This window comes from Siphateles boraxobius, unplaced genomic scaffold (genome assembly GCF_051911475.1).
Source record: "Siphateles boraxobius isolate OS27281-9 unplaced genomic scaffold, OSU_SipBor_1 204, whole genome shotgun sequence".
Lineage (NCBI taxonomy): Eukaryota > Metazoa > Chordata > Actinopteri > Cypriniformes > Leuciscidae > Siphateles > Siphateles boraxobius.
In genome coordinates, this window is record NW_027508816.1 from 3,635,735 (window position 1) to 3,696,682 (window position 60,948).

At 43.7% G+C, this 60,948-nt stretch overlaps 3 protein-coding genes and 1 long non-coding RNA gene across 12 annotated transcripts in view; 1 reads left to right on the top strand and 3 right to left on the bottom strand.

Annotated features, from left to right (window-relative positions):
* LOC143745504 (glutathione S-transferase A4-like) overlaps nt 1-276 on the bottom strand; it is a 16,867-nt gene extending 16,591 nt beyond the window's left edge. Inside the window, exon 1 of the mRNA XM_077237635.1 lies at nt 59-276. Within this exon, the coding sequence (XP_077093750.1) occupies nt 59-145 (87 nt within the window). The 5' untranslated portion in view covers nt 146-276. The remainder of the gene's footprint in view (nt 1-58) is intronic.
* A 22,230-nt stretch (nt 277-22,506) lies between these two features.
* LOC143745424 (glutathione S-transferase 3-like) lies at nt 22,507-23,309 on the bottom strand. The gene is made up of 3 exons (XM_077237525.1): nt 23,070-23,309; nt 22,773-22,824; nt 22,507-22,659 (listed from the first exon to the last, which is right to left on the bottom strand). The coding sequence occupies exons 1-3, from the start codon at nt 23,154-23,156 to the stop codon at nt 22,523-22,525; spliced, it is 276 nt and encodes a 91-aa protein (XP_077093640.1). The 5' UTR covers nt 23,157-23,309; the 3' UTR covers nt 22,507-22,522.
* A 2,144-nt stretch (nt 23,310-25,453) lies between these two features.
* LOC143745505 (uncharacterized) lies at nt 25,454-38,252 on the bottom strand. Of its 8 annotated transcripts, none has more exons than XR_013205998.1 (6): nt 38,040-38,252; nt 37,286-37,461; nt 27,707-27,812; nt 27,212-27,381; nt 26,512-26,603; nt 25,454-26,473 (listed from the first exon to the last, which is right to left on the bottom strand). It is a non-coding gene; the product is annotated as an uncharacterized LOC143745505 (long non-coding RNA). The 8 variants fall into 8 exon arrangements; XR_013205999.1 differs by lacking the exon at nt 38,040-38,252 and adding an exon at nt 37,516-37,536; XR_013206003.1 differs by lacking the exon at nt 38,040-38,252 and having other exon boundaries at nt 25,454-26,017; nt 26,078-26,473; nt 37,286-37,498.
* A 3,808-nt stretch (nt 38,253-42,060) lies between these two features.
* On the top strand, nt 42,061-59,148 carry polh (polymerase (DNA directed), eta). 2 transcript variants are annotated; one of them, XM_077237637.1, is made up of 11 exons: nt 43,617-43,889; nt 44,882-45,016; nt 47,307-47,533; nt 49,914-50,074; nt 52,076-52,179; nt 52,254-52,373; nt 53,346-53,469; nt 53,683-53,748; nt 55,230-55,402; nt 58,025-58,565; nt 58,602-59,148. In XM_077237637.1, the coding sequence occupies exons 1-11, from the start codon at nt 43,753-43,755 to the stop codon at nt 59,025-59,027; spliced, it is 2,214 nt and encodes a 737-aa protein (XP_077093752.1). In that variant the 5' UTR covers nt 43,617-43,752; the 3' UTR covers nt 59,028-59,148. The 2 variants fall into 2 exon arrangements, with proteins under 2 accessions (XP_077093751.1, XP_077093752.1); XM_077237636.1 differs by having other exon boundaries at nt 42,061-43,889; nt 58,025-59,148.
* Nucleotides 59,149-60,948: the final 1,800 nt, after the last annotated feature.

Here is a 60,948-nt window from a genome sequence, read left to right on the forward strand (position 1 = left end):
TTTTGCAACTGCCTTTTGTTTTAGCATAGACATGGACAAGTTTTCCAGAGCAACAAACCTCGACTCCAACTGCGGCCAGAAGCCATCGGATCGACTCCATTTTCCCTCTTCCATTGAAGTAATGCAACACAACTTTCTCAGACATTTTCACAAAATAAAGCGACACTTCAGTCCAAAACGCTTTACTGGTGTGTGTGCAGTGCACTGTCAGGCTGTTTTATGTGGACTATTCAGTGTTGTGTAATTCGTGGGAGGTGCTGCATCGGGACAAAGGGCTCACGAGATTGCAAACTTACACCTACTAAGGCGCACTGTGAATACAAATGCTGATATCACTCACCCTCAACCGAGTAAAAAAATCTTTTCAGACAAGCGTCTACTGATCGAATGAATGAAAATAAAGTAAAGCTTGAGATAAAAAAAAGCTGTCATGCTAGTTTATGACATGAAATAGTAGGCTATCGCAAGCTGTTTTATAACTTTGTCTTATGTGTCATGAGTTAGAACAACACAAACATGTAAAGTTTGCAATGACGTTTATTTTGCACTCAGTAACAGAGACGGCAGGTAAGTTGAAGAGTTGGTGAGATAATTGTATGAATGAACGAATAATATGGGTTTGACAAAGTCTCTTATCTGTTACAGGAAGTTTGATGAGATCCAGGTTGAAGAAGGCAGACAGGTTGAAGACTGGAGATCCGGATGGCAGGGCGAGAAAGTCGGTGATGCAAGTAAATACTCGAAGCAGGTAAGGAAGATGGTGTTTTAGGCTTGGTATGAGAGTCAGTAAGTCAATGGTGAATCGACAAGACCTGACACTGAGTGAGGGAACTGGTCGTGTTTTTAAGCAGTGAGTGAAGTGACTGAAGATTGGCGACAGGTGAAGGTGACAGTTTCAGGTGATTAGAACTCCGGAGACGCGGAACGAGTGGGTGGAGTGTAGAGGTCTGACGCTGACGCTGGTATATCTGTGACAGTACAATCATGCAGGTATCTCCCAATCTCTTGTATTTTCCGCTTAGTCTGGCCGTTGGACTGGGGGTGATGCCCAGAGGTTAAACTGACTGATACTCCGAAAAAAGGTTGAAAAACGCTTTCCAGACCCTGGATATGAACTGCGGTCCTCGGTCTGAAACATGTCTTCTGGTATTCCGAATTGGCGAAATATCCTATGGGTGAATAGAGTTTCAGCAGTCTCGAAGGCTGTGGGCAAACCCGGCAGAGGGATGAGCTTACATGCTTTAGAAAAGCGATCTACGACTACTAGAACACACGTGTGAGAGTCAGAAGAAAGAAGGTCCGTGATAAAATCCACTCCCAGGTGCGACCAGGGTCTAGTGGGTACTGGGAGTGGTACCAGCTTGGCTTCCGGAAGGCGTCAAGGGACTTTGGCCATGGCACAGACTGAGCAGCTCTTCACGTACCTGGAGACATCCTGGGTCATATTGGGCCACCAGTACCAGTTGTTGTACGAGCGAGAGGGTTTGCTGGCTGCCTGGGTGTCCAGAGCCCGGAGATGTGCGGACTGAGTTCATGAGGGACAGACGTAGACGAGTCCTGGCAGAGCAGGTTCTGACCGGGTGACATCGGCAATGTGATCGTCAATACTCCACTGGATGGGACAGACAACTACAGCTGGAGGGAGAATGGGTTCCGGGTTGGAGCTGATAGTGTCAGGCTGATACAGATGCGACAGGGAGTCCGCTTTGACGTTCTTGTCTCCTGGACGGTAAGTTACACTGAAGTTGAATCTTATGAAGAAGAGTGACCAGCGGGCTTGATGGGTGTTGAGTCTCTTTGCGTCTCGAAGGAATTCTAGGTTCCGGTGGTCGGTAACGAAGTCAAATGGGTGTTTTGGTCCCCCCTGCCAGTGTCTCCATTCCTCAAGAGCGAGTTTGATCACCAGGAGTTCCCGGTTGTCGATGTCATAATTCTGCTCCGCCGGGGACATCTTCTTGGAGAAGAAGGCACATGGATGGAGTCGAGGAGGCTTCCCCTGCCGCTGTGATCCTACCCCGGTGAGTGAGGCGTCTACCTCAACAAGAAACGTAAGATCTGGGTCTGGATGAACGAGGGTAGGAGCCGAGCTGAAAGAGGTTTTGAGTTTCTCAAACGCATTGGTGGCTTCGGTGGTCCAGGACAGAGACTTGACCCCTTTCTTCAGGAGTGAGGGGATAGGTGCGCTGATCTGACTGAAACCTTGAATGAATTCTGTGGAAGTTCTGTAGAAGTTTGTGAAGCCCAGGAAAAGTTGTAATTCTTTTATGTTGGAGGTTAGTAGCCAGTTGGAAACAGCTTTCACCTTCCTCTGGTCGATGGTGATTCCGTGAGGAGTGATAACGTAACCCAGGAAATGGATAGTTTCTTGATGAAACTCACACTTCTCCAGTTTCAGGTATAGCTGATGATCACGCAGACGTTGAAGAACAGACTTGACATGATGGTGGTACTCGGACAGGTTTGAAGAGTATATGAGGATATCGTCGATGTAAATTATGACAAATTGGTGCAGGAAGTCTCTGAAGATCTCGTTCATGAACCCCTGAAATACTGCAGGAACGTTGGACAGTCCGAAAGGCATGACCCTATATTCATAGTGGCCAGCAGGGGTGATGAACGCCTTCTTCCACTCATCACCCTTCCTGATTCTCATCAAATTGTAAGCACTGTGCAGGTCCAGTTTCGTGAAGATCCGAGCACCACGGAGTTGTTCCAGAGCTGCTGGGACCAGAGGAAGGGGATATCGATATTTAACAGTGGAGTTATTGAAGGTCCGGTAGTCAATACAGGGGCACAAACGAATCTCAGGATCTAAACCTTGACGGTAAGCCATAATCAAGGCCGACTCATTCCATCCGCAAGAAGCTGCTAGGGTGAGGAATAACAATGCATACGAAGAGACCGATGTTTTGCCTTGTCGTAAACGGAATAGTTGATCATGAACAGACAGAGGATTTGAGACTTGAGCAAATACCTCACGGAAGTGGCCAATGAAATCAGTGAAAGATTGGGTTACAGTACCTTTTGCATCCCAAAGCGCTCGCGCCCAAAGCAGGGCTCGTCCAGTGAGGAGTGAAATGATGAAAGCGACCTTCGTTCTTTCTGAGGCGAACTGCGTAGCATGCATATCCATGTAGAGCTTGCACTGTAGCAGAAAGCCGCTGCACTCCCCCTCCTCACCTGAGAAGGGGGCTGGCTGGGCTATGGGACTGACAGAGGCAGACGAAAAAGGATTTATAGCGGGTGGTGGAATGGCGCGTTGGATTTCTCGCAAGACATCGGCGTTGTTGCCCGGGACAGAAGCTTCCTCTTCGCTGTGTTCTGTTGGTTTGTGCATGTTGGTCAGGTCTTCTGTCATGAGTTAGAACAACACAAACAGGTAAAGTTTGAAATGACGTTTATTTTGCACTCAGGAACAGACACGGCAGGTAAGTTGAAGAGTTGGTGAGATAATTGTATGAATGAACGAATAATATGGGTTTGACAAAGTCTCTTATCTGTTACAGGAAGTTTGATAAGATCCAGGTTGAAGAAGGCAGACAGGTTGAAGACTGGAGATCCGGATGGCTGGGCGAGAAGGTTGGTGATGCAGGTAAGTACTCGAAGCAGGTAAGGAAGATGGTGTATTAGGCTTGGTATGTGAGAGTCAGTAAGTCAATGGTGAATCGACGAGACATGACACTGAGTGAGGGAACTGGTGGTGTTTTTAAGCAGTGAGTGAAGTGACTGAAGATTGGCGACAAATGAAGGTGACAGGTTTAGGTGATTCGAACTCAGGAGATGCGGGACGAGTAGGCGGATTGTAGAGGTCTGACGCTGGTGTATCCGTGACATTATGGACTATAGCTATGACTGGTCAACTTATAATTGTGACTCTTCAAAATACAATTTTAACTATCTAAAAAACAAAGATATAGTTATTTAAAAAATAAAGAATTTGTGACAATATTTTTGCAAGCGTTGACGATATGTGCACAAATTCCTTATTTTTAATATGTGCACAAATTCCTTATTTTTTAAACTAACTCCACGGAAACAACATCTTTTTTTATTTAAAAAACAGTGTGTTACAAACATTAGAGTATACAAGAAAATACAAAATAAATGTAACAAATAGTTGCACACAAGGGCTTTATGGATTTATATAAAGATATTTACAAATAAGAACATTTAGCCTACACATTTTCTAAGATTACCAAAAGCAGTTGAGGCAACAGCAGGCGAATGATCGAGTACTGGTGAATGTGAGGGGGGGGGTCAACCGTCTGCAACTCCTGGTTCCCCACGCTATGCAGCCGGAGGTGCTCCGTTTGGTTCATGGGGCAGCTGGAACCGGCCATTTCGGGAACTACAAGTCAAGTCAATTCACCTTCATTCATACAGCGCTTTTAACAATACGGACTGTTTCAAAGCAGCTTTACAGTGATTCAAGTTCAAGTTTCAAGTTTGAATTTATTTATATAGCACATTTAAAAACCGCAAACAGGGCTGACAAAAGTGCTGAACAATACACAAGATAAAGAACAAGGACAAACCACACATTCATGACAGAAGCTCACAATGAATTAAAAGCTAAAGTTAAAGATTGAGCAGCTCTGATGTAAACCGGAAGGCTGTTCCACAGCCTAGGGCCAGCAATTGCAAAGGCTCTGTCCCCTCTGTTCTTTAACCGTGATCTGGGGACAGACAGAAGTCTCTGATCACAAGACCTCAGGTTTCGTACGGGATTGTGTGGGCAGAGTAGCTCAGACAAATAGCTTGGTGCCAGGTTATTTACAGATTTAAAAACAAAAGAATTTTAAACTCGATTCTAAAATGTACAGGTAGCCAATGCAGAGATTTTAAAATAGGTGACATATGATCACATTTGCGTTTTCTTTTGAGGAACTTTGCAGCAGCGTTCTGTACTAATCGTAGACGAGCAATAGAGTGTTTGGGTATTCCATAGTAGAGAGACTTGCAATAGTCCAACCGCGATGTAATGAGTGCATGGACAGCAATCTCTAAGGTTTTCTCAGAAAGGGAGGATTTAATTTTAGAGAAGACAGAACTGAAAAAAACACGAACTAATCACCGCATTGATTTGTTTTTCAAATTTGAGGTTCTGATCCCAGAGAACATCTAGGTTCTTAATGCAAGATGACGTTGGATAAAGATAGTCCAGATCAGTGTTACTGCTGTTATAGTTGTCATTGGGGCCAAAGACTATAACCTCGGTTTTGGATTCATTCAAAAATAAAAAAAATTGAGAAAACCACATTTTTACTTCTTCTAGGCAAGCAAAAAGAAATTTTAGAGCAGTATCTTTGTTGCGTTTCAAAGGGAAATAAATTTGTGTATCATCTGCGTAGCAGTGAAATGATACACCATGCTTTCTGAAAATGGAGCCCAGAGGAAGTAAATATATGGGAAAAAGAATGGGTGCAAGAATGGACCCCTGCGGCACTCCACAGGAGAGTTGGGCTGGCGAGGAAGAAAAGTGACCTAATTTGACAGAGAAACTTCTATTTGTTAGATAAGATCTAAACCAGCTGAGGACAGTTCCCTGGATGCCCACAGAATATTCTATATGGGATAATAGAGTTTTATGATCAACTGTATCAAAGTCTAACGGTATTAGGATCACAGAGTCACCAGCGTCAGTCGCTAACAGTATATCATTAGAAACCCTTAATAGAGCAGACTTGGTCCTGTGCAGAGGCTTAAAACCTGGAAAGTTACAAGAATTTGATTTGAGCTAAGATAAGACTGGAGTTGATTGAGAACCTTTTTCTCCAATGCTTTTGTAATAAAAGGAAGGGTCGAAATAGGTAGAAAATTATTAAAATCCCTAACATCGAGTGAGGGTTTCTTGAGCAGAGGTGTAACAATAGCTTGTTTTAATATATCAGGGATAGTCCCTGTGCTCAAGAATTTATTCATAAGAGACACCAAACATGGTCCAACCGAATCAAAAGTTTGTTTCAAGATACGGGGAGAAAGAACATCAAGAGAGCAGAAGGAAGGTTTCAAATGATCAACAATTTCTCTGAGAGATAGAAGAGAAACAGGGTCAAAGACACTCCATATGGGTGAAGAACAACCCAGTTCAGGCGAGATATTAGCAGATGATTGCAACTGAGATCTTAGAGAGGAGATCTTCTCACAGAAAAACCTTGAGAAACCTTCACATAATGATTCTGAAGGATTTGAAATCACAATTATGGGAGGATTGAGAGCAGACTTTAACACAGAAAATAAGGCTTTTGAACTATGATGATTTTTTAAAATTAAATTTGAAAAATACTTAGACTTAGCAGATATCATAGCTTTCTGAAAAGCACTGAGGGAGTTCCCTTTCGAAGGGAACTCAACAATACGTCATTGACGCTATGGGGAATGCCTCAGGCGTGACAGGTGTCTGAAAACACTATCAAATCACGTCAATCACATTGACCGGCGACAGCCCATGAATCATTAGCGTGAATGATTAACATGCGACCTGGAAGTATATAAGGGCGCCTTGCAAACATGATAAACCACCTCATCGTCTTCAGGGACTGTTTGTTTGAAAACGCAACTCAAAGAAACGGTAAGAGAAAGAATATGAAATGTACAGCGAAGGCAGATTGCTTTCAGAAATGTGCCGACCCGTGCCCAAGGTTTCTGACGCCGGGCGACACACACAAGCTGTGCGTTTCCTGCCTGGGAGAACCCTCTCGAAGGAACCCTCTGTGCGAACTGTGAGCGTTTTTCTCTTAAAAAAAGAGTCTGGCCTTCTTTTCGAGTAAAGGGGGTTCAATGTCTGGTCCTCGTGGTCCAGGTCCCGCTCGTGCCGAGGCAGAGCGGCGACTTGCATCATGGGCTTCCATACTCGTCTCCATACCGGCGTGATGACTCCGACCCCAACCAGATGAACTGGATAAATATTGTGAAAGTTCTGATCTCATCTGACTTCTGACCTGATTATGCCTGAATCATAATCATACACTGTTCGTTCATTGGCCAAAGGAGGACTGGCCCTCCTGACTGAGCCTGGGTTCTCCCAAGGTTTTTTTTCTCCATTCTGTCACCTGATGGAGTTTTGGTTCCTTGCCACTGTTGCCTTTTCACCTTTCTTCACCATTGGCTTTCGGCTTGCTTATTTGGGGACATTTCATTTTGTATTTAACAATACTATTACAACAAAATATTTTCCTGTTATCTCTGTAAAGCTGCTTTGAAACAATCTCTATTGTAAAAAGCACTATATAAATAAAGGTGACTTGACTTGACTTCCAGATAGAGCTCGTCGATCATCTTGAGAGGGCTGTAAACCTCTCAGATGATTCGACGGCTGACGAGGGCGAACTGCAGGTCGATGATGAGGATTTTTCAAAACGGTTTCCTGCAGTTGCTGCTCTTCAGGACGAGCAGGAGATGGCTGAGCAGGTTTATAATCAGGTAGATCCTGAACCCTCTCAGCCACCCTGCCCCGTGTATGCAGAGCTGGTGGATGTTGTGGAGCTCGCCACCAGTAGGCTGTAGCTGTCATGGCAATTTGCTAGAGGAGAGACCGCTCGTGGTAGGCTCGATGATCGGTTTCTCCCCGGCCATACACCACCAGCTCAGGTGAGCATTCCTTTCTTATCTTCACACGGAGATCAAAAGGGCATGGAAGAGCCCATACTCTGCCCGTATTCACCGACATCAGCGGGTTAGTTTCGCTGATGTTGAGGGGATCGCAGAGCATGGGTATGTGTCGATGCCGCCCATTTGATGAGTCGTTTGCGAACTATCTCGTGTCTGGGCAGGCGTCGACACTGAGAACTCCAACCCTGCCATCCAAACCGCTAAAGGCAACAGCGCGTTTGAATGGCAGAGCATACACGGCAGCGGTTCAGGCTGGTGCTTCCCTGCACACCATGGCAGTGCTGCAGGCATACCAGGCCGATCTGCTGCAGGATCTTGACCAGGGGGCAGGGATGTCCCCTGAGGCGGTTACTGGGCCGTGCCGAACCACGGATCTTGCGCTCCGGGCCACCAAACAAACTGCTGCCGTGATCGGTTGGTCGATGGCGGCGATGGTGGCCACGGAGAGACATCTGTGGCTTAACCTGGCCGACGTCGGGGGAGAAAGAGAAGGCCTTTCTCCTCGATTCGCCGGTTTTGCCCTCTGAACTCTTTGGCACCTCCGTGGAGGCGGTGCTTGGGAAGTTCAGGGAGGCGAAGGCGCGCTCAGCTGCTTTTAGGACCTGCATACCGCTGAGATCCGGTTCCACGCCCAGGCAGGCGGGATGGCCTGGCCCTTCACGGTCCGAGGACCGTAGACAGGGCCAGAGAGCCAGTGTCGCCTCTCGTGCGCCCCCTCTGTGGTGGAACAGGGCGCAGAAGAGGCGTGACTCCCGCAAGAAGAGGGATCTGAGGGAGGTAATCCAGCACAAGCTCACACAGCGTCGCTGATGGATAATCTCCCCGGAGGGCCTCATTACATCACAGCCCTCTCCTCTCTCCCCAGACGTTCATTACATCAGGCCTGGGGCTGGGCCTATGATAAGAACAATGTTCCAATGGCCCGCCTAGGCTTGGTTAGTAGAAACGCCTCGGTAGAGTAGTAAGTCTCTCTCTCTTAGAATTTTTTACTTAAAGTGTTGACTGACGCTAGAGCTTCAGATAGATCTTATGTCCGGCCCACGGGACCGTTTGACTTCTTCCTGAGTATTTCACCCCTTGAGCTCTGTTTGGGTTTTCATTAGGCTGAGCGATTCTGCAGCCCTTTGTATGGAATAATACAGACTATATTCTTTAGTAAGGCTGTGGCTCCTCTGAGCCCTCAGATAGATCTATGCTTGCAGAATGGCCCTCACCAGGGCCGCCTCTGTAGCTGGCCTAGGCTGTGATAGGGATAATAGAGGCACTCTGCTAAAAATAGCATTTCTTCCTCTGACCCTTCACCTTGTGAATGTAGGTTTCTAGCATCCCTGTATAAACAGCCTCCTCCCATGGGAGTCATTAGGCCAAGGCCCGCCCTCTTCTCTGCATTCTGGGGTGACTAGAGTAATGCAGCGTGGTGCCGAGGATGGTTTATAAGGTAGGCCTGAGACAGGCCTCCGTGGTATATATGTCTTTATTGAGCAGGGTTAGGCTGTCTTTCGCTTCACGAAGAAGACTGGGTCTCCTGCCCAACCCTGCCGTGCAGAACTGGCCTACGGATTTAGGCTGCCAGAATAGGTTTCACTCACCTCGCTGAGCTACTGCTCGAGCGCTGGGTTGTAGGTGGTTGGTTTTTATTCAAGCCCCATTCCCCTAGGTTGGGCACAGATACATGTCTGTTACCCCTAGAGCCGCTGGCAGGGCCGCACCCTGTTAACCTCAGGGTGAGGTATGAGTATTCCCCTGTTATACAGGGTACGTCTGAGCACTTCACTCCCAGTTCTGTTTTATCCTACCTTGCACCACTATGGCTTGGGTCAAGTATGAAGTAAGCCTTCACTTCTTCTTTGGTTGAAGTACGCTCCCCTGAAGCCAGAGCATTGCCCTGAGCTGACGCCCATGCATAGATGGTAGGCCCCTGACTAACTAGAGCCTCCATTGAGGCAGAGTGGCGTATGTTGTACTCCCCTTGTTTTAAGGGTGCTAGCTTTCTTGCGGAGTACACTGCCATGGGCAATGTGATTAGGCACCAGGATGCTGTAGGCACTGTGTAAACAGCTTATCTGCCAACGAAGGCTGCGCCATTAGGTAGTAGGCCTCAGCAGGCCTCCTTGTTTGGACAGCCCCCAAGAGGGCACTGTAGGCCAGCTCACTTTACGTGGTTGGCCTTGGTGGTTCGGGCAGTTGACTCACTGGTGGGTAGTAGGTAGTAGGCCTTAAACAGGCCTCCTCGGAGGTGAGTCCCAACATTATGGGACATACCTTATAGCGCTACTGGAAGCCCAATAGTAAAATATGCTTGTGTAGTATGGTTCCCAACAGTGTATGTTATAGCAGAATATGACTTGCTATCAGGTAGTAGGCCCGACCAGGCCTCCCTGATAGGTGAGTCTCCAGCTTGCTCTTAGCAGGCTACCTTGTAAAACCCTTTTCCCTGCCTACAGCCTGGTTTGCCTACCAGGCGGACCTTTTGCTCCCCTCACCGAGGGTCACTATGAGCATATTGTCTCCTCAGTCTGGTCAGACGGTCGCAGGCCTCTCATGAGGCCTCCCAGTTAGATCAGCCCTTAGGCCTTCACAGGCCTCCTCAGTGATTTGAAACACTTGTTAGATCTGTGGATCGAGTAGAGAAACTCCCCTCGCTAGCAAGGGTTGGAAAGCACTATGCTGAGTCACACTCTCCGGGATATCCCGTCTCTGAGATCCGGGCCGAGTGGTTCACTGCCAGCTTCGCAGTCCCTCGGGTTGGGTGCCTTACTTAAGGCAATTGTCCAGAGGCTCTGTCTTCAGACAGACAGGAAGTGGCCAGGCTAAGTGTCTATGTTCTGAAGCCAGGTCAGGCCGTCCTGGTGGCATTTCGGGGTGAGTACGTTCCCTTGAATAGTGATTGGGTTCCAATCACAGCCCGAGAATCCGGGAGAATGGCCTTCCAGCAACCAAACGCCAACCAGCACATCGGCCAACGCCTAGATTCCATGTTGTCATGGAGACGAAGCTGGACGCGCGGCCGGCGAGTTGCGTCATTTTCAGTTTGACAGCAACCCCTCCGCGCTTGCCGCGTCTCCTGCGGCGCTTTCTGCGGGGAACCCCATAAGGCCAACTGCGCAGATATTCTGGAATATCCCAGGTAGATTTTGGAGAGCAGGATTGGGATCCAGCCACAGAGCTTTTTGACTCTGGGTTATATGTGGCCACAATAGAGTCTCGAATATCCAGAAGTACCTGGCGATCATAAACCAGAAGCGAGTAGCAGTTTGATGCGATAAAAACACAAATATAGTACAGAGAAGCAGAGACGTCAGACGGCATGCCACATACATTCGTGCCATCTTGTGATAATAGGAGATTAAAGTAATAGAGATTGTTTTGGAGCTCTAAAATAAAGTTATCGTCCAGCTGAAGTTAGTTTTGATTGATTCACTTCCATCACAACGATCATTAGTTATCAACTTAGGGGCCCCTAACAAGACACCGCTCATTTGCATAAACCAGTGACTGGTGGCTCTGAGAATTTTTATCGCTTCTGCGAAGCCACGTGAATCGGGATTATCCCGACAACGTTTTACCAGTACAGAGGTAAAGGGAAGGGGGCCTTCACAAGGGAGAGACTAGTGACACTTCAGGAATACGTTGTCATCGTGTCCAGGTGCAGGTCCTTCATCAGATCTGGATATGGCCTGGATCCGGCGAACTGCGGTAAACCTAATACCGCAGTTTAATATTAGCGTAGACGCCATCCTTCTTATGATGTACAAAGTACATCAGGATTTATGGGAAGTGTTCCCGGTCCCAGGCCTTACAGCCTTGTTATGTAAAAATGTGGTTCAGAGAGACACAAAAGAACGGCTAGCAGAGTGTGTTTTCCCCAGTTCTTCTGGAAAAAACCCAAAGCAACAGAAACAGGAACAAAGTCTGTGTTTTCTGGGTATATATATGTGGCGAGGGACGGCCGAGGGACGTGAGAGAACGGCGCGAGGCCGGTGGTGCGATTGCTAATGAGCAACACCTGTGAAGCACACCGGTCTCGCATCTCTCACGGAGGAGCGGAAGCATAAAGGAGGAGCGACGACGTTGATGATCGAGAGAGGAACAGGCCTGTGTTTTAGTTGTGTTTGGTTTTTGTATTTGTATTTTTTTTAGCCAGCAGTCGTCCGCGAGGGGTTGCTGGCAGTTACAATTATTTTCGGTAGCCAACAGTCGTCCGCGAGGGGCTGCGGGCGGTATTTTGGTTTGTTTGTTTTATTTTAAATAAAGTTTATTTTGATTGTTCACTAGTTCCCGCCTCCGTCCTTCCCTTAACATTGCTACACTGGTGCCGATGCCCGGGAAGAGGGAGGAACGCGGCGGGAAGAGAGTCCTCGCCGCTGCGGGGAATCCGAAGCCTGCTGTCATCCGCCAGAAGGGGAGGAGCAGGGAGCGGGGGACTCGCGGCCATGGACGCTCTAGGCGGTGCGCTGGAGTGAGTTGCCGGTTGGACGGTCGAGCTCGCTGCCGGCCGCCTAGGTATTGGAGGGGCGGCTGCCATATGGGAAGGAGAGGAGGAGACGCCGCCGCTCGCCGTGGGCCGGAGCCTGCTGCCGTCCACCAGCGAAGGGGAGGAGCAGGGAGCGGGGGACTCCTGCCGTCTGCCTAAGGCACCCGAGGAGCCGTCGCCGTCCACCAGGCGGCGGAGGAGCATCGAGCCGTCCACCAAGGGCCATCCAGCGTCACCGCCAGGCACTGCGGAGGAGATCGCCCAGCTGGTGGGGGACCAGATGGCAGCGCGTTGTGGGAACCGGACCAAGTTTTTTTTTTTTTTTCTCTCTCCCCTCTCTCGATCTGTCGCTCCTCATGCTTCCGTCTCCGTTTCCCTCGGCTTGTCAGTCCATACCCCCCAGGGATCGCCGCCGCCGGGGGGGAGTAGGCACAGGCTCGTGGGTACCCCCCGGCCTGTGAGGGGCGATGGGGGTATGTGGCGAGGGACGGCCGAGGGACGTGAAAGAACGGCGCGAGGCCGGTGGTGCGATTGCTAATGAGCAACACCTGTGAAGCACACCGGCCTCGCATCTCTCACGGAGGAGCGGAAGCATAAAAGAGGAGCGACGATGTTGATGATTGAGAGAGGAACAGGCCTGTGTTTTAGTTGTGTTTGGTTTTTGTATTTGTATTTTATTTTAGCCAGCAGTCGTCCGCGAGGGGCTGCTGGCAGTTATATTTATTTTCGGTAGCCAGCAGTCGTCCACGAGGGGCTGCTGGCAGTATTTTGGTTTGTTGGTTTTATTTTAAATAAAGTTTATTTTGATTGTTCGCCGGTTCCCGCCTCCTTCTTCCCTGAACATTGCTACAATAAACCTCAATAAAAGTGTGTTCATTTTCACTTTCATCTCTAGAGAGAGTGGATTCTCTCTAGATCCTTTCCTGCTGTCTGTTGTTATTTTATAACCTGATGATTGCAAGATGAGAACAAGTTATTTTTAACAAATTGCTTGATTGAACTGCTTAGAAGTAAGTTACTCTTTGTACATCCATTCTCCAGGACCGCCCAGGGAAGGGATTAGCTGAAGAATCATAATCTGTTACCTTTTACTATTTTGCTAAAAGTTTTTGATTATTGTTGTCACAATCTTAGATTCCATAACCTCTCTCTCTCTGGCCATCACAGGGCGCCCTCGCCTGAATATTGATGCTCAAGTCACTACATTTCCCAACTAACCCCGTTCCTGACTCTGATTACCTTGGCCAGCTGAAGCCCATTTACCAGCCTATTTAACCACGCTTCCCACAAGCTTCCAGTGCGAAGTCTTGTTTTACTACAGTGAACATTTCTAAACGTTACTACCTGCTATTGCCTGTTCGGATATCTCGACCCTTTCAGCTCCGGTTTTCTCCCTGTTCGCCACCTGCCTGTATCACCTTCGGATTCTGCCAGTTCTCAGCCTGCCCTGATCTTCTGCCTGGTATTCTGACTACGATTTAGCCTTGTCTATACTGCTGAGCCTGCTGACGTTGACCTTTGCCTGTTTTGTCCATTCTTCCAATAAAGACATAAACTGCACATGGATCTCTCTGATTCCGTTGATTCACAACAATTGTGTAACCAATTATTCTTCTCTTTTGTATAAAAACATTTTTATTTTATAAAGACAAGTATTTTTCGTCTTACTTCAGCTGTACAAAGAAAGTTCAATAGCAATAAAATAGACATTTGTACATCTTCACTGACCAGTACAAAAAGGAATCCAGGAAGCTTTCACCAGATGGTAAGCATGAAAGACCCTCTGAGTAAATTATTGTTATTGTTGTATATGGTGTAAAGGGACATCCTTTAGATTTAACTGGTATAACAAACAAGCCAAGTGTAGTACACCTGACCTGACAGACAGCAAAAGGACACCTTAACTCTCTGGGGTTGAGAAACGCGCCGGCGTGTTTTGCTGTTTTTTTTAGGGGCTATTCAGGCAATGAGGTAAATACCAGATCTCACCACAGTTGAGAAAAAAAGGAGAAAGAAGACGGTGCTGCTGGTTTGCTTTACCGATGCTCCATTTGCAGAGACACTCATGGTCGTGCGGTGTATGGGAAACGAGTGCTCATACTTCGTGCTGCTAGCAATTAGCTAAGTAAAAGTGCAATAGCTTAGCTTAGCTCCGCCATGTTCTACCGAGTAACTGCTAGTTATTACAGTATGTTGAGTTGTACAGTATTGGGACGGAGGCACCAGAACTGCAACTGATAAAATGTGCGCTGCAGCACGATACTACGATATTTCTTCAAAAGCAGATTGTGGAAATATTTTATTCGTCCAAAGGCAAAATTGAAATCGCACACCCCATACATGAACTTTTCTAAAACAAGAAGATGTGTTACCGAGACTATGTTAATCAACTAGCCAGTTAACGTTAGCTCGCAACATAGCCTAGTTTAGTTAACATGAATTTTCTTAATATACCATTATCTTGCTGTTTTTTCTATTCCTTGATTTTCTTCTTTTTGCTTTTCTCTGCACCGGAGGGATATGTCCTTTTTGTGACATTTATGACCGTTTTTCTTTAATGCTGCTGCTTCTTCAATCAACTTTAATAATTAGTCACAGTCTGACTGTGCTTGCATAGAAACCTGATAAATGCTTCCTTAGGGGGACGCAGTCCAAGGTCGTGAGGCATCAAGGCACGCCCAAATGCAATATTAGTTTCAAATCCTGTCTCCTGAGATCCCTTTATCTGATCGTTTTTTGACGGCAGCATAGATGTATCCTTCACTGCCTTTGATACCCCACAATCCTTTGCCTTCCATTCGGTGACAGTTAAGCTAGAAAAATAAAGATGGCGTCTGAAAGTTGCGGTTGGTCGTCAGTTTATGTGTAAATGTGGCCTTATATTTATTGATATATAAGGTTCCCTGACAGAGCCTGGTTCCTCACAAGGTTTTTTTCTCCATTCTGCACCTGATGGAGTTTTGGTTCCTTGCCATTGTCACCTTTTTCGGTTTGTTGTCATTGGCTTTTGGCTAACTTAATTGGGGACATTAAATTTAACATTTAATTTTCAACAATAATATTGATCTGCCTGCATTGTTAACATTATATGAGTCCAGAGGGGACTCCAGCTTGTGAGTCCGCTCCAGTTCCAGAGAGCACAGCCGTAATTCTCCCCAAGAAAATTTCCAAAATTTCATTGGATTGGGCTGACAGTGTGGCTAGAGGGAAAGATTTGTACAGGAGACTCTGGAACCTCGTTGGGAGACAACAGTCAGGACAGGGCATCAGCCTTTGTGATTTTGGAACCTGGGCGATAGGATGTGGTGAAATTGAATCTGGTGAAAAATAAGGCCCACCGGGCTTGTCGGGGGTTATTTCTTGTGGCTTCCTAGAGATATTTAAGATTTTTGTTATCAGTTAATACAGTAAATGGATGGTGGGCTCCCTCTAGCCAATGCCCCCATTCCTCTAAGGCAAGTTTGATGCCCAGAAGCTCCCGATTTCCATTATCATAATTTCTTTCCACCAGGGTGCGTTTTTGGGAAAAGAATGCACATGATTGGAGTTTCGGTGGTGTCCCCTGCTGCTGAGAGCACCACTCCTACCCATCCGATGATGAATGAAGGTCTTACTGGTTTGGAACGACATGAGGGTGAGTAATTAATGACAGAATTTTCATTTTTGGGTGAACAAACCCTTTAACTGTTTATTGCGGGATGTGCAGGGGAAAAGCACAACAGGTGAGTATCAGATGCAAATACAATAGAATGAGATAATGGGTAACTAATGAGATAATGAGTCTTTGTGTCTTTGAGGAGGATTGCAGGAGATTGTGAGGACAGATAGCCAAGGGAGGTGGAGTGCACAGATGGGTTTAGTGCAAATTAAAAAAAAAAGTCCACGGTTAAATATACTGCTGGATCTTTCAAATTGTGGGCCTATTTTTTTGCCAGAGGACCTGGACAGCGTATTTAGATACATGCAATCATGGATTCTATCATATACCAACAGATTTTTAAAAAATCAAAAACTGACTGCCTCTGCTAGAACTTCTGACTTCCCTGATAGCTGTCAAGGTGCCAACTGCCAGCTGTATGCAGATGATACAGTCATCCATCTATCTGCTAAAACCTCAGCTCTGGCAGCGCAGCAGTTGACACTTGCCCTAGTAGACATTTCTAAATGGTTTGAGTCGTCTCACCTAACCTTAAACGTGAAGAAAACCGTTGCTGTCTGTTTATCAATTAAAACAAGACCTTTTGACAGACCTTTGAAGTAAGCATAAACAATGAAATTATTCAAGAAGTAAAAGAGACCAAATATCTCGGAATTATTCTTGACAACAACCTTAAATTTTAAAGTCAAGTGAAAAATGTTTGTAAAAAGGTCGAATCCAACTTGAATTGTTTTCGTTTTATCAGGAGGGGTCTGTTTCACCAGGCCGTCCTGTTATACATGCATGCAATGATTTTCTCACATCTGTCTTACTGCGTCACATCTTGGTCACAAACCACCCCGTCCACACTCAAGCCGGTTGTTTCAGTGTACAAGCAGGCAGTCAAGGTATTTGATAGAAAACCTATGACATCGCACCACTGTAACATCATTCATAGACATAATCTTTTTACTTTCGAAAATGTTAGTACTCCGAAATTGTTTTTTAAATGTTTGAACAGTCATGTGTCGCCGCTGTTTTCTGCTCTCATTACTAGGCGTCAGGGTTCACTTAGACCCTCCACCAGAGCCTCGGTCAGTGGGGACTGTGCTCTTCCGAGATTTACAAAATCTTTTGGTCTGTCCAGTTTCTCTTTTAATGGAACGAGACTATGGAACTCTCTGCCCACTGAATTAAAACTGCAGACAGACATGATGAGCTTAGACAGAGGTCTGAAACAATGGCTGCTGAGGTCAAGTCAAAGCTGCACACATGGTAATGCTGTATGGAATGCATAGTGATGATGTGTATTGTTTACCTTCTTAAATATTGTACTGTGTACTGTTTTGCACTGTGTTTTGTATTCTGTACTGTGTTGTGTTTTGTGAAATGTGTAGCCTCCTATGGACAAGTGTTGCAAATTAGCAGTTTTGCTATAACACTAAAAAAACAATGTATCTTGTTTGACCAATGCTGTTGTTGTGTCCATATCAAATAAATAAATAAAATGAAGGTTCTGTCATGGCCATCCCAGTCCCCCTGACCTGAACCCATATAACTGAAGACAGGGCTCTCAAGTTTTATCAAAAGTTTAGAGTGAGATTTAGGGGAGGAGCCACCCAAATATTTGCAGCAGCGGTCCCTCGACCCAACCAAATTCGCTTAAATTTTTGCTAGGAGTTCAATTTTGCTATTTGTTCATAATTGACCAGCACAAATGGAAATTATAACAATTGTTAAATCTGATAAAAAGACAAATTCATCCAAAAAAAATAAATAGTTATATTTAAAAAATACAAATTTATTGCAAAATAAAAATAAATTTGACCCCAAACAAGCCAACTGAACATCAGTGCTCAATGTACATAACATTGTGTCATAACAACTTGCCCTGAGCATGTATGTCAAGACCCAAACCGGTCACCTTTACAGGGGTCATCGGATGCCCATTTTCCACAAGTTGGTATGATTCTTTTGGGTCTTCGTGTAAAGTTTGTAACATACTTTGGTTAAAATTTCTCAATGGTTGTGTAAAACAACACCCTTTTTACCTCTTCAAAAACAGCTCTGATCACAGTGACCCGTTTCGGTGCATGTCTCTGTAAATGATAATGAGCACTAACTTTTTGGCTTTTTGAGGATTAAAAAATAGTGAATGGATTTTTTCATTGCATGGTGATTGTGTCCACACACTGCAAAGACACATTTATTTGCAAATACCATATAAAAGTGTATTTTGCAGCCGATGGCCCCTTTAAAAGTAGTTGGAGAGTTTTTGAATGCATCAAAAATAATTTAGCACGAATTTGGCTATACTCCTCAACATCATCTCTCACTGTCTTTGATCACAGGCAAGAGATATCGTCCAGGAATCGTAAAATCAAAATGCTAAAAAAATAAAAAATAAATGAAGATTCATCAGGTTGTGCTCTTTCAACTTCCACTCCGTGTGTGCGCGTGTTGTCTACAAATTGTTGTTGAAATGTTTTTAATTGAAATATTCACAGCTTAAATATTCAACCATGTTGAATTTCAGCCCATTAAAAATGCAAGCCCTAAAAATACAATGCATTAAAATGCAAGCATGGTTAATGCAATGCCTATTTTTTTTCAAGTAGTGCAATTCAACAGGCTTTTTATTTCAAAAACATTTGACATTATTTTACTTCCATACGTGTGAGCGTGTGAACGGGTTGAAATGCGTGTGTCTCACGCCCAATGCGTGAGACTTGAGAGCCCTGTGAAGAGAAGAAGCACTAACATGGACTTGTGAATCTGCAGGATCTGGAGAGATTCTGTCTGGAGGAATGATCTCTGATCTCTCGTCAGGTGTTCTCCAAACCCATCAGGCATTATTGGAGAACACTCAGAGTATTGAGAAAAAAGGGAACCATTCATTGTAGGCAAACTGTATTGGTGAAATTTTTTTTTATTTCATAAAGATTTTTCCACCCATTTTCAATTATTTTACTTCAATGAAATGTTAGATTGTGTTTTTAAAAATAAAAGATCAGAAGGATTAACCATGCATATTTATTTCCACAGGCTTCTTTGTTCATTATTACTAAGGGTGCCAATAATTCTGAGCATTATTGTAAGTGCAGATGTTGAATGATGATGATCTGTCTGAGAGTGTATTCTGATCTTATTTCATCCTCCTGATAGTGTTTCAAATTCTGATCTTCTATAAGCTCATGAACAGACACACACACACTTCCTGACAACATGTACTGAACAGTTGCAATGTTAATTTCACAATAATATCACTTTATCCAAACTGTATCTTGTACATTTCAAATAACTCTGTCCATGCTAGCGTCTAATTTTTAATAAAGAAGCTTGTAAATTATTTTTTTGACATCATGAAAATGTTTTGAAGAATTGTTTGGTTTTCTACTTAAACTACTTTTTCTACTTTTCAACTTGATTCTAACGAACTCTGGTGCGTTTGCGTGCATCTTACGTCATTGCAAACGTGCACGGCGCATGATAGAAAACACGACGCAGGTCAATATATTGTGTTTTTTTATTAATTTGGTGCTATTATGCATAGCTGTACAACGCAGGTTAACTGTGTGTGTGTGTGTGTGTGTCGCATAAGCTGTCTTTCCGCTGATTGCAAATGGACTCTTTTGAGGAGACAGTGGATTTCCATTAATTTGTTGCCCTGATTGCACGCACTATGCGCGAAAACACTGCAGACTCACTCTTGCTCGTATCCAAGGTAAATCTTCATCCCTTACGTGTGTTTTATTTAACTAAATACATCATAATCGGCTAAAACGCATGCGCAGGATACTTTACTTCCTGAAGAAGTGCGCACCCGAGTCCGTGTTGCCTTCACATACACGCGAACCGCAGCACGGCTCGGGAGCAACCGAACTCAGACCAGCTCCTCCAGGTAGTCTCGGGTTCGGTACCCCAGTGCGCACCCGGGTCCCATGACCGCGTTCACATTAGCGATTTTTCATGCGAACCGTGCCCCGTTCCGAACTAAACTGCCAGTGTGAAAGCCCCCTGAGTGAGCAGGTTTAAATTGGCTGGGCTTAACAAGGTGATGAGTAACAGCTGGAAGTAATCAGGCATGATGAGTCTGGGGGAATGGATTATGATGTAGTCTATGGCCCAGTCCCAATTCGCCTACTTATACTACAACCTAAAAGTAAGTACTCTTTTTGTGAAGAAAAAGTACATACTTTGTGTAGCAAAAGAGTAGGCAAGCTTTGGGACATACTATCACATCCATGCATCTTTAACGGACAGATCTGTCGCGTGTTCCTGTCACCGTAAACTGCCCTGTCAATCATCCTGTCACCCTAAACTGCCCTGTAAATCATCCTGTCACTGTAAACTGCCCTGTCAATCATCCTGTCACCGTAAACTGCCCTGTCAATCATCCTGTCACCCTAAACTGCCCTGTCAATCATCCTGTCACCGTAAACTGTCCTGTCAATCATCCTGTTACCGTAAACTGCCCTGTCAATCATCCTGTCACCGTAAACTGCCCTGTCAATCATCCTGTTACCGTAAACTGCCCTGTCAATCATCCTGTTACCGTAAACTGCCCTGTCAATCATCCTGTCACCGTAAACTGCCCTGTCAATCATCCTGTCACCGTAAACTGCCCTGTCAATCATCCTGTCACCCTAAACTGCCCTGTAAATCATCCTGTCACCGTAAACTGCCCTGTCAATCATCCTGTTACCGTAAACTGCCCTGTCAATCATCCTGTTACCGTAAACTGCCCTGTCAATCATCCTGTTACCGTAAACTGCCCTGTCAATCATCCTGTCACCGTAAACTGCCCTGTCAATCATCCTGTCACCGTAAACTGCCCTGTCAATCATCCTGTCACCGTAAACTGCCCTGTCAATCATCCTGTCACCGTAAACTGCCCTGTCAATCATCCTGTCACCGTAAGCTGCCCTGTCAATCATCCTGTTACCGTAAACTGCCCTGTCAATCATCCTGTTACCGTAAACTGCCCTGTCAATCATCCTGTCACGTAAACTGCCCTGTCAATCATCCTGTTACCGTAAACTGCCCTGTCAATCATCATGTCACCGTAAACTGCCCTGTCAATCATCCTGTCACCGTAAACTGCCCTGTCAATCATCCTGTCACCGTAAGCTGCCCTGTCAATCATCCTGTCACCGTAAACTGCCCTGTCAATCATCCTGTCACCGTAAACTGCCCTGTCAATCATCCTGTCACCGTAAACTGCCCTGTCAATCATCCTGTCACCGTAAACTGCCCTGTCAATCATCCTGTTACCGTAAACTGCCCTGTCAATCATCCTGTCACCGTAAACTGCCCTGTCAATCATCCTGTTACTGTAAACTGCCCTGTCAATCATCCTGTTACCGTAAACTGCCCTGTCAATCATCCTGTCACCGTAAACTGCCCTGTCAATCATCCTGTCACCCTAAACTGCCCTGTAAATCATCCTGTCACCGTAAACTGCCCTGTCAATCATCCTGTCACCGTAAACTGCCCTGTCAATCATCTCGTCACAGTTAAAATCATCCATTCAATCTAATTTGATTTCCTAGTCTTTCGGAGAGAAATGTAGTCGCACGTTCTTCTGCAGTAGTGGGTCTTTCATGCGGAGACTCTCAACATGTGTTTGCAATTTGAATATAACGATGCATTTAAAAGGTAATGGCTAAACGTATCTTTACAAAAGTTCACAATGCTGCTGCAGATGCAATATAATGTAGACGACTTTGAATAAATACATTTTCATCAGGTTAGATACTGATAATTAATCACTCAAACCCCTTTATCTAAACCTCCGGACATAACCGCCGGACACGCGCCTCCTCCATGTCTGTAGTTTTTTTAACACTTTTCACTTTTTGTTTGTAGTTCTAAGCGAATCCTCGTCCAACGCGCGATGGGTTGTGGGCAATATTAGCCGTTAGAGTGCGCATCGATCTGCACTTCGGATTCTGACCGGATATAGTAGACCATCCGGGTCTCTTTGGAACACTCATTTCAACATACTACAATTTGGGACGTACTAATTCTATTTTCGAATACTATGGGTCAGAGAAACGTATCCGAGAACGTTTCCAGCTGTGGTGGGAAAAATACGTGTTCTTTACATAAAATTAAAGGTTCTGCAACTTTAGGGTGCGAAAGCAAACATTTCAGTTTATCTGCGATGTACTTCGCACTCGACTGTATTTTATTTATTTAGGATGACTGTATATATTTATTTATTCAAAGTCGTCTACATTACATTTTTGGAGAGGTGCGTGTCAGGTACGCCGAAGGGTACGCGCCCTACTTACAGCCTACGACGCAGCTACGGCGTGAGTTCGACACAGAAGTATAAATTGGACTTCAATTCTACGCGGACTCAAGCGCTGTGATTGGTCTGCTAGATCCCTCCCTCTGACTGTGTAATTGCGCATCAACACGGACAACGACGCAGAAGTTAAATCAGCCTTTAAAGCATGAAATTGTTATTTTGAGTTATTTTGAATTTAAGTTGAAAGAATGTGAGGGATTAAATTACAATTTATTTATTATTTATTGATCAAATCTAGTGATTTAAAGATAAATAAAATAAAAAATTACAAAAAATCTCCCAAACAATTGCTTTAAAAATAGAAAAAATATTATCAAAATAAAAAAATATATTAAAAAAAGTATAATTTTAGTGCTTCTGGTCATTTTGACCCGTGAGGGAAATATGTTATAAAGTGCGAGGGAAGGATGAGGGTTAAATTAACTGATTACTGGCACCTAGTTTCATAACAGTTACGGAACAAATTTGCATTAAAATTTTATATTTACATAGCCCGTTCTTTAAGGTCTTTTCCGTAGAGGTTGTATTTTCCAGCAATGTAATTCAGGATAGGCTTTGACTGCACAAGCTGCATCCCGTCTATTTCAACCAAAGGCACTTGCTGAAACATCAGGGCTCCATCTACAATACACACAGGAATCACATTCATATACAATAAATAATAATAAAATATGATGTAATAATATATTCATAAAATAACAAAAGATGACTGATGAGGAATTTACTGAACTGACCATTCAGCAGTTTTTCATAATGCTCCCTCTTGGTCAAAAACACTTCCTCAAACTGTGAATACAAGAACAAAATAAAATCAAGGCAAAAAAAACGCATTAATCTCGAGATCACATTACAATGCACACATTCAGTTTCTAATTAAAGCAGGTGTTTTGTGATTGTCATATGCAAACAAACTACCTTTATTGCACAGCCTTAGGAAAAGTACATATATGTAAAGTGTTAATCGATTTCCACTTTTTGCAACTGCCTTTTGTTTTAGCATAGAGATGGACAAGTTTTCCAGAGCAACAAACCTCGACTCCAGCTGCGGCCAGAAGCCATCGGATCGACTCCATTTTCCCTCTTCCATTGAAGTAATGCAACACAACTTTCTCAGACATTTTCACAAAATAAAGCAACACTTCAGTTCAAAACGTTTACTGGTGTGTGTGCAGTTCACTGTCAGACTGTTTAATGTGGACTATTCAGTATAGTGTAATTCGTGGGAGGTGCTGCATCGGGACAAAGGGATCATGAGTTTGCAAACTTACTGACGCACTTCTATCATAGACTGCCAATTGTGAATAATGGGCAAGTACACCTGGCTGCAGCCTGCAGATCGGGGCAGCCCCGCCCATAACGCGTCTCATTGGTTAGTGGCAATGTGATGACGTCGATCGAGGCAGGGCCGCACCAACGCTTCTCTGGTTATTGGCACAGTAATGACGTCGACGTCAGGGTAAATAGGAAATGTGTTTGAAAACAATGCAGTCTTTAAAACTCATGCGCTATATCGCGCTGATAGCGCATGCATCGTATTTGCGTTAAGTGGTACAGTAATGACGAATGCGCAAATTTGAAATACTTTCATAAAATGATAAAGTATTAAAAAAACTGTAAAGTAATAATGAAAGCAGCAAAAACGAGTAGAGCCCATATCCATTGTTTTAACTATGTCTGATCTAAGGTAAACTTATAAGGAATTACAGAGTATATATTGTGTAATATCTGTGTACAGTGGCGGTTCTAGGATTTTTCTGTAACAGGGGCCATTAAGGGGCCACATGTTACATTCAGGGGCCAAATACAGGGTACATTCAAGCACACAAAATAATTTATTCAGTAGGGTGCAAATACATTTCGGCCGTCATTCCTTTTTCAAACGCTCTAATAAAAAATTATGAGCCAGTAAAGCCAGTTAAGTTTCATAATCATGTCGTCGCTTATGAACAGTAAATTATTGTTAATTGTTTGGGGGTGGAATTGCATGATCGTTGTGAAGAATTCTCCGGTTGCTCTTCTCGTCAACGATTGATGGGTGGGAATCTCTAGGCACCTCACGATTCGATTACGGTTCAGAGGGTAACGATTATAAAATTATTATTTTTTTTTTTTTACTACTTGGTACTTTGAAGGCAAGTATTTATGATGACCCATAATTAACTTACTTCCAATACTAACTTTAATCATTTTTATTAAATAAAACAAATGGAAGTGATTTGGCAAGTCAACTGTAAGGTTACATTTGCCAGCATATGCCCCAACATTACAAAGAACCAAAAGGAAAATAAATGTGTGCCTGTTCTAGCAGCGTACTTATAGTACATTAATACAAACCTCAGCATATTCTGAATCTCTAGCATAATATACTTCTAACCAACATCCTCTTGTTATTTCCAATGAGCAATATAATCCTTCAGACAAAAATAAACATTTTGCTGTAGCAAATTCACAAACAGTTTTCATTCAAAAATATAGAATTATGTACCAGCAGATCTCATACAAACATAATGCTTGTGGACTTAGCTGCTATTAGTAACATACAAAGCCGCTCTTATACACAACTAAATAATAAAGAGTTATGACTTGAAATGTTTGCTGTATACCACAATCAAAAACAGCTTATACAAAAAAGTGAATGAACATCTGCAGAGAGCGCATGCACCTTTTTGCGACTGGCATTGCACATATTGCAGGGCAGTATTAACAGATCGGTTTACAGCATTTTGATGTGAAAACTAAACAATACAGAAAGCAGCTCTCATTAAAAAAAATACTAAATAGGTAACAATGAAATTGTCAATTTTCCATACGTTATAGCTTTTAACGAAGAGGGTGCCGTTCGAATTTGGCGCTCAGTCATCATGCGTCTATGAGCGCGACTCTGTTATGTGCACGCCACAGACTGTCCGCGCACTGCACGTCCGCTTTAGAGTTCCGCCTTTTGCATTCCGTCAATATTACGTTATTTTTTTTTTTTTTAGAAAATCGATCTTTGACATTTGTGAATCGATTCAGAATCGTCCACGTCCGCATCGCGATGCATCTAAGAATTGACTTTCCCCCCACTCCTAGAAATGGGGGCCAATCAGGGGCCAATCAGATTTCAGCAGGGGCCAGGGCCCCTGTGGCCCCGCCTCTAGAACCGCCCCTGTCTGTGTAGTATTTTAAAAGTTTTTCACATTCTATTGCACTTCACTGTGTAAATTACAAAATTACTGTAAACATTAATGGCACCTTATATATTTCTTATTTTAATCATTCCTCTGTAATAGTTCTTGTTTATTTTTGTGCATTATATAGGTTATTATAAAACATTTATGCCAATAAAGTAGTTTGAAGTTAAACCAACTACATAAAGTACATTGTCAATCTCTTTATCACATAGAATGCATGCCAACTCAAAAAACCAAACTCATACCAGTGATAACTTTTATTTCAAAACAAGAATAATTGTGTAGAGATATGCACACATACAGATAATCACGTACACACACACACACACACACGTACACTCACACACGTACACTCACACACACGTACACTCACACACACTCACACACACACGTACGTACACTCACACACACAAACACTCACACACACGTACACTCACACACACACTCACACACACACGTACACTCACACACACGTACACACACACACACACACACACACGTACACACACGTACACTCACACACACGTACACACACACGTACACACACACACTCACACACACGTACACTCACACACACGTACACTCACACACAATCTACTCAGCCTGATATTCCCCTCCATCATTGAAAAAACAATCAACCGAGCAATAGCCCTCAACCTCCTTCTCGGAACAGAATCCACACAGGACTCCTCTTCTGCCATCACACACACACACACACACACACACACACACACACACACACACACACACACACACACACACACACGCAGGACTCGTCTTCTGCCATCACACACACACACGCAGGACTCCTCTTCCGCCATCACACACACACACACGCAGGACTCCTCTTCTGCCCTCACACACACACGCAGGACTCCTCTTCTGCCATCACACACACACGCAGGACTCCTCTTCTGCCATCACACACACACACACGCAGGACTCCTCTTCTGCCATCACACACACACACGCAGGACTCCTCTTCTGCCATCACACACACACACACGCAGGACTCCTCTTCTGCCATCACACACACACGCAGGACTCCTCTTCTGCCATCACACACACACACACGCAGGACTCCTCTCTTCTGCCATCACACACACACACACACGCAGGACTCCTCTTCTGCCATCACACACACACACACGCAGGACTCCTCTTCTGCCATCACACACACACGCAGGACTCCCCTTCTGCCATCACACACACACACACACGCAGGACTCGTCTTCTGCCATCACACACACACACACGCAGGACTCGTCTTCTGCCATCACACACACACACACACACACACACACACACACACACACGCAGGACTCGTCTTCAGCCATCACACACACACGCAGGACTCGTCTTCTGCCATCACACACACACACACACGCAGGACTCCTCTTCTGCCATCACACACACACACGCAGGACTCCTCTTCTGCCATCACACACACACACACACACACACACGCAGGACTCCTCTTCTGCCATCACACACACACACACACACGCAGGACTCCTCTTCTGCCATCACACACACACGCAGGACTCCTCTTCTGCCATCACACACACACGCAGGACTCCTCTTCTGCCATCACACACACACGCAGGACTCGTCTTCAGCCATCACACACACACACACACACGCAGGACTCCTCTTCTGCCATCACACACACACGCAGGACTCCTCTTCTGCCATCACACACACACGCAGGACTCCTCTTCTGCCATCACACACACACGCAGGACTCGTCTTCAGCCATCACACACACACGCAGGACTCCTCTTCTGCCATCACACACACACGCAGGACTCGTCTTCAGCCATCACACACACACGCAGGACTCCTCTTCTGCCATCACACACACACGCAGGACTCGTCTTCTGCCATCACACACACACACACACACACACACACACACACACACACACGCAGGACTCGTCTTCTGCCGTCACACACACACACACACACGCAGGACTCGTCTTCAGCCATCACACACACACGCAGGACTCGTCTTCTGCCATCACACACACACGCAGGACTCCTCTTCTGCCATCACCACAGACCCAGATGGGCAGTCCTTGTGTATTTCAGTGCAAGCACAGAGTCATCGAGTACGGCACCCGGAACTCTTGCCTATATTCTCTGGGAAATGCACTCCAGTTCACAACACCTAATTTAGATAAAATACAGAACTTTAATGTCAAGACAAACTTTAATTTGGCTTGAGAAAGCCTATCCTAAAAGTTTGAAATAGTTTTAAAAGTTTGAAGGTTTTCAGTTTGAATATCAAAATAGTTTTGAAGCTGAATGTTTTGAAGGCAATACAGTTTATCAGACACAGACAGACAGATAGACATGACAGATAGGTAGAGATAGATAGACAGACAGAGAGAGAGATAGAAGGATAGATAGATTAGGACAGGATAGAAAATGATTTTTGATGTGGTAATACATCAGCTGTGGCATGCTGGTGTACTGACAGAATGGGCACTTACTACTGCAGTCTTTTAAATACTGCTCACACTCCCCCTTGCTAAACACATTTGTGTGCATTTTTGCGGGGGGGGGGGGGGGGGGGGGGGGGGTGGCTCTTAAAAGAGCCTTTGAGTTATAAAGTAAACAACAACAAAAAATAGGTGAGAGAAATGGAGGACTAGAGTAAGAGTTAGAGAATAATTAACACAGCAAAACAAAAATGGTAACACTTTACAATAAGGTTCATTAGTTAACATTAATTAACGTCCCGGGTTACGTATGTAACCCTAGTTCCCTGAAGGAACGAGACGCTGCGTGTCGTTGCCATACTCCCGGCATTCCCTTGATCGACTTGCTTCAGACTTCAAAGATTAAATTCAGCCGAAAGCACCTGCGCCCCAGGGGTGGAGTTGAGGTCTAGGTCATAAAACCTGACGAAAGTATGCGGTGAGGACCAGCCTGCCGCATCACAAATGTCCTGGAGGGAGACTCCTGACAATAAGGCTTTGGAAGCCGCCATGCTCCTGGTAGAGTGAGCTCGGACAGCCAAAGGTGAAGGCTGACCAACCGACTCATAGGCAAGTGAGATAGCCTCAACCACCCACTTGCTCATCCTCTGCTTAGACACTGGGGACCCCTTCTTATGTGGTCCAAAACAAACGAACAGCTATTCTGATTTTCTCCACAGGGCAGCTCTGTGGATGTAAGCATCTAAAGCCCGAACAGGGCAGAGCAGATTAAGTTTTTCCTGATCAGATGATGTAAAAGGAGGAGGACAGAAGGCCTGCAGAACTATAGGTCTGGCCACATTGGTAGGAACCTTAGGGACATAACCTGGCCTGGGGTGGAGAAAAGCCTTCACCATCCCAGGTGAAAACTCCAAACACGAAGGAGCAACCGAGAGAGCCTGAATATCTCCGATTCTCTAAAGAGAAGAAATGGCAAGGAGAAAAATAGTCTTCAAAGTAATAAACTTATCAGCAACTTCTTCAATAGACTCAAAGGGAGCTAGGGAAAGACCTTCTAGGGCGATAGCTAAGTCCCATGCTGGCACCCTCGTGCGGACTACAGGCCTCAGCCTCAAAGTACCACGAAGAAAGCGAGTTATAAATGGGTGTCTCCCCAGAGAGACTCCACTGAAAGGGACATGGTAAGCAGCAAGTGCCGCCACATACACCTTTAGTGTGGAGGGGGATAGCCCTGAGGAGAAACGTTCCTGCAGGAACTCCAGCACTGCACCCACTGGGCAGTTAACTGGGTCCAACAGGTGTTCTCCACACCAAGAAGTGAAGAGCCTCCACTTCAAGGCATATTACCTCCTCGTGGAAGGAGCTCTGGAATGAAGGATGGTCTCAACAACCTCGGTTGAGAGACCAGCCCCTACACTCTTAACCCGAATTAGTTGACTTTACTCGCAAATCGCGTGGAAACCCGTTGCCTTAACATGTTTAGTTTCAGCTTGTGTAAAAACTAAAGGTTCCATGTTAATACAACTCAACATGTTTAGTTTCAGCTTGTGTAAAAACTAAAGTGGTATGAGTTGTATTAACATGGAACCCTTAGTTTTTACACAAGCTGAAACTAAACATGTTGAGTTGTATTAACATGGAACCTTTAGTTTTTACACAAGCTGAAACTAAACATGTTGAGTTGTATTAACATGGAACCCTAACTTTTTACACAAGCTGAAACTAAACATGTTGAGTTGTATTAACATGGAACCTTAAGTTTAGTATTTATATTTATTAGTAGTGTTCTCAAAATCATTAGATAAAACTAGCTATTATGACTTGTTATTGCTACTCATCATTTAACACAATTACTGTATTTTCCACTAATTTAATTAGCTTTTGATTTTTAAAACAAAAATATGTTATAAACATTTTCAATTAAATTGGATGGATGGAAAAAAAGAAACACCTCTTAATGCTTCCATGCATTTTATTTTATTTTTTAATGGCAAAACACAGCCAAACATCAGGTAAACATCAACAATCAAAACATCAATTATCCAATCTAAAATGATGAATCTTAAAAAGGTAATTTCAAATCATTGAAACAATTGTGTGTGGGTGTATATGTGTTTGTGTGTGTGTGGGTGTTGTCCGTGTCTGTGTTGTTTGTGTGTGTGGGTGTTGTCCGTGTCTGTTGCCTTGTGTGTGTGTGGGTGTTGTTTGTGTGTGTGGGTGTTGTCCGTGTCTGTGTTGCCGTGTGTGTGGGTGTTGTCCGTGTGTGTTGCCCGTGTCTGTGTTGCAGTGTGTGTGTGGGTGTTGTCCGTGTGTGTTGCCCGTGTCTGTGTTGCAGTGTGCGTGTGGGTGTTGTCCCGTGTGTGTTAGCGTGTGTGTGGGTGTTGTCCGTGTGTGTTGCCCGTGTGTGTGTTGCCGTGGGTGTGGGTGTTGTCCGTCTGTGTTGCCTGTGTCTGTGTTGCCGTGTGTGTGGGTGTTGTCCATGTGTGTTGCCCGTGTATGTGTTGCCGTGGGTGTTGGTGTTGTCCGTGTGTGTTGCCCGTGTCTGTGTTGCCGTGTGTGTGGGTGTTGTCCGTGTGTGTTGCCCGTGTCTGTGTTGCAGTGTGTGTGTGGGTGTTGTCCGTGTGTGTTAGCGTGTGTGTGGGTGTTGTCCGTGTGTGTTGCCCGTGTCTATGTTGCCGTGTGTGTGGGTGTTGTCCGTGTGTGTTGCCCGTGTCTGTGTTGCCGTGTGTGTGGGTGTTGTCCGTGTGTGTTGCCCGTGTCTGTGTTGCAGTGTGCGTGTTGTCCGTGTGTGTTAGCATGTGTGTTGTCCGTGTTTGTTGCCCGTGTGTGTGTTGCCGTGGGTGTGGGTGTTGTCCGTCTGTGTTGCCTGTGTCTGTGTTGCCGTGTGTGTGGGTGTTGTCCGTGTGTGTTGCCCGTGTATGTGTTGCCGTGGGTGTTGGTGTTGTCCGTGTGTGTTGCCCGTGTCTGTGTTGCCGTGTGTGTGGGTGTTGTCCGTGTGTGTTGCCCGTGTCGGTGTTGCCGTGTGTGGGTGTTGTCCATGTGTGTTGCCCATGTCTGTGTTGCAGTGTGCGTGTGGGTGTTGTCCGTGTGTGTTAGCGTGTGTGTGGGTGTTGTCCGTGTGTGTTGCCCGTGTGTGTGTTGCCGTGGGTGTGGGTGATGTCCGTCTGTGTTGCCTGTGTCTGTGTTGCCGTGTGTGTGGGTGTTGTCCGTGTGTGTTGCCCGTGTATGTGTTGCCGTGGGTGTTGGTGTTGTCCGTGTGTGTTGCCCGTGTCTGTGTTGCCGTGTGTGTGGGTGTTGTCCGTGTGTGTTGCCTGTGTCGGTGTTGCCGTGTGTGGGTGTTGTCCGTGTGTGTTGCCCGTGTCTGTGTTGCAGTGTGCGTGTGGGTGTTGTCTGTGTGTGTTAGCGTGTGTGTGGGTGTTGTCCGTGTGTGTTGCCCGTGTGTGTGTTGCCGTGGGTGTGGGTGTTGTCCGTCTGTGTTGCCTGTGTCTGTGTTGCCGTGTGTGTGGGTGTTGTCCGTGTGTGTTGCCCGTGTATGTGTTGCCGTGGGTGTTGGTGTTGTCCGTGTGTGTTGCCCGTGTCTGTGTTGCCGTCTGTGTGGGTGTTGTCCGTGTGTGTTGCCCGTGTCGGTGTTGCCGTGTGTGGGTGTTGTCCGTGTGTGTTGCCCGTGTCTGTGTTGCAGTGTGTGTGTGGGTGTTGTCCGTGTGTGTTAGCGTGTGTGTGGGTGTTGTCCGTGTGTGTTGCCCGTGTCTGTGTTGCCGTGTGTGTGGGTGTTGTCCGTGTGTGTTGCCCGTGTCTGTGTTGCAGTGTGAGTGTGGGTGTTGTCCGTGTGTGTTAGCGTGTGTGTGGGTGTTGTCCGTGTGTGTTGCCCGTGTGTGTGTTGCCGTGGGTGTGGGTGTTGTCCGTCTGTGTTGCCTGTGTCTGTGTTGCCGTGTGTGTGGGTGTTGTCCGTGTGTGTTGCCCGTGTATGTGTTGCCGTGGGTGTTGGTGTTGTCCGTGTGTGTTGCCCGTGTCTGTGTTGCCCTGTGTGTGGGTGTTGTCCGTGTGTGTTGCCCGTGTCGGTGTTGCCGTGTGTGGGTGTTGTATGTGTCACAAATTTACAAGATAAAACCATAGATGTCCCCTGAGTGGTAAATCCATAAACAAAATAAAATTTACCAGAAACACCCACTCAAATGTACAAGAAAACGCAAACAAACAGGATCTGTTTCATCTGGCTAAATGAAGGGAGGACAGAGCATGAACCAACAGACTATCATATCAGAACAATCTACATAGACTGGTGAAGAACTGGAACAATAATGTCTTAGGCCTATGTCTTTCTGCTACAACTCTTCTCAGTTTAAATTTTCACACAAGTCACATCCTTCAGCATGATTCCTACAGCATTTAAGTGTGTGTCAGTGTTGTTTGTGTGTGTTGTGTGTGGGTGTTCTACGTGTGTGTCTGCATTTTACGTGTGTCTGTTCGTCCGCTAGTTTTACAGAAAATAAAAAGGTTTACCCCACAGGTAAGAAAGTATTTTACTAGTGTGGCAAAAAGAAAAATGTAGTCAACAGCTTCTTACAGTAGACTTGACCTCTCTTTTTACATTGCGAGCTGATTTTTCAAAGTCTGTATCTTTGGCTTTAGGTCAGTGTGGCCTAACAATAGCAATACCTGTTGGATGAACTGAAATGTGAGCTTCATGGTCTTGGTAGTAAAGATGGAGTGCATACATGAGTCCAAACAGAATGCACATTGCTTTTGGCAGATCTTGAATGTTCTCCATTACAACTTCTCCCTCAATGATGATTTTCAACGAGGCTGGACTGAGATGCTGGGAAGACGTGAGCACAGCACCTTCACGCGCAATAAGAAGTATCCCAACGTCAAGGTCACGAAAATAATCATCAACATCAGATTCCTAAATAAAGAATAACAGAAGAGCACAATCATTACATTATATTTCTCATTTGAAAAACAACTTTAATCAATATAAGAGTGTCATGGTGAAAAATAAATAATGGTAAAAATTATTACAGCAAATTTGATTACAGCAAAGACAACGTCGCCAGTATTGACGGCAAAAAAGGCTACAAAATATTCCGTTCTGTATTCACAGGAGCAATATTTGAAAATCGATAATTATTCATTATTATTTACACCACCACAGCGAGTGCTAATTTACACTCATTTGCCCCAACAGCGGTTGAATCGCTTTTCTATTTTGTAAAATGACATTTATGTATATGATACAGTCGAGCAAACTCGCCGGTATGTGAGCAATCCTTAGACTGTTAACACTAAGCTAACTTAAACATTCAGATGACACTTTTTTGATTAACTTAGTTAGATAGTGTTAGCAATAAGCATGTATTAACACCATGCACAAGTTCAAACAGTAACATTAGACGGAAAAAAAAGTTGCGTCAACAAATTATCTGCAAGCTTTTGGGAATTAAAAATTCCCACAAATATAACTAGGCTACAATAGTTATTTTAAATACTAACCATTCCAATTGCAGTAATGTTGCTTCCTAGTCAGGGTACCGTCTGCTGCCGAGGCCTGTGCTCGTCCCGCCAGGTGTAGAGCCTCTTGGACGCACGTTAGACGCGCGGGTCTTTTCACGTGTCCAGGCAGGTTTTTGAATTAGCCCCTCCCCTTCCTTATGAAACTAAACATGCCAAGTTATCTCTACTAAACATGATTAGTGCAATTAATCTTTCAGCTAAATAGTACAAACAACTAATGTTGTTTAGTAATGATAGCAGGTTTTGACAAAACATAAAATAATAAGTAATGATCACTCGTAAGTTTAATTAGAAACAAAATCTGGGTTTACAGTGTACGAGCTGGGACCCCTCTGAGGCCAAGCCCATAGCTTCCACAACTCTGGGCGGGGGTGAAGTATCAACCCACTCGCCTGAGAGAGAAGGTCCCTCCTGATCGGAATCTCCAGAGGAGAGCCGTCTAGAAGAGACACTAGGTCCGTGAACCATACTTGGGCCGGCCAAAACGGGGCTACCAATAATAGACTGACCCCGTCCCGGCGAACCCTCTCCAGAACTCCTGGGAGCAGAGGAATCGGGGGAAAGGCGTACAGGCGTGACCTCGGCCACGCCTGCACCATAGCGTCCAACCCCTGCGGGGCTGGATGACTGAGAGAAAACCACAGTGGACGGTGTGATGTCTCCCTGGACGCAAATAGGTCTACCTCGGCACGACCATACTGCATCCAAAGGAGCTCCACCACCTCGGGGTGGAGTCTCCATTCCCCGGGCCTCGGCCCCTGCCTCGACAGGATGTCCGCTCCCCGATTTAAATACCCCGGGAGATAAATCGCCCTCAATGAGAGAAGCTTCCCCTGGGACCATAGAAGGATCCGGCGAGCCAGATTGTATAACGGGCGAGAGCGCAGACCCCCCTGATGGTTTATGTAAGAGACCACCGATGTGTTGTCGGACCGGACAAGAACATGATGACCTCTCAGGTCTGGCAGGAAGTGCTTCAGAGCCTGAAACACTGCCAACATCTCTAGACAATTTATATGCCAAAATCGATGATGGTCCTGCCACAGACCCTGTGCTGGGCGACCACTCATGATCGCCCCCCAGCCTGTGAGGGAAGCATCTGTCGTTAGCGTTACACGACGACAAAGAGCTCCCAACACAGGTCCCTCGGGGAGAATCCCTTGGCCCTGAGCCACCACTGTAATGCTCTCATGTACAGCAGGCCGCAGGGTATAACACTGGACGCTGCTGCCATCAGACCCAGCAGTCTCTGGAACTGCTTTACAGTGAGCAACTGGCCTAGCTTTACTCTTTTTACAGCTGAGAGAATCGAAGCGATGCGGGCAGGCGACAGGCGAGCCCGCATTGCCACAGAATCCCATAGTACCCCCAGAAAGGATGTTATCTGTGATGGAGATAGAACACTCTTTTTGGCATTCAGCCTCAACCCCAATTTTTTGATGTGTGCGAGGACGACATCTCGATGCCGAGCCGCTTGCTGCTGCGATTGAGCGAGAATCAGCCAATCCTCTATGTAGTTCAGTATACGAATGCCCTGGAACCGCAGCGGGACTAGCGCTGCGTCCATGCACTTCGTGAACGTGCGGGGAGATAAAGCTAGGCCAAACGGAAGAACACGATATTGGTACGCTTCGCCCCCGAAAGCGAACCTCAGGAACTTCCTGTGTTGCGGAAGGATGGAGATGTGGAAGTATGCATCCTTCAGATCTATCGTGACAAACCAGTCCTCAGACCTGATTTGTGACACGATTTGCTTTAGCGTAAGCATCTTGAATTTGAGCTTGGCTACAGCACAATTTAATAGGCACAGATCTAAAATTGGACGCAACCCCCCATCCTTCTGTAACGGCGCACCGGCAGGGGACGACTGGTCTGACTGCTCTAAACCCCTCCTCAGAGGGGGCGAGCGTCCCTCGGGAAAGCGCTCGCTGGGCCCGTCTGCGCCCCGACACGAAGGCGGGGTTGGCAGAAGGGACCCCTGAGGGCACCGTGAGAGAACGGGCACCGTGAGAGAACGGGCACCGTCTGAAGCGGTGAACTCCTCCCTCTAACGATGGGGACCACCCTCAGCATCCTGACACCAGTGGCGTCAGGACTTCTTAGACGAAGCCTTCCTAGCCATAATGACTGTCCTCAGATCAGTCTTACCACTAGAAGGCTTCGTCTGAGACTGTCGCGTCTGTTCCCACTGTTTAGAAGGGGGGCCACGAGACGCGACACTCTGCCTTTGTTGCGCCCTATGTGAGGAGTTAGTCGACGGCTTGGTCTGCCCTCGCCCAGCAGACCCTGGGACATGAACTTTAAGTGGGAGGAATTTTTGAAAAGCTGCAGCTTGTTTCTTTTCTTCCTGAAATGTATCTATGACCGTGTTTACCGCGTCACCGAATAAACCAGATGGAGAAAGTGGAGCATCCAAAAGAAAAGCTTTCTCTTTATCCTTCATATCAGACAGATTAAGCCACAAGTGTCTCTCTGCGGCCACCAGGGCTGCCATAGAACGGCCCATTAGTTTAGCCGATTCCCTGGTGGCACGCAGAGATAAATCTGCAGCCTGACGCAGTTCTCGAACCACGTCAGTGCTGACCTCCTCACTCTCACTCATATCTTTTAAAAGATCGGCTTGGTATGCCTGCAATATTGACATCGTGTGCAGACACGCCGAAGCCTGACCAGCCGCCGAATAAGCCTTACCCACCAGAGCCGAAGTATTTCTGAGAGGCTTGGTGGGTAAAGCTGGTTTCTTAAGAGACGAGGAAGACTCAGCAGAAAGATGGCTAGCTAGAGTCTCCTCCGCCTTGGGCATCACCCCATAACCATATAACTTAGCCCCCGATATATTAGAATATGTGGAAGTCTGGGGGCTAAACACACGATAAGAGGCGGGTCTCTTCCACGACCTCGACACCTCGGTGTGGAGATGGGGAAGAAACGGAAGGCACCGCCGTGGAGGCTGAAAGCGGGAAGGCAAAAATCGTTCGTCAAGCTTGCTTTTAGAAACATATTCCTGCCTAACAGCTGGCCACTCAATGCTTAGTTTTGATACAGCACGAGTGAGCACCTCCATAACCTCCTCATGTTCAGGGGAATGAGGTGACGAGTCCTCAACATCCCCTGTCTCAATACTGACAACATCCAGCTCCTCAGAACTGGATAGCTGCAGTATTGGTGCCTCAGCCTGGGGGGAAGAAACCGCAATGCGTGCTTCCACACCCGGAACTGAGGCACTGGAACTGGCAGGTAAAGGCTGAGATAAGGCATAGCCCGTCTCAAACCCCGCTGACAGATCCATTTGCGATCACCACGACAGGCGCCGCCGCTCTGCCTCGACAGAAGCGGGACCCGAGCCGTGGGGAGCGCGAACCGAACCACTCTCCTCGAAGAGTGATCGGCGGGAGCGGAGCGTTCATAATGGAAAACGCTCGCAATGCTCACAATCAGCCCCCTCGAGAGCTGACTGGGCATGCTGCACTCCCAAACAAACAACACACAGATCGTGTGTATCCCCACCCGTGAGAAAACGAGTACAGAGGGGAACACACTTTCTGTATTGCTGCTCGCTCATCATACTGATATATGTGAATATATATATATAGTTTTTTAAGTGAAAAACTCCTGCCTAGCAATCACTAAGAACAGACAAAAACACAGGGACAGATTCACACACAGAGCGCTTGCTGAAGACAACAGAAGCTGTCTCGCCATTGGGCTGATTCCATACGTGCTTCATGACGCACAACGCAAGAGGCGTTCCCGCAGCGTTTCACGCAGCTCGACGTTCCTGAAAGGGAACTACCTTAGTTAACATGAACTAAGAATGAACAATACTTTTACAGCATTTATTAATCTTAGTTAATATTAACTTCAACATTTACTAATACATTATTAAAATCAAAGGTTGTATTTGTTAACATTAGTTAATGCACTGTGAACTAACATGAACAAACAATGAACAGCTGTATTTTTATTAACTAACATTAACAAAGATTAACTAATACTGTAACAAATGTATTCCTCATCGTTAGTTCATATTAGTTAATGCATTAAATAATGTTAACTAATGAACCTTATTGTAAAGTGTTACCACAAAAATAATATAAAGTAAAATAGCAAAAGTGGTACCCAGGGAATATAAATGGGGATCACAATGCCAAGGATCTGCAAAGAAAAGCAAGTATAGAGCATCAGAATTAGCATAAAATGTTTTATTATTTTATTACTCTAGTGCAGGGGTGTCCAAAGTCGCTCCTGGAGGGCCACTGTCCTGCAGAGTTTAGCTCCAGCTTGACTCCACACACCTGCCTCCACACACCTGCCTCCACACACACCTGCCTCCACACACCTGCCTCCACACACCTGCCTCCACACACACCTGCCTCCACACACCTGCCTCCACACACCTGCCTCCACACACCTGCCTCCACACACCTGCCTCCACACACCTGCCTCCACACACCTGCCTCCACACACCTGCCTCCACACACACCTGCCTCCACACACCTGCCTCCACACACCTGCCTCCACACACCTGCCTCCACACACACCTGCCTCCACACACCTGCCTCCACACACCTGCCTCCACACACCTGCCTCCTCCACACACCTGCCTCCACACACCTGCCTCCACACACCTGCCTCCCCCCACTGCCTCCTCCACACACCTGCCTCCACACACACCTGCCTCCACACACACCTGCCTCCACACACCTGCTTCCTCCACACACCTGCCTCCACACACCTGCCTCCCCCCACTGCCTCCTCCACACACCTGCCTCCACACACACCTGCCTCCACACACCTGCCTCCCCCCACTGCCTCCTCCACACACCTGCCTCCACACACACCTGCCTCCACACACACCTGCCTCCACACACACCTGCCTGGAAGCTTCTAGTATGTCTAGTAAGACCTTGATTGGCTGGTTCAAGTATATTTAACTGGGGTTGGAGCTGAACTCTACAGGACAGTTGCCCTCCAGCAGAAGGATTGAGCATATACTGTATAGCAGCATAAGTATAAGTAACAGTATGCAATATATAAAACAAGCCATACTTTCCAAGGAGTTTTGTTGAATTTGTATTACTATTGAATGTAGTTTCATGTTCAATTAAATAAATGTATACTTATTAATAACAATAATATCAAAATAGTTTACATTTAATACATTTATTAATAGAAAAAAAAGTCCTACAATATAACTTTGTATATTGTTACTATTAACTCTTAAATCCTATTTTACTGGTTCAGTTTTGCCACTGTATTTCTTTTTAAGGGCCTTGTTTTAACACTATATCCTAAACTAAAGACACACACCTACGATGCTTTTGGGAAAAGCTGCCCTAGTTATTTGTGCAATATGGTGAGTAAAGTTACACAATCTTATTTTTACATCACTTCATTTTATCATCACACTAAACGCCACTTCAGAATTAAAAATTGTAAATAAAATTAGAGAAAAGAAGAGTAGCTTGCCTGTACTTACCAGAGATGAACAGCGGAAATGAAAACATGCTAGAATCTACGTCATGAGTTCACGTCAGTAACCAATGAGAAGAGATGTTGGCGGGTAGAGACGTGCAGCCCCGCCCCAGGTGCGGCCCCACATCGATCGACGTCATCACTTTGCCACTAACCAATGAGAAGCATTGTGGGCGGGGCTGGTACACCCCCGCCCGCGATATTTTTTTTCACAGGATGGTAGGGGAAGACTCATGAATATTTATTAGGGAACTCATCCCTGATTGGTCTTAACCCCAGTGACTGGTAGGTTTAGGGGCGGGGTTAGGGGTAGGTCATCAGACCCCCAGTGACGGGTAGGTTTAGGGGCGGGGTTAGGGGGTAGGTCATCAGACCAATCAGGCATGAGTTCCCTAATGAATATTCATGAGTCTTCCCCTACCATCCTGTGAAAAAAAATATCGCCCCCCGCCCAAATCTAAAAGATAAATAATGTGGGTGGGTCATCCTCCATATTTTTTACTGGAGTAGATTAGGGGTGTTCCCGAAGCCAATTTTTTTTTATCTCTATGGAATAATGAGTGAAGTGAATGAGTGAGAGTAAAAATGAAACGAGCACAAATCCGTCTATGCGTGCATGCATCTCTTAGAAATCAGAGCTTGGCAATATCAACTCAAATAGGCTACTACATGTTATGATATCGTAGATTATTGAATGTATATTTAAATGATTTAAGCATTGTGGAATATGATAGGCTACTCGAATGAATGGAATAAGCACAGCACGGTCACAAATAAAACAGCGCGTTCATTGCCATCTTTGCGCGTCTCCGTCTCTAATAGCCAACCAGCTCTAATAGCCAATAATCAACTAATATTCATATACATTAATTAATTACTACTTTATATGTATATTTAAACGTTTTAAACTTCGTATGATCTGTAGGCTATTCTAACGCCGCCTTCACACTGGCAGTTGAAATCAGCTCCGATACGGCTCCGAAACGACCGGAAGTCATTCATTTCCTATGGAGATTCGCAGATCGCATGCGAATGGGTCCGAAACGGGTCCGACCGAGTGCGGTGCGAAGAAAATCGTGTCCGTTGGTCATCCGGATGCGTTCAAAAAATTGAACTCTTGCGAAAAGCTACGGACGGTTCCTATCCAACAATTCCAGCGGAAGTTAGCGTTGCTATGATACTGATAAACAAACCTGAATTCTTATCGTTATAAAATCATTATTTATTTTATTAAAAGTTAAGTTTTCATGTCATTTTTTTATTTTCATGATTTGCTAACGTTATTAGGGCAGTTAATACAATTAAATTGAAGGCAGACATCGAACTAAATGTGATATAGTGGTATAATATATATATATATATATATATATATATATATATATATATATATATATATATATAGTGGTCGTTTCGGAGCCGTATCGGAGCTGATTTCAACTGCCAGTGTGAAGGCGGCGTAACTGTAGAAGCTCCGGCTCCCATAGGAACCTGACTCGCGCTTGGGACTGCACATGCGCAGTGGCTCGACTGGCCTGAAAAGTAATGCTGCGTCCCAATTCGCCTACTTATACTACGCCCTAAAAGTAAAGACTCTTTTTGTGAAGAAAAAGTACATACTTTTGAGTGTGTAGCAAAAGAGTAGGCAAGCTTTGGGACATACTACTTCGTCATCTTTAACGGACAGCTCTGTCACGTGCATCACCGTAAACTGCCCTGTCAATCATCTCGTCACAGTTAAAATCCTCCATTCAATGTAATATAATTTCTTACCGTTTCGGAGAGAAATGTAGTCGCTCGTTCAACTGCCAGTCGTGGGTCTTTCATGCGGAGACTCTCCTCATGTGTTTGCAATTTGAATGTAATTATGCATTTAAAATTTAATGGCTAAACGTATCTTTATAAAAGTTCACAATGCTGCTGCAGATGCAATATATTTATACTACAGGGCTGTTGAATGCTTGATTCTGATTGGTCGAGAACGTTCTAAGGTGTGCAATTCGGCTAACGTAGTTCCAGGCAGGTCTTGACCGCATTACAGTTCCATATCACTTCGCGTAGTTAACTGTAATAACGGAAAATAGGATACAATTCATAACAAGAAAAAACATGCAGCCCATGCGCTTGATCTGCAATTTTCGATGTCTAACTTCACAATCAATGGAAACATGCAGTTTAATTTTAATAAACAAAGTATATAGCCCAATAGAAAATTAAACTGAATAGGCCTATATAAATAAATTGATAGTCCTGCTGCACTGGTTTTCGTAATTATTGCAGATAATAGGCTATAACAAATAAATAATTATTGATAGGCCTATAGCCTACTTGTTAATTGGACTTTGTGTTTCATTTACTACTGTCAATATTAGGAAAAAAACATGAAAGAACTAATTAAAATGGATTGAATTTATTAATTAATAATAACATTGAAGCACATGCCTCTCTCTCTTCTCTCTCTCTCTCTCTCTCTCTCTCTCTTATAACTACATTAATAACTGCATAAAGCCGGGGACACACTTATTGTAAGGCCGGTTATGAATGTAATTTGATACTTTGTTATGATTGATCATGCCCAAACGCGTGTTCAGTTCAGTCTGTGTTTAAAATCTGCTGCAGTCGATGGAAACAGAATGTTTCAGCCAGTCGTGGCCAGGCGCATCTCAAACAAGGCTATTAACTATTCCAATGCATAAAAAAGCTTATATTCGATTCCTCAGTCCTCCCTTTCTTTTGCTTGCAGCCTTCCCTCGCATCCTACAGGGGGTGTAGCTGAGACGCGAGGAAAGGAAACGGAGAAGCAAGTATTGCGTATTACGGAGCTGATTTCAACCATAGACATCATATAGATAGACGCCCTATCGACCGCTACTGCCTATTGTCGCGGACGAGCCGTGGGGCCGCCATCTTACACCGGTCACCCGCTCCGCTCAGTGTAATCTGTTTGGCAGGTGCAATGAGCTGCCAGCGCATTAAATTAATCATATCTCACTGAAAACCGAACGGATTTTCACGCGGGTTTTTTTGATGCAAAGGTCATACACGTAGCTACGATACAGGACACATTGAATATTTTGTTCACAAAATACAACTAATTGTACGGTAATGTTAAATGTTAAATCTTACTTGTGTAAAGTAATCCCCGAGTGATGGTCCGCCGATTTGAGCAGGAATATGCTGCACAGTGCTCTGAAATCTACTGCTGCTATGCACGCAAATAGGAGTATGACCTGCTTAATATGGCGGCCGCATTTCTTGCGCCACAGCGGCCAATAGGGCATCTAGTCTCTATATGATATCTATGATTTCAACTGCCAGTGTGAAGGCGGCGTAACTGCTTAGTAATCGTGACGTAAAAATTACGTACGCCAATAGCAGCGCTTAATAATCGTGACGTAATCATGACGCACGCCAATAGCAGCAAAGCATTGTGAGCAGCAAAGCATTGTGGGAAATAGTGAATGTTTTACATTTAAAAGAGTATATAATTAACGATTAAACGTAGTATTTGTGTTCGTATCGTATTTAATACATTTATATTTGATCTCGCGAGTATAACCAACGTATGTATGGAATGTTACCATGGAATAGAAACACGGGTCGGGTCTGCCGTATATAAGCTTAGCGTGCGCTCACTGTTCTATGGATGTGAGGGCGATCTGGCTGCGACATCTGTCACCCCATTGATCGCTAGTGTTGATTCGGCTGATCTGGCTGGCTAGGCGGGTGTCCCCTTCCTCCCTCACCGCTCCATGTGTGTCCCTCCCGAAGCCCCGCGCTCGGTTGATGAGGACGAGTTCCCCGGCGGACGAGCATCGGTTGGTATAGAAGTAGCTGCACTCCCCTGCTAGAACCTCCAAACAAGCTCAAGGCCCATTTGTAGGCGAAACGTAGGGAAGTCGAGCTCCAAGACTTCAAGCACATCCAAATGAGGCACTGCATGTGGCAGTCTGCCTTTCTTTTGAGAAAATTACCTTAAAATATCACTTTTCTTACGTGTTTGTGATTTTTTTTGTAACTAAATGAGAAACTAATACCCTAACAAGTTACTTGAAATAAAATACCTAAACTTTTCCAAACTATCAACAAACTTTTGTATCTGGTGTATTTCAGAATCAGAATAAGCTTTATTCACCATGTGTGCCCAAACACACGAGGAATTTGTTGTGACTTTTACAGGAGGATACATATATACATATATGACATGAGAACAGGCATTTACATGAGACTAAGTAAAAAAAACATAAATAAATAAAATAAACAATAATAATAATAATATGGTAATGTGGTATAGATGCCAAAGCAACATTTCTCATTTTAATTTAGCATAAGTTGATGTACTAAAATAACTAAAACTAAAATTAAATTAATGAAAGCTTTAGAGATAGGCTATATAACTATTACAAATGACAAACACAATAACATGACTAAAACTGTAATATTAAAATGGAAAATATAAAACAGTTAAAATATTAATACAACTATAATAGTATCACAATGATACTAAAACAGCACTAAAATAAACTGCAGTTTTCCATAAAAACAAGAATTTTTCGGCTATTTCATGGTGACTTTAAAGAAGGACTGTCAAGCAATTCTTCTAATTGAATTAATCGCAAATTAATCACACATACATTTTGGCTGAGAAATTACCCCATAAAATATTATGTAAAGTCGAGAAAAGCATTGAATAGACATAACAGAAAATAGATTTAGAAATATCTTTTTGATTCAACATAGAATGTATTACACAAACTATTTAGGCTTCAACGAACAGGATAAAAGAAGCTCAGAAGTTAGAAGTTTCAATCTATTTTAATCTATTTGTTCATGATTAATAATGCAATACATCTGGTAAAATAAAGGGGTTTTATTTTTCAATGTGTTTGCGCTTGTTTATTTTTGCTGTTGAATATTTGTTTTAAAAATGTCTATTTGATTTCTATTAGACGCGTCTATAATTGCGCTGTAATCCACTAGATGGCAGTGCGCGCACTCAGCGCAGGGGCGCGCGCGTTACTCAACAGGAAACGAAGAAGAAGAGCGCGCAGTTTCCAAAATATTTCATAAGTATTTCATAAGTATTTCATAAGTGAGTTTCAGTTATTGTGCTGATGGATTTTGGGAAAGAAAGAGTGATCGCGCTGGTGGACATGGATTGTTTCTATGTGCAAGTGGAGCAAAGAATCAATCCCGAGCTCAAAAACAAGCCCTGTGTTGTAGCTCAATACAAGACATGGAAAGGCGGAGGGTGAGACTTGCTTTGTATTCTTTCACTGTTATTATAGTCACACTTTTACTCTCAACACTCGGACATATATTTTGCAGTAAATATAATATAATTTTGAAGTGAACCGTTATGTTCGTTGATGTTGACTGTATGTTTATGTTTGGGGTCCCAGAGACCGCGATGCTTGTAAATACTTTTTCTCTTTAATATTATTATTATTATTTTTTTTGGGGTGTAACAATATATCGTGTCACAATATTGACTATCGCCATACAAACATGCAAGAATATGTATCCTGATAATGCCAAATGTGTGATGTCATCAGTAAAGTGGGCTATTATTTTAAATATATCTAGTCAGTGACAGAGCACAAGCATTCGTCTAAAATAATTCAGTATTTTCAGCTTCAGAATCATGAATATTTTTATTCTCTATTATCCTGTGCTTTGGGTTTCCAGGACCAAGTCCAACACTATTCCTTTACACCCACAATGTAATTTTAATCAACAGTTAATTTTTTTGTTAACCTTCTATCATATATCTTGGAGTATCGCAATAATATTGTATCGTGATATGTATCAAATCGTGACATGAGGGTATCGTTACACACCTATTAATTCTATATTACACCAAAACACACTAAAGTGCCACAAACTAAGCTGAATATGTCCTGAAATTCACCCCTTAAAGAGTGAAAGGGAAGTTTCTCTAGTCTTTTCTCCCTTTATTGTGTCGTATATCGAGTGAAACGCTTCTGGGACAAGAACAAATGTGGGCGGGGCATGATTGTGTCTGTGGGGAATTGATTGGATGGTTGTGGTTTGCTATTGGTTGATCTCATGTGAGTGACAGGTTATAGCTCCGCCCTCGTCATCAGAGAAGAGATGCTGCAAGAGGAACTTCTTCTGATTCAAGATTATTAAAACAATAATAATGTGCACCGATAAATCGTAAGAATTGTCATGTTTGATTTCATGGTAATTTAGACCCCAGTGGTGTGTGTGTGTCATTAGCATTATAGCGGTGAGTTATGAAGCCCGGGCTCACGGCGTCACCAGGAACATGTGGGCCGATGATGCCAGGACACTGTGCCCGGATCTACAGGTGGCCCGAGTCCGAGAGTCCCACGGGAAGGCGGATCTCACTCAGTAAGTGCACTTTTTATGCGGCTCTAATGGAGTGAGTCTAAAATGAGGAAACGACACATTTTAAAAACGCTACAAGTCAGAAATGTAATATTTCTATTCTATTCATACAGGTTTCATAGATCTTTGTAAAACCCTGTTTACCATTTACAGTAGATGTTTCTGATTTAAAGGTGCAGTGTGTACGTTTTAGTGGCATCTAGTGGTGAGGTTGTGAATTACACCCAACAGAAGTTATGGTGGTCGACAGGAAGTGATGTCGTCGTCTGAGACAGCAGAGAGTAGCCAGTTAATAAAAATGAGGTTTCTTTACAAAGATAAATTAAGAAATTATGTTTACTTAATTATTCAGTAAAACTATATGTTATTGTGAATATTATTGTGACTTGTTCATCATGTGTCAGTGTTTTACTCGCTGACTTTAGCAGCTTCTTTGCACGAAGAACAACATAGTGACGAAACGCGTTTGTCCGTTCAGGGCCACCGTAGAAACATGTCGGACCCGCGGTGTGTGTGTGTAGACAGAAATGCCTCATTCTAAGCTAATAAAAACATAACGCTTCATTACGTAAGGTCTTTATATACCACTGAAAACATAGAAATGCAATATCATATACCTGAATATCAGATGATGTCACCAACGTCTGCTCACTGACGTCACTCACTTCTAAAAGTTCTCTTTCGCCATTTTGAGTACCTGATTCGGCAAGATCGATACGTCAGTCGCAAAGGAACTAGAGATTAGATTATCTGCCCGAGCCCGAACTTGGCCCGACCCGATATTTCCGGTCACTATCCTGGGGGCCGGGCCCTTGATCTAGAGACGTGCCCTCCCGACGCAATAGAGCGCGGCGCGGGACTAGATTTGATGGCCGGGCGCGGGCGGTAATGCACTCACTCTGTGTGTGCGGGTTGCGGAGAATAAACGATTCGCGGGACTCCCGCAAACTATAAATAACGTTATCTATGAATAAAATATATAAAAACGAATACATTTTTGTACATTACTAAATAGAAACGATTTACAGGCCAGAGTTTCTTTTTATAACATGTTTGCAGCGTTGAGTGATTTAGCCAATCACAGACATATGTGTTGATTTCTTGAACGCAATGGCCAATCAGAAGCATTTAAGATAGTCTCCCCTCAACGCTCAAAACTGACGTTTTGTTCAGAGCTGAATTCTGTATGCTGGCAAATCTTTCTAACTACAACAAACAAAGTGTATATATTCTGAAAGATTTATTGTGCTGTCAGCGTCATTGATAATAACAGAGATGTGTGAGATCGCGATGAACTGATGTCAGCTTTCTAGGAATTAAGGTCGCGCACTTTGCGCGCATTCAGTTATATCATGCCAAACCATGCACGCAGTATCTGCTCGCTTTATGTTATAACAGTGTTTGTGTGTGCAAACTCTCTGTGCACTCTTCATGTTGTCTGTGGTGAGTGGATGTAAATATATTGTTGTTAATGAGCTAACGCTAGCTTAGGGGTGCGCGATATCACGATTTATGAACGTGGACGATTAAAATATCTCCACGATCTGCTTTTGAAGAAATGTCGAACCGTTAGTATCGTGCATTATATCAGTTGCAGTTCTGGCGCCTCCGTCTCAGCATAGACTACAACGCGACGTATATTCACATCAAATGTTAATGCAGAGGAAGGGACACTGCAGTTCACATAAGTTCATTATTTGCATGAGCTTTAAAGCCTTGCCGGTTAAACAAGTCATTCACGTGTTGATGCGCGGCTCTAACGTGCGCTTTTACCCGAAGCGCACGCGCACTAAGCCTGTCTAACAACAGCGACAGGTTACTGAACCAAGTTATCTTTCTAGTCTTATTGCGCTAATACTGTCAAATACACACAAGGTTTACATAAACAAAGTTGGTTATGTATAAAGTGAAACAAACAGAGAAACTTGAGAGAAAACCTGCTAGTCAAATGTCAGGCTGGAAGTAGCTACTACGCATCAGGTATCGCGTAAGGATCACACCCTAACGATGATATTTTTTGAAAGTAATGTTTCTTTTCATGGTAATCTAGGAGCGAAGTGTTGTCTTTCGTAGCCATTACTGTATCCATATGAAGCTCTAAATCGTAGCGAGCTAGATAGCTAATGCTTGTCAGGTACTCAAGATGGCGGCAGTCAACTGGAAAAAGAGCGGATACTGACATTCATGTATACAAGGCTTCCGCTGCTCCCACAATGCACCTTTAATGACTCGTGTTTATGACTGTGGTTTTGCTTGAGTGTGTTCTGATGTGTTGCTGGTGTGTGTGCATCAGTTACAGGGAGGCGAGTGTGGAGGTGATCGAGGTGATGTCCCGCTTCGCTGTCATCGAGAGGGCGAGTATCGACGAGGCGTACATGGACCTGACGGCCAGCGTTCAGGAGCGCCTGAAGCACGCCAGCGCTCGGGACATCACACCGCAGCTGCTGAGGAACACACACGTTCAGGGCTTTCCTCAAACACACACCGGCGATCCCAGCGACGACACGCTGATGGATAAAGGTGCGTGTTTGAGAATCACAGCAAAACCTAATCCATATGCTTTTCATCCAGCTTCTGATGCTAATGTTGGGATATCATATAAATAAAGAAACACTTTGTTCCACCTATTTTATGTGAATTTAGGGATATTGCATTAAAACATGGGATGGAAACGGCAAGATGTGCATAAATTCTAATAACGCTTATATAAATGTATTCGCCCAATTGAGGTGGATACATTTTTTTATCCGATGAGAAGACATGCACATAAACTATATGAAAACACATTAGCAGAATAAATCCCTCAAAACATCATGTGACTTTGCCTCAGCGTGAGCTGTGATTGGATAACTGGAGTGACCAGTGGACCAATGGCATCGCAGCATCTCTAATGTTGGTTTGTTGTTTCTGAAACTCGAAGTGTGTGATCAGAATGATTGGGTTTAATTCCCTCCAGAAGCGTCTCACACACACGAGTGTGTTCCCGAACACCAGCATCCGAACGCCAGAGATCGTGACAGCGTTTATTGTGTTTCGTCTGACGCTCGAGACACACTCGTTTATGATGGAGGGAAAAGAGAAAGATTGCAGAAACTTCGTTTTATTTCTGATATTTAGTGCCAATTTCCCAGGATGTGATGATTGTGTTCTCTTGAACACATGAAATAAAAACGCTGCTTTATTTGCAAAAGTTTTATGCGATATTCCAGTTTGCACACAAGTTACAGTCAGATACACTATGAAACTTGGCTGACACCCCAAACTGAAGAACGTTGCTGTGGTTGTGCTTCGGCTCTGCGTGACTGTGTGGATCGAGGTTCTTCCTCAACTTAAAAAGAGAGATGTTATTTCTGCTGCTCATAAATCATTACTAGTCTTCAGAGAAAGAACCAGTTTAGATGGAAGGATCTGAAGCTGCTCGCTGCAGACGGTACTGGAGCTTCGCCTATTAATAGATGCTGTACTTCCTTGAGAATAAACTCCAGCTCAACAACTAATGAATCTTCAATAGATAATGCTTTACAGTGAACTACATATGGCAGTTTATCTGTCCTTCTCTCCTGCTGGGTAATAAAACATCATCATCTCTAGGGCTGGGAATCGAACATCGAAAAATACTCGAGGTCAGGAATCGGATACTTGTTATAAAAAAACGATTTCGATTCCTTTGTGAGCATTTCTATATGAGTTTAAACCATTGAAGCGTGAGAGACTCCTGCGCTGTTTCATGCGTATCAGTATATCGGATCCGTGCAGCTCTTAAAGGGTAACTAAACACTAAAACAACTTTTTTTAGTTAATGATCTGTTAGAATGGAGCTTCATAAATGCTGTTCATTGATTCGAGTAACTTTTTTGACATTTGTGTATAAAGTGTTTTAATTCCACAATATATGGTGTAAAGCGTCTGAGTGCTGCCCTCTTCAGGTTGAACGGTGGCTACTGCAGTTGAATTTTCCTATTGGATGTTTGCGGTGGTTCGTCACGTAAGGGGTTGTTGGTGACATAGGCAGGTTCCATACACAGAGATGCGTCTCAGGTGCACGCCCCCCTCTGCTGGGCTCCGCCCACTTTTCCAGCATTTTTCAAATATTGCCAGTGGGCGGAGTCAGGCTCTGAGCAGGGGTTTAGTTACCCTTTAAAGTGACAGCACTAATATTCCTGCAGCGTCTCTGAAATAACACTAATCAAACAACAAGACAGAGAGAAAATTCACCCGTTCTTGACTGAATAACTTTTGTAACTATATTTGTAATGTAAATCTTAAAACACTGTTTATTTCAATCGTTTGTAACTTTTTTTGCGATTGCCAATTTTTTACTTGTTCTTTTTTAATTACTGAGTATTTACTAGTCTTTAATAATGCTTGAAATTTATTTTGGTTTGGCTAGTTGTTTTTCTATGGTATTTTTAAACCAGCTCCTTGTGTAAGTTGTTCTTTAGCCTGTCGATTTTTGTTCCTGATAGTTAGCTACAATTAAATGTTTTGCAATAAGACTAAATGTGAATGATATCTACGGGTTTTTTTTCCCCTGAAAAGAATCGGAATTGATAAGCAGAATCAAAATCATTAAAGGTGCTGTATGTGACTTTTTCACTCCACTAAAGCATAAAAATACCATAATAAATGTGTGTTTCCAGGCTGAAATCTTTGTTTTTGATCTGCGTGATCATGCATGTTGGTAATTTGCCAATTTTCATTCATTGTCCATTGCGCTCGCTCCTGTTGTGTGTGTTCAAACTGGCGACCCGTGTGAGCGTCGAGTCTGAGGAGGCGGGGAAACAACGATCTCTGATATTTTGATTTGGACTGCAGTTCCTGTTTCCACCACTAGTGTCATCCTTACAGACTGCACCTTTAACATCCACACGATACCCTCATCATCTGTGTGTTCCTGCAGAAGCGCGTCGGGCCGCGGGTCTGCATCAGTGGCTGGGTCACCTCTCCTCTTCTTCTGCTGATCTGCGTCTGGCTGTCGGCGCGCTGATCGTGGAGGAGACGCGGGCCGCGGTGGAGAAACACACGGGCTTCCGCTGCTCCGCCGGGATCTCACACAACAAGGTCTGATCCACCAAACAACCATTCAGGAATCCTGTACAACTCCCAGTCACATGATCTGCTCAGCACTCTGACTACTTGCACACATTCACACATTCACAAGCTCGTGATTCAAGGACAATCTCGATTCGGTTCATTTGGATGCAGTACTGGAACAAAGTTTGGAAACATTACTATTTTTAACGTGCTGCATTTATTTAATCAAAAATACAGTAAAAACAGTAATATCAGGGTGCTTAAAGTGCTTGAATTTGATGTTTTGAAATTTAAGTCGTGGAAAACCCTTGAAAACAGATTTATTTAAGCAAAGGTACTTGGAAAGTGCTTGTATTATTGAAATTCGTGTTTAATTTTATCGATTAAACCATCTTTTCACACAAAATTAATGCTAAAGCCCGTCTGATATATATATATCAGAGTTTCCGCTAGAAAAAAAATGGTGGCGGTCAAAGTGACCAGGAGAGGTTTCGTTTTACGGACATTTTGATGATATGCCGGTCAAATATCGCCTCTTAATTAGTCAAGTTGAGGAAAACTGGAGGCATTCTATGTAACTTAAAAAAATGAATTAATCAGGCCGTATAGAATGCAACATGTTATTATTAGCTTAACTTTCAAATAGACGGAAAAAAAACATGAACGTCCGATTGGCGTCACACCAACGTTTCACACACACGTTTCACACACATTCACTTTTTGAAACATTGAGGCACGGATGTACCTAATACAAATAAATAAAAAATCTCCAGTTAACTGGCAGATCATTCATTTAGTTCGCTATTAAATAAGAGATCTAGCGCTAAAATCTGTTGTTTTTGAACTCAAGCTGAGCGCTCGTGTCCGCTGCTATCAGTGTCATGGACGACGCGCTGCGCGAGTTGCGCAATCTTCACTCGGACGCGCGCTTCAATCTATCGCCGTTGTGGAGACTCTCTATTCATTCCGGTGAAATCACAAAATCAAATGCACACGAACGTGTCCCTGCTTGATATAGACTGTAACCATGCACTGGTGAACATAGGCTATTCAGTTTTGATGAGAGAAAAATAAACTGTACGAGTGCGCGGATTAGAACCACTGATCTATAGGCTATAATGAGATGTTCCTGATTCACCATCGTCTGGCCTCTGAAAAAAGCTTTAAAGGCTAGTCTGCGGGGCCTGGCCATATTTGAAACGTCTCACTCAATCGTTCGTTGTTTAGGTCTATATACAGCCGTTTTAGGCGTGCGCTTTATTTGAAATGCAGCATGCGATGATGTTTCATAACTTTCAAACAGTAGAGCCTGTTCCTTTATATTTATAACATAGCCAAAGGTCGGTGTATTTTGGCTTTATAGCCTACACTTTTTAGAGATTTGATTTTGTCTGACATTTCATTTTTTTCCCGGCCAATGTCCGGTAATCATTCCTCAGGTCAATCATATACAATTATGCAAATAATTATCTTTCAGTGGTTAAAGCTGCCACAGTCATTGCATCTGCTGCACTTTATTTGAACCATTTTGTTTCAATTTATCTATTTACCTTTTTTAGAATTTAAAAGATAATAAAGATATCGCTTGATAAATGAGATCTCTGATTGTAGTTCTTGAAAACCAAGATAGTAGTGTTTAAAGTCCTTGAAAATCCTACAATTTAATTTTACAGTGTCTGAAACGAACCCTGTAATATTGTTAAATATTATTACAATTTAAAATAATAGTTTTCTGTGTGAATATATATATATATATATATATTAGTAAAGTGCAATTTATTCCTGTGATTAAAACTGAATATTCAGCATCATTACTCCAGTCTTCAGTGTCACATGATCCATCATCGGTTCACATGTGCTTCAGTAATCCTCCGAATGGCGTTCGAACTTTATAATAAATTGATAAATTTGAAGTATGACACTTTGTTTCAATTCAAAAGTATTAAAGCACAAAACTTCTCATGATAATTGGATCAGGAGCTGCTTGTTCACACATTTTTCCTCCATTTGTTTTTTTTTACTTCACAGGTGTTAGCCAAACTAGCATGTGGTTTAAACAAGCCCAATCGGCAAACAGTGATTCCCCTGGGATCCGTCCCGCAGCTCTTCAACACTCTTCCCATCAGTAAGATGTAAGTAGATCTAATGATGTACTATGACGTTATGTGATTGGTGTGTCCCTCCACACTGATAATGTGATCTCCAGCCGGAATCTGGGAGGAAAGCTGGGAACATCCATCACGGAGACTCTGGGTGTGGAGAACATGGGAGACCTCACAGAGTTCAGCCGGATCCAGCTGGAGCAGCTCTTCGGGGAGAAGACGGGGTGAGATCGCACATTCATGACAACAGGCCGTCGGGAGGAGGGCCAGGCCCGGAAAATCCAAGGAAATTAATCAAATCGGCATGGAAAGTTCGAATTGCACTCGGGTACCAATTAGAGATGCACCAAAATTTTTTTTTTTTTTTTAGAAAAACATTGAAACCGAAAATTAAATTTGATTAATTATTGATTCATCAACTTTTTTTAATAAGCAACACTCATGCAAACAAATATTAAGGAGCATAAAAATGACATCTGTTGTTTTAATTCTGTGATAAAATCGACAGATTTCAAAAGCTGAGACTTTGTTTCATATCAAAAGTAGTGTTGTCACTTAACTAAAAAATGTACTAATTAATCGCACATTTTCTGTAATATTAAATATATATTTTTATGTTAATAATTTCACATTTAACCTCCAATTAACGATGAAACAACAAAGACATAAATATTTGTTTATTGACATCTTTTTCTTCTAATCATTTCTTTTTTTTCTATTTCTTTTTATTTCAAAAATTCTATGAAATTATTTATTTTCCTCAATTTTAGCCATTAATCAATTTTAACTTTTTTTTTTATTAGGCTTTAAAAAAATATAAAAGGGTTTTAGCCGAAAGCAAAAATTAATTTTTTGTTTCAGAGATTTCAGACAATTTCTGGTTGCGAATGCTCATTTTATCTCTATATAACGATTCTAAAAAACCTTTTCCGATAATAATGAAGGAATGTGGTAAAATGCATAACTTGGACAGTCACCTCTGATAACAGATCACTTAATTGACTCATGCATTTTCTGTAAAACTGCTTTGAAACTAGGTGTATTGTGGAAAGCGCTATACAAATAAATGTGAATTGAATTGAATATTAAATGATGATATTGTAACAAAATGTCTGTTGCGAGGACCACTAAAAAATGACATTACCACGTGTAAAATAAAAAGAGTGGTGTAAAGGTGTGTGAACGTTGTTTGTCAGGCCGTGGCTGTTCGACTTGTGCCGAGGGATCGAGTTTGAGCCGGTGAAGCCCAGACATCTTCCCAAATCCATCGGCTGCAGCAAGAACTTCCCTGGGAAAACCTCTCTGGCCTCGAAACAGCAGGTGAGTCTGAGTGTGTGTGTGTGTGTGTGTGTGTGTTCCTGCTCGTGATGCTCATGCTCTGGTGTGTGTGTGTGTGTGTGTGTTCCTGCTCGTGATGCTCATGCTCTGGTGTGTGTGTGTGTGTGTGTGTGTGTGTGTGTGTGTGTGTGTGTGTGTGTGTGTTCCTGCTCGTGATGCTCATGCTCTGGTGTGTGTGTGTGTGTGTGTGTGCAGGTTCAGCACTGGCTTCATCAGCTCGCCCTCGAGTTAGAGGAACGCCTGAGTAAAGACAGAGACATGGTGAGTCCGTTACCCGCGCTCAAACAAATGCTGCTAAACGCACACCGATGTCTGTTCATGCAGTTAGTTGCTTTGTAGACTCAAAATGTTTAAAGTGCCGAGTAAAATTCACATTTACTAATACTACCTATGATACACAGTATTATGTTGTGCTAAAAATCCTTTACCTAATTTTGTGTTCCCGGTCAAAAATGAATGGCCTTTTAAATTAAAAAATATTTAGGGCTGTCAAATCAATGCATTTCTGTTTATATAATATATTTTTGTACATTTATTTATATATTAATAATATTTTATGAATTTGACAGCACATTTGACAGTAGCTTGAGTTGGGGACAGATATAAATTAACAACCTAATTTTTAAAGGGTCAAATTTTAATATTCTTACTGAGTTAGATCTATTCTTATTAAAACTAACCATTTGTTTGTGTAATTTGCCTTATATTTTGTTTCTCCTTTAATATTTAACATTTGATATTAATATCCCACATGTCTGCCACAATACCATGTTTACAGTTAGTGTGTTACTACAATAAATCCTACGTAAATGTTTGTGATTTGTGAATTGAAAAGTATGGTAACTGGATTGATGTCACACAATGTTCCTCCTGTTTTCCGCGTCAGTGTTTTTAAAAAAAGGCTGTTTGATTGGGCTTTAAACTAGTTTAAATAACAAAAACATTTCTGTTTGTATCAGAAACTTCTCACTGCGCTGTTTAGTGGTCATGTGATCGAGTAAACTCATTGTTCTGAGCTCGTGCTGCGCTGTATTTTGGGCAGAGCTAATAAAAAATATCCTAATGTATTTTAATAGACGAGCTTCAGGCTGTTTGAACTTCATCTCCTGATGCTTTAGACAGTCCTGATAGCATAATGAGAGATTTATAAGCTATTTTTTGGATGGTCATTTTTGACCCTGAACACCAAGAGTGTAACAAGGTGGAAAAACCAAACAAAGGTTTAGGGAAGTTGTTAAAGCTTTTGTAACATTATGCACTACTGTTATACACTTGGGTCAGTAAGAAATTTCATTTTATTTTTTGGAGGAAAGAAATAAAATAAATCAATACTTTTATTCATCAAAGATTAATTAAATTGATCAAAAGTGACAGTAAAGACATTTCTTGAGCATCAGATCATCATATTATAGTGATTTCTGAAGGATCATGTGACACTGAAGACTGGAGTAATGATGCTGAAAATTCAGCTTTGATCACAGGAATAAATTACATTTTTAAAATATATTAAAATAGAAAACAGTAATTTCAAATTGTAATAATATTTAACAATATTATTATTTTATAATAATAATAATATTGAAGAGACTTCTTTTAAAAGCATTAAAAATCGTACCGACCCAAAACTTTTGACTGGAAGTGTAGGCTTGTGTGAGCAAAGTCAATGAGTTTTAACATGAGCTAGCGTTTGGCGTGTGATTATCTCCCACTGCGGTGCTGTGATGTATGGTGTTTCTCTGCAGAACGGGCGAGTGGCCAAACAGCTGACGGTGGGCGTCCGGCAGGCGGGAGATAAGAGAGCCAGTAGTTTCTCTCGCTGCTGTGCGCTTGTGCGATACGACGCCACCAAGATGACCTCAGACAGCTTCGCTATCATCAAGAGCCTCAATACTGCAGGCAGCCACCAGGAGGCGTGGTGAGTGAAATACAGGAACCGTCCGCTCGAACAACCAATGCAGACGAGTGGAGTTGTCAAAAGTACCGACTTCTGTTCCAAGTCGGTAATGAAATCTAAAAAATATAACGACACCAGCATTTCCCTGTAGCCATTTAAGCGGATTCTTAAACGCCTCTGATTGGCCATTGTTTTCATGCGCTCAACATATATGTCTGTGATTGGCTATAAAGAACAACCCTTTAAAAACATGTCATGATACAGATACACACGTTTGAAAGGAGGTGTTACGAACGCTAGGGGTCAGCCGCAACATGAAAAATGAAGTCACACTACCAGAGAGATGACAAATAACATGAGCTTTATTTATCATGAAGGGTTAGCGTCAGGGGCAGACAAGGCCAAAATAACAAACAAAACAATCTTCTTTTAGAACCTAAATGACCTGAAGCGAAAGATAAAGAAAACAAAAATACAGTTTAGCTTACCTAACTCCCTTAACCATAAAAAAAGTGAAAAAGAGATATAAATAAATTGCCGTCAAACCCCCTAGATCCCTTAATCTGGTATAAATGTATATACAAGAATATATACACATTTATTTACAAAGTCTCAGGTCGACAAGTTAAAATCAGAAACCATGGCGTATTCAAACAGATAAAGGAGAATATCAGAAGTAGGATTACAATCAAGAAACACTCACTCACAGTTTCATTAAACACTAACAATCTCTATGGCACAACAGTCTTACTCAGTTAAATTATGGCGAAACGAACAAAGGTGAAGAGAAGAACAATCAAAGAGTCGAACGCGAAGCACGATGGCATAAAGCACAAAGTCAACAGGTTCAAGGGCTTCCCATTGAGTGTTTGGGGCGGTCCTTATATCCGGGAGAGAGAGAGAGAGAGAGAGAGAGAGAGAGAGAGAAATATATTGGGAATCCGCTGAATGACGCCTGCTTTCAAACGTGTGCATTTGATTTTGTGTAAGCGCTCAGTGAAGACAACATGTTTTTGAAGGGTTGATCATTGTAGCCAATCACAGACAGTGCATCTTGAAAGTATTCACAGCAATTCACTTTTTCCACTTTTAGTTATGTCACGGCCTTATTCCAAAATGGATTAAATTCATTATTTTCCTCAAAATTCTACAAGCAATAACCCATAATGACAACAAGAGGTTTGTTTAAAATCTTTGCAAATTTATTAAAAATAAAAAATGTACATGTACATAAGTATTCACAGCCTTTGCCATGACATTTAAATTTGAGCTCAGATGCAATCCTGTTTCCACTGATCATCCTTGAGATGTTTCTACACCTGGATTGGAGTCCACCTGGGGTAAATTCATTTGATTGGATATGATTTAGAAAAGCACAAACCTTTCTATATAAGGTCCCACAGTTAACAGTGCATGTCAGAGCACAAACCAAGCCATGAAGTCCAAGGAATTGTCTGTAGACCTCCGAGACAGGATCTGGGGAAGGGTATAGAAAAATGTCTGCAGCATTGAAGGTCCGAATGAGCACAGTGGCCTCCATCATCTGTAAATGGAAGAAGTTTGGAACCAGCAGGACTCAAACTGAGCGATCGGGGGAGAAGGGCCTCAGTCAGGGAGGAGACCACGAACCCGATGGTCCCTCTGACTGAGCTCCAGAGTTCCTCTGTGGAGAGAGGAGAACCTTCCAGAAGAACAACCATCTCTGCAGCTCTCCACCAAGCATATGGAAGCCACTCCTCAGTAAAAGCACGTGACAGCCCACCTGGAGTTTGCCAATACGCACCTGAAGGACTCTCAGACCATGAGAAACAAAGATTGAACTCTTTGGACTGAATGGCAAGCGTCATGTCTGGAGGAAACCAGGCACGCTCAACACCTGGACAATACCGTCCCTACAGTGAAGCCGAGTGGCGGCAGCATCAGCTGCGGGGATGTTTTTCAGCGGCACAGACCGGTAGACTAGTCAGGATCAAGGGAAAGCAATGAATTTAGCAATGTACAGAGACATCCGTGATGAAAACCTGCTCCAGGGCGCTCTGGACCTCAGACTGGGCCGACGGTTCATCTTCCAAAAGGACACCGACCCTGAGCACACAGCCAAGATAACATAGGAGTGGCTACGGGACAACTCTGTGAATGTCCTTCAGTGGCCCAGACTTGAACGCGATTGAACATCTCTGGAGAGATCTGAAAATGCTGTGCACCGACGCTCCCCCTCCAACCTGATGGAGCTTGAGAGGTTCTGCAAAGAAGAATGGAAGAAACTGCCCAACATCAGGTTTGCCAAGCTTGTAGCACCATACTCAAAAAGACTTGAGGCTGTAATTGGTGCCAATGGTGCTTCAACAAAGTATTAAGCAAAGGCTGTGAATACTTATGTACATGTGATTTCTTTTTCGTTTTTTATTTTTAATAAATTTGCAAAGATTTCAAACAAACTTCTTTCATGTTGTCATTATGGGGTATTGTTTGTAGAATTTTGAGGAAAATAATGAATTTAATCCATTTTGGAATAAGGCTGTAACATAACAAAATGTGGAAAAAGTGAAGGGCTGTGAATACTTTCCGGATGCAGTGTGTATATATATACTATATATTTCAACAGTTGAGTTACTTCGCTAAGGCTTCATTATTTTCCCGTAGGTCTCCTGCCTTGACTTGCCTTCATCTGTCAGCCAGTAAGTTCAGTGATGTACCTTCATCCTCCTCAGGAGGAATAACCAGCTTCCTGAGCAGCGACGCAAGTTCAACGCAAACCCCCAAAACACAGCCGTCCCCCAGGAGCCCCGGGGCCATCCAGTCCATGTTTGAGAAGGCAGCCGAGAGAAACAAGCGGCGAGCGGAGGACCACGCGTCACACACTCCTGTGGAAAACAAACCCAGCCAGTGCAGGTCTCAGAAAGCCTCTGGAATCTCTTCCTTCTTCCAGAGAAAAAGCCTGGAGAAAAACCTCGGGCTCTTTGAAGGAAACTTGCGGATGCGGACCAAAGACGAGGATCTTCAGGTGTGTGTAGAGCCGAGCTCCTCCAAGGATCTTCAGTTGTGTGTAGAGCCGAGCTCCTCCAAGGATCTTCAGTTGTGTGTAGAGCCGAGCTCCTCCAAGGATCTTCAGTTGTGTGTAGAGCCGAGCTCCTCTGAGGATCTTCAGGTGTGTGTAGAGCCGAGCTCCTCCAAGGATCTTCTGGTGTCTGTAAAGCCGAGCTTCTTCAAAGATCTTAAGGTGTGTGTAGAGCCGAGCTCCTCCAAGGATCTTCAGGTGTGTGTAGAGCCGAGCTCTTCCAAGGATCTTAAGTTGTGTGTAGAGCCGAGCTCCTCCAAGGATCTTCAGGTTTGTGTAGAGCCGAGCTCCTCCAAGGATCTTCAGGTGTGTGTAGAGCCGAGCTCCTCAGAATATCTTCAGGTGTGTGAACGCTGTGGACAGAAGGTGCTGGTCTGGGAAATGCCTGAACACACAGATTATCACTTCGCTCTGGACTTGCAGAAATCCTTCAGAACTTCGGCCTCCAGTGACGGTCCCGTTCTCGCCGTAGCTCCTCTGTTGTCCCATGGGAAGAGCAGAACACGGATCCAGAGCGGCCCGCAGGCCAAGAGAGCCCGAGTCCTGGGAAAATCCGGCACATTGGACTCCTTCTTTAAGAAGACGTGAGATATTCAACAGCACTTTATCTGGACAAGCTTTTTATACGAGCAGGTTTTGATTTGAAATATTTGTGATTTTCAAATGTTTCGTGTTTTTATGTAAATAATAAACAAGTTGTTGAACAGAATATTATGTTCAAAGTCCATTTCTTTCCACTAAACATTGGGACACTAAGTCAAGATTGCATATTAAAACAGCTGTGATTTATTAAAGGGGTCATAATAACATGAATAAAAAACTTCTTTTTTTTTTTTTTACATGTATGGAAGCATCTTCCCACTAAATAAGAAATAAAAATCATGCTTTGTAATTCGTAATTGACATACTAATTCATTATGACAATTCAAAATTATGACGTGCTATGAATTCTGAGATAGAAAAATTTTAATTATTACATTGAAAAGGTCCAGAGGAGAATCTTTTTGAGATGGAAAAGACAGAAACGCTGCTGTCAATTCTTTGTCGTCAGTTAGGAACCTGGGTGTGCTTTTTGATACCAATCATTCATTTGAAAGCCATGTTTCTAGCATCTATAAAACCACATTTTTCCATCTTAAAAACACGACATGCTTTAAATGAAAAATGCAGAACAGATAGTTCATGCGTTCATGATCTCAAGGCTAGATTATTGAAATGCTCTCAAGGGTGGTTGCCCTGCACGCTTAATAAACAAACTCCAAACGCAGCTGCTAGAGTTCTTACTAGAACCAAGAAGGATGACCATATTAGCCCCGTTCTGTTAACACTGCATTGGCTCCCTATTAAACATCGTATACATTTTAAAATATTGCTGATTACTTACAAAGTACTAAATGGTTAGCTCCCCAGTACCTGAGCGAGCTCTCAACGCATTATAGTCCTTCACGTCTATTGCAATCTCAAAATTCTGGCCAGTTGATAATAGCTAGAATTTCAAAATAGACTGCTGGCGGTAGATCGTTTTCCTATTTAGCACCTAAACTTTGGAACAATCTTCATAGCATTGTCCGGGAAGCAGACACAGTCTGTCAGTTTAAAATCTAGACTAAAAACACTTCTCTTTAACCTAGCATACACAACACATTATCAACTTTTATAATTCAATGTAAGGCTGCATAAACTAAGTCAGCCGGAACTGGGAACACTTTCTATGACACCTGGTGTACTTGTTCCCTTTCAGTCAGTCATGTTCTTCGTTATGTCAGAACGTCTGACGAATCGGGGTCTTGCCCGAGAGCCCAATCACCTTCGAGTTGTAAAAAAAGAGCCAATGATAGGCAAAGTACCTTGGTCTGGGGAATTTGTATCGCGAGCCCCACCCCGCTGTGTGGGTATATAAGGACTAGTGTGTGCATTCTCGAATTCATGCTTTCGCTTCAGAGCCGAGCGTTACTGTGCTCTACTATCACTTCTCGAGTTAAATACTACGAGTCAAGCCTCTTCATTTGTGGATGAGTCATGTGCCCATTGCGGGAGGATGACCATTGCAGCACTGCGACCGAGACTCAATGACCTCACACGAGGTAGAGTACCCCTCTACCATACCCCGATCTAGTTCCTCTTCTCATGAGAGGGCTACTTAGGCTGATGGCCAGGGTTATCTGAGGGTGACGGTGTGGGCTTCCCTGACGAATTAACCTCCTCGGGCCACACCCCATGTCTTCACGAAGGTGGTTCCTGCTGCACTCAGGGAGCAGGGTGTTCGTATTCTCAACTACCTCAACAACTGGCTGATTCTAGCTCACTCTCGGGAGCAGTTGTGCCAGCACAGGGACCTAGTGCTCAGGCACTTCTCCCGACTGGGCCTTCGGCTCAACTGGGAAAAGAGCAAACTCTCCCCCGTCCAGAGGATCGCTTTTCTCAGTATGGAAATAGACTTTGTCGCAGGCGCAGCTTGCGAGCGAGCGTGCTCAGTCTGAGTCAATTAAATTGCCTGAGTCAATTCAAG

Excerpts from the sequence above, each read along its gene's own strand:
- LOC143745424 (XM_077237525.1), bottom strand. The coding sequence starts at position 23,156 with ATGTCTGAGAAAGTTGTGTTGCATTACTTCAATGGAAGAGGGAAAATG. Across the intron at positions 22,825-23,069 it reads TGGCCGCAGCTGGAGTCGAG|TTTGAGGAAGTGTTTTTGAC; the intron begins GTTTGTTGCTCT and ends TTGTATTCACAG. Across the intron at positions 22,660-22,772 it reads TTATGAAAAACTGCTGAATG|ATGGAGCCCTGATGTTTCAG; the intron begins GTCAGTTCAGTA and ends TGTGTATTGTAG.
- polh (XM_077237636.1), top strand. The coding sequence starts at position 43,753 with ATGGATTTTGGGAAAGAAAGAGTGATCGCGCTGGTGGACATGGATTGT. Across the intron at positions 43,890-44,881 it reads AAGACATGGAAAGGCGGAGG|CATTATAGCGGTGAGTTATG; the intron begins GTGAGACTTGCT and ends GTGTGTCATTAG. Across the intron at positions 47,534-49,913 it reads CGACACGCTGATGGATAAAG|AAGCGCGTCGGGCCGCGGGT; the intron begins GTGCGTGTTTGA and ends GTGTTCCTGCAG.